Source organism: Cygnus atratus, unplaced genomic scaffold (genome assembly GCF_013377495.2).
Source record: "Cygnus atratus isolate AKBS03 ecotype Queensland, Australia unplaced genomic scaffold, CAtr_DNAZoo_HiC_assembly HiC_scaffold_34, whole genome shotgun sequence".
Classification (NCBI taxonomy): Eukaryota; Metazoa; Chordata; class Aves; order Anseriformes; family Anatidae; genus Cygnus; species Cygnus atratus.
Window position 1 is genome coordinate 562,501 of NW_026109932.1, and position 52,593 is coordinate 615,093.

The following is a 52,593-nucleotide window of genomic DNA, read 5'->3' on the forward strand; positions in this document are numbered from 1 at the left end:
CCCAGCTATTCCTGCATGTCATTTTTTTACCCTTTCTTTAAAATGCTCTCACAGATGTACAAACAGCATCACTCATTGGCTGAGTTTGGCCAGCAGCATGTCCCTTTTGGAGCCAGCTGGAAGTGGCTCTTCTCTAACAAGGGGCAGCTTCTTCTGGACTCTCCTCACAGACACTAGCCCTGCAGCCCCCCTGCTACAAACCCTTTCCAGTGTAAGCCCAATACAACCTCCCACCTGCAAACTAAAAACAGAGCCCAGACAAGCAGCAGCAGACACCATGAGCCGGCAATGCCAAGGCATTGCTGCTGCTTTGGGGCTGCTAGCAGATGAAAACCCTGGGAGAACTGCTCAGAGCTTTTTTTTTTGGCTCTGCCCTCCAATGGAAGAGATAAGACAAGGAGGGTTTTGGCAGGGGGTGAGCTATTCTGCACTTGTGCTTAGGTGGGAGGTTAGAAACCAACCCATGTGTTTGCACCAAACCCAACACACACACACACACCCCAGAGCAACAGGGACTGCACTACCATGGGCCACCTCTGCACATCCATGCATTTCCCTACAGGACAAGATGGGTGACACCCACCCTGGCCATTCTAGGACCAAGGGGCCACCACAGAGATACTGTAGCTTGGCTCAGGGCATGTGGTAACCCTGGTCTGGGCTGGAAAGCTCCCCAAAGTGCTCAGTACAGTATTTCTAGCCTATGGAGTTCACGTAATTGTCAAAGAAGCTGTGAGGAGTGCCCCGACACCCATCTGCACAGCCATGGGCTTCCTGCTGCCTCCTGATATCGTGAGGCACAGCTGACCTCAGCAGAGCATCCCCACCCATCTCCTCCTTGAGTCCTGTGACCTGACCAGGTCCATGTCACCTCACCTGCCTCCTCCAAGACCAAGTGATTGCTGCAGGACTTCTCATGCCCTACCCAGCTTCACGAGGCCAAACTGCTTCAGTTAGGTGACTAGACCATAGGAATGCAGGATGTTATTTGTTGGGATTTTCTTCAGGGCTCTGTTGAGGAATCATGTTAAGGCTGGAACTCAGTGCTAGGGATAAAAGGCTGAGGAATAGGGTGAGAATTGAGCTACAGCAAGGCCTTATGGGTTTGGGACTTGGCTAACCCATGCCAGGTGAGGTTTGAGGTTAAGGATAAGAGTTGTGGATTCCTTGCAGAGAGAGGAATAGCATTTAGATGTAGGGGTAGGGCTTACAGCTACCGGTTAGAAATATTGCCAGGGCTTGACGTGAATGTTTTCCTAGTAAGTGTTGCAGCAGCACCAGCCTTAACTGAACCCCTCTCACCTCTTCCAAATCTTTCCTTTCTGTTAGCCAAGCCAATCTTCTCTCCCATGGATTTCCCACCATTATTCTCCCAGCTTTCCCCTGGCCTCCCCAAATGTGTCACCCTGTTGGGGGAAGCTTTCTGATGGCCTTTATGACCTCAGAGGCTCTGCCTCCCTGCTGTTGGGCAGCCAGGTGCTGGGACAGAAGTGACCTCACAGCCAGCATCCACAGGGCCACAAGGAGCTGTTGTGCTCAGGAGGCCTCTTCCCAGTGCCCCCAGGAGCACCGGGGTGCAGGGGATGCCCTGCACAATCCCTCAGGTACTCTGCCTGCCAACCAGCTCATGCTTCAGAAGGCCTCCCACATGTCCAGACTCATTCTTCCTCATGCACCCTTAAGCAACTCCAGGGAATCCTGAAGAAAATGGCCACCCTGGTGTGGAAAAATTATTAAAGAACTGAAAATATAGTTTAGGAACAAGTTGCGAACTCTACAGAGAAGTTGTTGCTGTGAAAGTCATAATGCCTAGCATTCCTTTATTCAGCTATTTTCCCAGGGGACCATACCGCCACAACAAGTCCATCCCTTTGCAATATCCAATACTCTGCCTGCCAACCAGCTCATGCTTCAGAAGGCCTCCAACATGTCTGGACTCACATTTCCCTGGGAATTCTTCAGCTCCTTCAGGGCATCCTGAAGGAAATGGCCACTTCAATATGCAAAAAATTATCAAGCCGTGAGCGTACATGTTAGGGAAGTGTTCAAAACTCTCTATGGTAGGTGAGAAAGTCTTCATGTCTAGATTTGTTTCATTCAGGTGCATTCCCAGGGCACATTGCCATCAAAGGAAAGTCATCTTGAGTCACTGTCCCACAGGATGCCCCTAGGGAATATCATATGGAACTTCTGCTCACTGGTAGTCATCTCTCCACACCCACATCCTGTGCACTGTCATATGGACAAGGAAAACATGGACTCCTGATATAGTAATTCGATATCCCCCAGAGGAGGAAAAATAAACCACTTGTGTGAGCTGTGGCAAGAGCCCAGTCTGGGAATGGTGTTTGCAAGGAGCTGCTCTGGGACCATTGCCCTCTCTTCTTTTGAATGAGGGGAAAAGACACCACTGGAAGTAAGTGTCCATCCCCAGCTCAGAGAAGAAAAATCAGTGACTGCTTCAGTCTGTTTCAAAGTTGATTCCCCTGGAGGCCCAGGGACTTCTTAAGGGCTCCCTGTGCTGCTGAGCTGGGCCAGGCTCCTGGGCCCAAAGGGGAGCTCCTGGCAATGGGGCAGCACTGCACAGAGACAGCTCTGCCCACGAGCAGCCTCCTCTGCACAGCGCAGCAGGGCTGGGGGCACTGCCTGCAGGGGACAAGAGCAGCTGAGAGAACGGAGGGAGATGTTAAGGCAGGCAGTGTGGAGGGGGGATGCTGAGAGCTCAACTGCAGGAGAAATCTTCCCAGCCCTGAACAGGGGTAAGTCTCTGGCTGCAGGGCAACGCAGCTGTTGTTCCTGGTGCCATCTCCAGATTTGCATGGCAAATCCCACAGCCTATGGGATCTTCCAGGAGGGACTCTCAGAGTTTCTTTGGATAAGAGGAGAGAATGACAAGGTTCAGAGCAGGGATACCTGCCTAAGCTCTCAGGGACAGGACATGAGTGGTTCCTTCTTGCAAGGGCCGGCTGCAGGCTGGTGCAGCCCGGGGTTGCAGGCAAGGGGTGGCCAGGGCTGTGGTGCAGAGCAGGGTCCCTGCTGTTCCCCAGGGGGTGTGCTGGGGCAGGGCCCTCTGCCATCGCACCTGCCAGGCTCAGCACTCAGCCTGCTCAGAGGAGATGCCCCAGGGTGCTGCGCATGGGAGAAGCTGCAGGTGGCTAAAGGAGCGCCCCCCCCCCCCCCCCCCCCCCCCCCCCCACCCCCCCCCCCCCCTCCCCCCCCCCCACACCCCCCCCTTTCCCCACCCCCCCCCACCCCCCCCCCCCCCTACCGCCCCAGCATGTGCAGGGCAAGTTCCTGCTGGTGCCCAGAGGCTGCTGCCTGGTGTAAGGCTGCTCACAGCTCCACAGCACATCCAGAACACCTCAGAGTGGACTCCTCAACTGAGATATCTGAGCAAGGGATACTTGAAGAGAAGCATTCTGTGCTTTGAGATTTCTCCTCTTGCTTTACTGGTGGCAGATGACAAAGGGAATTTATTTTCCATTATGATGAAGACACTTGAGTCCCCAGTTCTTGTTACCTTCTGTTAGGTTAGAGCTGGTCCTTAGACTCTGAACTTGGGAGTTGTCCCTGAAAAGTGTCCTGGGATAGGAGGTTGTCTGCAGGGACAGACCTGAGCACACAGCTGGTGGGACAGGGTGTGTGAGCAATGGCAGGGAGGAGATGTGGGGACAGGGAAGCAGCTGCCAGCAGGGACAACTCCAGGCAGCAGAGACCTGAGCAGGGAGGGAGAGGGAGCTGCTGCCCAAAACACCAAGAGAGGGGGGATTCAGACACTCCCTGCCAGGCCTGCAGTGCAGTCACCTACTCTGCAGCAACCTCCTGCTCTCCTCTGCCACCCAGCACAACCTCTGCCCTCATAGGGGGCCTTTAGGGCATGAGCCACCTCCTCCTCAGCTGGACCTCCAGAAGAGGAGAGGAGCCTGTGTTCTGCAAGTGTGATGCACAACGTTGAGGCTAAGAGTGCCTTCCCTACAGTGTCACTCCATAGGTGGCATTGTAAAAGATTGGTACCTGAAGGTTTCCCTACATGCCCATCTACATTTTCCTTTGTCAACAGGTTGGTGCGTTGTGGTATTCTTTCTTATTTCTCCACCTGTGTATGGTCTCCTACTCTCTTTGTCTGGGTGCAGGTGGGTGTAAGCTTCTTTTTTCTGAATTGACTGCTGGGCCCTGCCCTAGGGTGTCTTCGTGGGAACAAGGTGCCTAAGATCTGTTTGAAACAGTCAGGCACACTGTCATTCAGTTGGGAGGGTTGGAGAATGAGTGGACTCATTCCTCATTCAGCTCAGGGAATGGTGATTGTGTACATGAGGAGTGTGGTTTAGCCCGGCTGGCAGCCAAACACCACACAGCCGTTCGCTCACCCTCCCCCCTCCCTCTCCGGGATGGGGGAGAGAAACGGGAAAGTGAAGCCTGTGAGTTGAGATAAAGACAGTTTATTAAGACAGGAAAAATAATAATAATAATAATAATAATAATAATAATAATAATAATATAATAATAATAGTAATAATGTGTACAAAATAAGTGATGCACAATGCAATTGCTCACCACCCGTTGACCGATGCCCAGCCTATCCCCGAGCAGCCGCCCCCCCCCACCCCGGCTAGCCACCCCTATATATTGTTCAGCATGACGTCAGATGGTATGGAATACCCCTTTGGCCAGTTTGGGTCAGCTGTCCTGGGTCTGTCCCCTCCCAGCTCCTGCTGCACCCCCAGCCTGCTCGCTAGCAGGACAGAGCGAGAAGCTGAAAAGTCCTTGGCTTGGTGTAAGCATTGCTCTACAACAATTAAAACATCAGCATGTTATCAGCGCTCTTCTCATCCTAATCCAAAACATAGCACCCTGCCAGCTACTAGGAGGAAAATTAACTCTGTCCTACCTGAAACCAGGACATTATCACAGCAGAGTTTTATTAACTTTTTTTTTTTTTTTTTTGACCGGTAATGTTTGCCATTTGCCTTTGCCCCTGAAAATTTGACTAAAGCCTCCTCATTTTGACCAGCAGAATGTGCCTCAACAATTTTTTCTGTTTTTTTTAAAAAAATTCTCATTTTTTGCTTTCAAGTGCAACTTTTTTTTTTTACCTTTTCCCTCCACTTCAAGTACCAATTTTCTGGAGCATTTTTTTTCTGTGAATTCCACAGATACTTAAGCTTTTTGCTAGAAAATTTTACCTCAGGAAGGAACTTAATTTTTTTCATAATGTTTTTTTTTTATCATTTTTAGGTCAATTTTTTGTTTCCATTTGTGCAATTTGTAATGTGCAGATTGAGGGCTGTGCTGAGTATTTTTTTTCTAGAAGCAGGGACAGCACAATTTTTTGAATACAGTCTTGATTCCCTCACCTGGCTGTGGAATTCATCAGTTCATCAGCACTGTCATTTTTGCCTACCTTTTTTTTTCCATCTTTTTCCTCATCCCTGAATTTTTTGTTGGCAGTTTTTGTACTCAGTGATACCATAGCATGCAGTGAAACCCCCTCATTTAAAACAGCAGAGAACATTTTTTGAAGATTTAGTTTAGGAAACTGATTCCCTTTTTTTTTCAGATTCAAAACAGTTCACTGTGACAGTAATTGAAGCCTAGTACGTCACCTTCTGCAGGCTTGTATTCGGAGCTTTTCAAAGTTTGCAATATATAATTTTATAATTTTTTTTGTTGCTCATTTTGACTTTTTTCTTTTGCATTCCACATAATTTTTTTTCCCCCCAGTGCAGTGCAATCAGGATACTTTTCTTCACAGAATTTTCTTTTTTCAGCTTTTTTTTTTGTGACCATTAACACTTGAGTAGTGACTTTTTCATTTTATCTTTTTCTTTTTTTTTGAGCATTAATAAAACAGAATCAAGAGTTACTGAATTTAAAAGGCTTTTTTTTTTTTTCCCTAACCATTCAAAGAATTAGGTTTTTAAATTTTTCTCTCCACAAGCATGTTTTGTTTCCTTATAAAGTTTCAGGAAGGAATGGCTCATTTGATTTATTTTTACCTTTTTCCAGAGATGATTTTTGCTTTAACAATTTTTTTTCCCTGAAATGGCTGAGATGGTCTACTGAAAACAAAGAAGCTGAATTCTCACTTGTTTAATTTTTACTGTTCCCACATGTTTTTTTTAGAGGAGTCTTGAGGTTCTTCAGTAGAGTTTGCCCCTGCCTGCCTGCTTTTTCCCAGTGAACAGCTCTGGGAAATTTTATTTAATGAGAATTTTCTTTGCAGAGACTTTTTTTTTTTTCTGAAAGTGGAATATCTCCCACTGGAGCTAAGTTCCACAGGGAAAGCTTAAAGCCTGGTAGCACAGGGAACCTGTGACAAAGTTGGGGCCTTTTCAGAAGGTAAAAGTGGGCAAATTTTGATTTTTTTTCCCTTTAGAGTGTATTTTTTCCATTTCATTTCCTTATAATAGAGCTTGAGGGATTTGCCTTTGCAACTCCTTGCTTTCCTGAGCCTGCTGAGTCTGATTTCCCCCCTGACCCCACAGCAATGATATTTCCACAGTTCCGCAGCCTTTTTTTGCTATGCACAATTTACCTAAACAGCTTGGGGATCACTGTTAGATTTTTTTCTTTTAGGGAAGGTCCATTCCCAGCTTTCTTTTTGGAGGCATTCAGGTTTGAACTTTGACCAGCTTTTTAATCCTGGAGCATCAGTGTCTATTAGCCTTTGGGGGAACAGCTTTTTTTTGGACAAGTTTATTTTTTTCTTTGTAAATTTTGTTTTATGTTTTCCTTAAATTTAGAGGAGATTTAGCTTAAACAGGTGGGCATAATTTGGAGAAATGCATTAACTTTTTTTATGCCCTGTCAGTTATCGCCCATTTTTTCAGTCTGGGTATTTTTTATTAAGTAATTTGAGAAATGTTTCCCTTTTTACTTTTTAATTGGAATACCATTCATGGCTTGAGAATTGGATTTCATGTACTTTGTACCCTGTTTTTTTTATTTTTGTTTTTTTTGTGAGTTACTAAATTTCAAGCATGAGTATAAGTACCACTGTAGGTTGTTTTCAGGACATTTTCTTGTTAATTTTTTTTCATTAATTCTCCATATTGCTTTTTAATTTGTTGGACCATGGTGTCATAGTTTTGAGTTAAAGTCAAATTTGATTTTTTTAAATTTTTTCTAGTCCTTTTTTGAGAGATTTTCACAAGTCCAGGACTTTCTTAATCTAAATTACCGGGCTTACCCTAAGTTAAATTTTGCATCATAAGATCCAAAGACTTTTTTCTTTCAGAATTTTTCTTGTTCTTTTTGATTTGCCTGATTTTTTTTTCCCTCATTTTTTAAGAGCCATACTTTTTATGACCCACAAAACACATTTTTTTTTTTTTTTTTGAAGTTACTTTTTCTGTTTATTGCACTGTGCAATCAAATTTTTTAACTTTTTTTTTTTTATTCTTTTTATTTTTGACACATTTGGATAATGCAGAAAAATTTGATTTTTTAAAAGGGGATCAACTATCCAGAAACTTAGTTTGCCATTTTACTTTTTTTCCACCAACATTTGTTTCTTCATTTTTGCCCAGTTTTTGCTACATTCTCAATTTTCAGTTGAGCCTGCAGTTATCTTTGATCCTAAAAGTACTTTTTTTTTTTTTTTTTTTATCTTACCAGAAGAGGTGGGTATTTTCTTTTTTTTAAGCTGTTGAAACTGTTTTTTTAATTGTTGTTCCCTGCATGGACACAATTTTTTTTTGTAAATTTTTGATTTTTTTAAACAATACAGCCCAAGAAGCTTCCCATGGTTTACTTTTGTTTCAATTTTCACAAGTTTTAAAAAACTATTGGCAAAGAATCAAATCAGATGAAAAAAAGTTTTTTACTTATAATCATTTCCATGCAGTTTTTGTTTTAAATTACATTTCCTTGTTTTGTAGGACATTTTTCTTCTGGATTTTTTTGCATGTTTTGTGATGAGTATATGATCACTTTTTTTTTATCATTTTTTAAGCATCACTTTACTTATTTTTTTCCTGAAATCTAAAAATGTTTCCACCTTTTTTTTTCAGTTTCAATAAGATTCAGCAAATTGCAAAAATTTAAATCAAATAGGGAAATTTTTTTTTATTTTATTTTTTAGCATTTTATTATTTTTATTTGGGTTTTCCAGAAATCTTTTTTTTACTTTTTGTATTTTTAACCCAGTGAACTGAAGGCATTCTGTTTTCTAGAATTTTGCATATTTTTGCTTTTTGCAACTATTTTTGTTGCTACATTAGGACATCAATCTGTGATTATATGTTTTTATTAAGTTATGTAACTTCTGCCAGTTTTTAATTTTTTTTTCAGAATAAATGTCCCCTTAATCTTCAGTGTTATTTATGCTTGAATTTATGAAAAATTGCCCATCCTTATTCATCCATTTTTTTTTTTTGAAATTTTTTGCATTTTTTTTTTTTTACACCCTACTTTGAGGTGAAAATTTCTGATTTGCTAAAGAAATCACATTCTTAGTTGCATTTTTAGGGAAGTGTACCACAGAAAAGGACGCTTCATTTTACTTTGTCTGCAAGAAATATTTTGAAACATATTCTTGGTCAAAAATCATTAGTCCTTATTTTTTGGTAAAAGCCAAAGATTTTTTTTTAGTTAATATTCAATGTGATTTTTTTCAAACAATAATTTTTATTTTTATTTTATTTTTTTTTATAATTTTGTTTTTTTTTTTAGTTTTCTATTTTTTTACAATTTTTATTTTTTTTTATTTTTATATTATTTATTTTTTTATTTTTTATGTATTGTAAAATTGTACTTTACCATGAGCCATTTGCTCTCTGTCCATGTCTGACGTCCTTCCTCTGCAGTAGATCTGCTACTTGCAGCAAGGCCAGGGGACCACCAGCGCTTGGTCCTCAGGACTGCTCTCAATGCCACTGCCGCCCTGCTGAGCCCTGCTGGTGGGGTCATAGGCCCGGCTGCTCCTGTAGCTTGGTGCCAGTGCTGCTGTGGGGCTGGTCTGGACTGGCAGATCTGCAGGGACAGTTTCCCAGTGTGCAGGGCAGTGAGGCACAGTCTCCTGGCCTCCACTTGCTGGCCAGCACTTCAGGCCTGGTGAGGGGATCTCCTCTGGGCACTGCCACAGGAAGGCTGAGGCCTTCCTGTGAAGTTGCTGTCAAGAACAAGCCCAAGGAAGAGACTCCAAAGAGGCTCTGTGCTTTGCTGCTTTCCAGATGGGCTCGGGGTGGTGAGAGCAGAGTCCCCAGCATGACTTTTAGGGATCTGGGCTGGTTCACAAGGTTCCTGTTAGTTGCTAGTGGCCATGCAGCTGATGAATGTTTCTAATTCCTAGACACTCGGGCTCCACAGAACAACATGATGGTGCTGATGGCAGATGAGGTTTTTTTTTTTTCTGCCTGGAGGGAGCCAGGAGCTTCCAGGAGAGCCCAGGTGATCTGCAGGGGCAATATGAGCCTGGGAGACAACCACAGAGTGTGAGCCTGTCCAAGGTGGACTGACCAGAGCTCAAGTGCTCAATCTGGTGTGAGCAGGCAGAGGAGAGCTCTGCAGCCCAGGGCACGCAGCAGCCCCAGCAAAGGAGTCTGGCGAGTGAATTGTTCCAGCCCTGGGGCAATGCAGTGACCCCATGAGCTGGGTCTGCCTCCCAGCCTGCCCAGCACGGCCCTGCAGATTGCCCCCATGCCCCAGGCACCACAGCCCCTTGCTCTGCAGAGCAGCACCGCCAGCTGGGGCTGGGGCTGGGAAGGTGCTTCCCCTGAGTGTCTTCTAGGCCACCTTCAGGCACATGGCTTCTGGATGTGAGCGTGATCTTCACTGTGCACAAGGAGCTGAGGGACCGCCAACAGGCACGGGGCTGGAACATTGCCTGCAAGGTCCCTCCTGCCCTAGCACCTCACAGGACTGGCAGAACTGGCTGCTGTGTCAGAGGGCTGGGAGTCCAGCAGCAGTGCCATGGGCTTGAAGGATCACAACCAGCTCACTTCTACCTGGGCAGATTCTGGCCCAAGAAGGGGTGTTTTGTAGGTATGGTATTAGGAGGGCAGTGGTGCCTCAGAAGCTCTAAGTCCAGTAGGAAGCGAATGGCTGTTAAACGGCCTGTGAGTTGACCTCTTTCTGAAGTAGCTGACAGGTCATCCCTTGACTCCTGGCTGGGATCTGTGCCTTAGGCTCACATCTGCTGGTCTCCATGATAGGCCAGCAGATGCACCTGCTTTGCACATAGTTTGTGAGATCCTCTCTCCTAAGTACCTGGTAGGCCCCATTGAGGAAGAGGTCTTGAAGAGGTGTTGTCATGTCAGAGGTTTCAGCTTTTGCCTCATTCATCCTTCAGGGCTGCTTTCAGTTTTCTACACAGAGGGGGCCACTGCCTCCCAGATGCCTGGGGGAACACAAAGCCTTCATGAGGCCATGGAAAAAGTTACCCTGGGTCCATAGGAACCATTCTGGAACCAAAACATGTAGGCAGGAAGCACTTTTGTGGTGTTGCAGAGCTGCTGGGCACATTGTGCAGGGTGCTCCGACAGCCTTTGTGTCCTTCTCCATGCTGGCTTAGGAGCTGCTTCTTTCTCAGGAACAGGAGAGCCAACAGAGGTGAGACAGATACTCTGAGTTCATGAAAGCCATCAGAAAGCTGCCCCTAAGAAGATGACTGAGATGGGGAAGGCAGGAGGAGCCTGGCCAGGAGAGATGTGAGATTTGGGGGAGGAAAGAGGAGCTTGGAGAGCAGAAGCTAACGATTTTGGAGAGGTAAGAATATTCAGGTAATGTTGATCCCACCATAAAGCTGACTTAAAGCAGTCATGTGAGGCCCTTACCCTATTTTAACCTGTAACGTTAATACCTAAATCTCAGTGCCACTCCACACCCTGACAGGAATCCACTGCTCTAACTTTTGACCACAATATCCCTTGAAGCCAAATTAGTCCATAACCCCTTTCTAGACCCTCTCTTGCTCACCCTGATCCCTGCCCTTAACACTAGCATTAAAATGCTCTATTTAACCCTAGTCTTCTTGCAGACCTAAACAAAACCCTCAACCAAAGAGCTTGCCCACACCCTAACCACAGACCTGACACCCAAGCAGAACACCAAACCCTCCCACTAAACATCTGCTTAATCTCTCACCCAGAAAGGTTCGCCGTAGTCCCTAATGCCATACATGAACAACTATCATCCAAAGCCTGTCTTCCTGTGCATTAACCTTCTCACCTTTAACCCTTTTCCTAACCCTTAACTTTAGGTTCTTGTTCCCTTGGGGCAGGGCAGGAACGTGAGATTGCTGTGCAGTCACATGGCATTCAAAGGTGAATGTGAAGGGCCATGGATCTGAGCAGCTTGTAGGCCACAAGGAGGAGGTGGGTGGGAATGCTCTGATGAGCTCAGCTCTGCCTCAGGATCTCCTGCCCCAGCAGGAGGAATGTGACTGTGGAAGGGACTGTGAGGTCACTTCTGTCTCTGCAGTTGATAGGGCAGCAGCAGGAACGTGTCACAGAAAGGGACTGTGAGGTCACTTCTGTCTGAAGTAGCTGACAGGTCACACTTCTACCTAGGATCTGTACTTTTCAGCTGACATCTGCCAGTGGTCCTGCTAGGCCAGCAGAAGGCACCTGGTTGGCATGCTGACTGTGGGATCCCCTCTGCCTACATACCCAGGAGGACCCAGACAGAAAGAAGGCCTGAATATGGGTGGTCCTGTCCCTTCTGCTTGAGTACATGACTGGACAGCAGGAGGCACAAGGCTTGGTTGTGTCTACACAAGAAGCTGCAAGGCCAGCAGCAGGACCATGGTTTGGAAGATGCTGGTGAGGTGACTTCTGTCTGTTGGCTGACAGGCCACTAGAAGGCCGATGGGTTGGGATGCCTACTTCAGGAGTGGTTTCCACCCTGATGGAGCTTTCTTTGGTAGTAGAAAGAGCAGGAGAGAAAAAAACTGCCACAAAGTGCACCTTGGAAGGTTGGCACTGGCCATGAAGAGGAAGAAATGTCCCTCAAAGGGTTGTGCTGTGGTGCTAGAGGTCACCCAAAGAGTGTCTGTGATCAGAACATGGCTTTGTGTTTCAAGGAACAGCTGGTGAGGGTTGACGAGACATCGGTGAAACCAGAAATGCCGGGATGAGAGCAAGGTGGTGAACAGAGATGGGTGTCTGCAGCCTTCAAGGAAATAGGGCAAAGTGTGGGGCAGCATAGGAAGTCTGGAGAGGGAAGAGGTGGGTGCTGTCAAGAAGAGAAGGCCCCAACAGCCCTGACATTTTTGTCCCCTTGATAGAGCTTCTGAGGAGATGAGATATAGTCATTGCAAGGGGGCTCATTGCTTTCTTGAGACCCTGTGCAGAGGCAGGGAGGTGTCATACCGTTGTTCTTCTCCTGGCATCACACTGCCCACCACATCCACAGACCCCCAGGAAGAGCCCTGAGCCAGACATGGGGGTGCAGGATCTTCCCTCCCAGTGGCTGGAGTCAGGACCTGGCCCTTTTACTTCACCACAACAAACCCAGAGATTTCTCAGCACAGTGCTTTGCCTATCTGTAATCATGGCCTCCAATTATCTGCCCTAACAAGTCCCTGAGGAGAATCTCTTGGTAACAGCCCTCAGTGGGGCCCATTAATACTCCAAGTCACTTCAAGTTTTCCTTCTGACTTTACTTTCTCAAGCAATTGCATCATTCTCCTCTCAGTACCTGAGGTTCACAGCTGAGCACCAAAATCCACCATGGAATTCATTAAAATGCAGAAACACCTAAGGAACATATGTCTTCCATAGTTTTATTCAGGTCTTCAAGACTTGGACAGCTAATTGGAGAGCTTTCATGGTGTAGTTAAGGAGGAAGATTTCAAAAAGCACCTAATAAAAATCTTTTTCATTTTAAAGTGGATTTTGTTGCATTTCAGTTTTGAGCATCTTTCTTCAATTGATATTAATCCAGGGCTTCTCCTATGGAGACGTCCATAGGGAGGAAAAGCAGACTCTTGAGGTCTGACAGTGCATGGACAACCTTGCTCCTCACCACCCCAACCCTGACATTTCTCTCATTGGCCACCTGGCACTTGCATCACTTTTCCTTACACCATTCTGCACTGAAGTCTGCAGCTGGATGTTACAGCCCCTTTGCCACCTGCTTTCCTTAGAGACCTGGCTGCACACAGCACAGAAGGGTTTTTCCTCATTTTAAACAAACAACAGAAAACATGCAGCAATTTTCCAAACAGCAAAGCAAGCTCCTCATCTTATCCAGTGAGGTTTACCTCACTGGTTTATCCTCCAAAAGGATGACTGTAAATTAAGTATTTTATACTGATTGATAGGAATATTATAGTATTAAGATTATTATTATTCCATATGATCTAATTCAATGATAAATGATGAGGAGCTTGCTACAGAAACAATTAGGCAGACTGCTAATAGATGGGCAAGCTTGAACTCAATGAAGCTCAAAGCAGCAACTGGGTCAGTGAGAGCAGTCTGAATGATCAAAGAGTAAGGGGAGGGCAAACCAGGAGAACCATGGGAAGTGCATAGGTCCAGACAGGCAGCTGGAAAGGGGACATTCAACAGGGATTGTTTATTCAAGATGGGTGGAAGTACCTGGAAGATGAGGGAGTACACCATGATGGACAAAGATGACAATGCAAGTACAGGTGAACATCAGTATTTCTTCTCCTGTGATGAATATAGATCCTGAAAATTCACCTGAAGAAGGATGTAGATCACTGGTGAAGGAACTGTCTTTTTGTGCCATCACCAATGCGGATTACAAAAACACTTCCACACATAACGGTAATACGTCCCACCCCATCTTTGTCATCCTGTGGGGCAGGGGAGATGGAGCGACAGCCAAGGGACACATTTGGGTGTGGAAGGTGGGGCCCAGCAGAGACAAGGAGTCAAGGCAGGGTGGGGGAGGCCAGGAGAAGCAGCCCAAGGGTGGTGCTGCTTGTGAGCACAATTTGTGCCAGCAGCCTGAGTGGGCAGCAGCTTGTGGAGGTAGGGAGGCCAGGAAGCACATGCCAAGAGCACTCCTGCCAGCAGACAAGGCCGGGGCCGAGGGCAAGGGGAGAGGCAGGCCCAGGGGGGGGCTGCAAGGGCCATGCTGAGCTCCCTGCCCCTGCAGCAGCCGCACTGGCCTCAGCAGATGTGCTGGCCTGCACGCACTGGGAGGTCCTGGCGTGCATCAGAGAGCAGCAAGGAGGGCGCTGGAGAGGGCCAGGGTGACGTGGTTGGCAGAGCCCCATGCAGGGGCTGGCTGGGGGTCCCCTCTGCTGCAGCCACTGCACGGACCATGGCAGGAGGAGGGCAGGCAGGGCTCGTGGCCACGGGGCAAACCTGGCCCTGGAGTCTCCATGACTGCCTTGCAGGTCCTGGCAGGCTGCGGTGAGGGGACGAATGCCCTGGGGCCCCTTCCTGCTCTCCAGGACAGCAAGGGCCCAGAGCGGCCTCCTCTCCCCTGCCCCTGCAGCTCTGGGCTCCCTTCCCCAGCCCTGGCTCTGCAGCACCAAGCCCTGCTGGGAGCCCTCCCCTGCATGCTCCCACCACTCCCTGACGCTGCTGTTGCCCTCTGCTGGGCACTGCCCAGCCCAGCCCAGCCCCTGCCCACCTCTCCCCACCTCCCTGCCCTCTCCCCAGCCCAGCCCAGCCCAGCCCAGCAGCAGCCCAGGCTGGGCTGGCCCCAGGGCAGTGCCCACGCAGGCTGCTGCAGGGCTCTGGGCACGACCACCACAGCCCCAGCCCCTCGCAAGGCACCACAGCTGCTGGGACAAAGGCAGCTCTGGGCCTCCCCAGCAGCCCCCGGCTGGGGCCAGCTACCACAGGAAATGGAGGTCGTAAAGCTGCAGACTGCCCCACCGAGTAGTGAGGGGCAGCCCCAAAGGCCACCTTCTTCTAATGTGGCAGCTGGGCTCTTGGATCTGAGCCCCTCCTCCATGCTGGAGTTGCTCCCCCTGCTGCAGAGGAGATGGGAAGAGACAGGCCCTGAGACCAGTGAATATCTCATGGCTTCTTTATTGACTTTCTCTGCACAGGAAGATTGGTTCTTAAAGTACCACAGATGACTGGGTCAAAATAAAAATCAACAGGTAGGAGGATAAGAAGAAACTTCTTTAAATAAAAATAATACTATCACATGTTGGAAAAAGTAATAATAAAGACAATTTCAAAATATTTTCCTAACATTTTGTGAGAAACCCTGTTACTACTGTTAACATGATGGGCATATTACCGATGCTGAAGAAGCATGTATGCAAATAATTTCCTTACTGCATTCTTCGGTTCCTGGTTCCTCATGCTATAGATGAGGGGGTTCACTGCCGGAGGCACCACCGAGTACAGAAATGACACCAGCAGGTCCATGGATGGGGAGGAGATAGAGGGTGGCTTCAGGTAGGCAAACAAGCCAGTGCTCACAAAGAGGGAGACCACGGTAGGTGAGGGAGGCACATGGAAAAGGCTTTGTGCCGGCTGTGCTCAGAGGGCATCCTCATCACGGCCTTGAAGATTTGCACATAGGACACCACAATGAAAACAAAACAACCAAAAGTTAAAGAAAGACTAAAGACCAAGTCCAACTTCCCTGAGGTAGGCATGTGAACAAGAGAGCTTGAGGATCGGGGATTTCACAGAAGAACTGGTCCAGGGCATTGCCTTGGCAGAGGGGGGGAAAACGTATTGGCCGTGTGTAGGACAGCATGGAGAAAGCCACTGCCCCAGGCAGCTGCTGCCATCTGGGCATAAACTCTGCTGCCCAGGAGGCTCCCGTAGTGCAGGGGCTTGCAGATGGCAACGTAGCGGTCGTAGGCCATGACAGTGAGGAGGGAATACTCTGCTCCAAGCAAGAAGAATAAAAAGAAGACTGGGCAGCACATCCTTGATAGGAGATGACCCTGGTGTCCCACAGGGAATTGGCCATGGCTTTGGGACAGTGGTGGAGACAGATCCCAGGTCAAGGAGGGCGAGGTTGAGGAGGAAGAATTACATGGGGGTGTGGAGGTGGTGGTCGCAGGCTACGGCTGTGAGGATGAGGCCGTTGCCCAGGAGGGCAGCCAGGTAGATGCCCAGGAAGAGCCAAAGTGTAGGAGCTGCAGCTCTCGCGTGTCTGCGAATGGCAGCAGGAGGAACTCGCTCACTGAGCTGATGTTGGGCATGGGGTCCTTCCCAAGGAGGAAAAAACACTAATAAAGTCAACATACCTGGAAAAAAAAAAAAAAAAAAAAAAAGCTTTAATAAAGGGAAGATAAAGGGAAGACATACCTGAGAAAAACTTGTTCCATATCTCATATAACCCTCCTGAAAGCAATTTTCCCCTTTCAGGCAGATATTTAGCAGGTCACTTTCATGTGCTCTGCTTGATGCTGCCTGAGAGTGTCCCTGGGAGCAGGTGACTCTGTTGTGGGCAATGTAGGAATCAGTCCTGCCCCACAGCCAGAGGTAAAGAGGAACATGGGGTAATCTCAGATTCAATCACCTGATAATAAAGAACTTTTCCATATTGTTACTCATAATTCACCCAACTGAAGAGCAGGGCTGCAGGGATTTATTTTTTTTCTTTCTGTCTAGCAGCTCACCCCACTTCTGAGGACTTTTTCTAAGGCATAAATCCTGGGCATTTCAAGTGAAACCTTGTGGATCCTCAGGCACAAGGGGATGGAGCCTTCAATGCAGTGTCCTTCAGAGAGACAGCAAAGCTGGTCTAATTGACCTGTGCTGGCAACACTTTGTGGTGCAGGACAATTGCACTCAGAGGTTCATAGAGGCATAGAATCATAGAATATCCTGACATGGAAGGGACCCACAAGGATAACCAAATCCCACCCCTGAATTGGTACATGAACACCCCAAAACTGGTCCATATGCCTGAGGGGGTTGTCCAAACGTTTGTTGAATTCTGGCAGCCTCAGTGCTGTGACCACTTCCCTGTGGTGCCTGTTCCAGTGCCTACAAAACCATGACAATGCTGGGAGTAAAGGAATCCAGGTTCAAAGGCACATCTCCAGACCCCTCACCCTGTCCCTGTACCCCCCTACCAGCCAAGCACACGAGGGCTCACTCTACGTGCATCTGAAAGCCCCATCCCCTGCCAGCCTGGAAACAAGAACAGCAGCAGCACGGCCAGGTGGAGAAGCCAGGAGGAATGCAGCATGCTGCTGCCAGAGGCAAGGCCAGGAGGGACAGATGGACACTCAGCAGACCCTCCTCTGCTGCAGCTCTGCCTGCAGAGGAGGCAGCTCATGCTGGGGACACAGGGGATTGAGGCAGAGGCTCTGCTGGTGGGAGAGGAGAGCAGGGGTGTCCCAGGGAAGATGCCTGCCCTGCAGGGGATGGCAGGGAGGTGCCTGAGCCCTCCCTCGCACAGCATTTCTGGCAGCAGCTCCCTCTCACCACCTGCCCATGTCCCTGCTGGGAGCTGGTTCTGTGTCCACGTTTCCTCCCTGTCCATGTCCTGCAGACCCCATCCCACAAGCTGTGTGCTCAGATTCACTCAGATTCCCCTCCACTGCAGGAATCTGAATGCACAGAATCCAGAAAAGCCTTTCCTTTCAGGTAAGCCAAGCCCCAGTCTTCCTCTGGAAATACCCCGTTATAAATGCTGTTCTCTAAAGCACCTTCTACTCCTCACTGGAGAAACAGAGACAACCATCCTGAGAGATGCTATCAGCCATCAGATGTGCCAGCTGTAGATGACCTCTGGGAACTGCATGTGCATTGCCCTGCTGCCAGAGACTCACGGTGCCAACAGCCTGCAGATCTGTCCTGCCACACGCTGCCCTGTTGTTGTGCTCCTCACTGCCTCCAAGCCCTTCTCCTTCTCTCCTGTCCCCGTGCCACCTGCGGTCAGAGCCCCCAGCCCTGCTGCGCTGTGCAGAGGAGCTGCTCCTGGGCAGAGCTGTCTCTCTGCAGCGCTGCCCGCTTGCCAGGAGCTCCCCTTGGGCCCAGGAGCCCGGCCCAGCTCAGCAGCACAGCACCCGACCATGCATCGCTTGCTCTGTGCCATTGGGCTCCCTCGAGGTGTCCCCAAGGCCTCAGGGCTGACAGCTCCTGAGGCAGCAGGGTCTCTCCTGGGGTGTGGTGTTTGAAGCAGACTGAAGTCATCACCGACTGCTCCTCGCTGACATGGGAGAGACGCATTTTAGAAGTGTGATTTGTGCTGTTAGAGTGTGGTTGTCAAGCATGTTGTGCTTTAACCTGGCAGGCAGCTCAGCACCACACAGCTCACCCTCACCCCAAAAGCTCACGTGTTGAGATAAGGACAGTTTGATAGGACAGAAAAGGAAGAGAGAATAATGATGATGATAATAATAATAATAATAATGATATACAAAGCAAGGATGCGCAATGCAATTGCTCACCACCCGCTGAACGATGCCCAGCCCGTGCCTCTGCAGTGGCCCCCTTCACCATGGCCAGCCTGCATCAGGATCCAGTGTGCCGATCTCTTGACCTTATTTTTTAGAGCAAAGTCATATTTCAGAAGGATTTGGTACATGTTCTTCCCTTTCTCAAGAACAGCCTCTGCTTTCTAACCCCACATAATGATGCCATCAACGTACTGCTGGTTTCAGGAGCTTCCCCAGTTCCAGGGCGGTCTGAATCAGTCCTTGGCAAATGGTAGGGCTGTGTTTCCACCCCTGAGGCAGTTGATTTCAGGTGGACTGGACTCCCCTCCAAATTAAAGCAAACTGTGGCCTGCATGCTGCTGGCAAAGGAATGGAGAAAAATGCTTTAGGGATATCAATTGTGGCATAGCAGTAGGCTGCCTTTGACTCCAGTTTGTATCGATGGGGGAGGGGGAGATCATCAGGGATGCTGGGGATAAGGTACGGGATGACATGCCATCCCACTCACGCCAGCTGAACACCAGAGCCGGCAAAGGATGCCCAGAGCCTAGAGAGGGAACAGAGCTTAACAGCTACCGTAGGCCCACATGGACGAGTTAAAGCTGCCCATCCAGAAAGGCAGACGCATTGGGAGCCCAACTCAAATGCCTCTATGTAAATGCACGCAGCATGGGGAATAACCAAGGGGAACTGGAGGTGTGTGTGCGGTTGCAGGGTTATGATCTCGTTGCAATGCTGAGACATGGCGGGACATCTCCCATGACCGAAATGTGGCCATGGACGGCTTTGTGACTTTAGTGAGGACAGGCCAGGAAGGCGGGTGGTTGGAGTTGCCTCTTATGTCAGTGAGCAACTGGAATCCTATGCAGCTCCTGCATAGGTGGGGACGAATGTAGCGAGTTGAGTAGCCACTATGGTGTGGATTAAGGGCAGGCCAACAGTAGTGCCGACATTGTGGTGGATTACTACAGGCCACCGGATCGGAAAAGGAAGTGGATGAGGCCTTCTAAAGGCAGCTGCAAGTTGCCTCGACGATTCTCAGGCCTGCTTCTTCTGGGGAACTTTAACCACCAGATATTTGCTGGAGAGACACCACAGCTCAAGACAAACGGTCAGGAGTTTGCTGCAGAGCCATTGATGAATAACTTCTTGATGCAGCAGGAAAGTAAGCCAAACAAGGAGAAGGGCTACTGCTGGACCTGCACTAACAACAGAGATGGTCCTAGTTGGAAATGTGAAGGTTGAGGGCAGTCTCAGCTGCAGTGATCATGAGACTGTTGGAGTTCAGGATCCTGCGAGAGGAATCAGGGCAAAAGGAGGACTGCAACCCTGGATTTCAGGAGAGTTAACTTTGACCTCTTCGGGGACCTAATTGGAAGAATCCCCTGGGCCAGGGCCCGAGAAGGAAAGGGTGTCCAGGAGAGCTGGCTGATATTCAAGCACCACTTCCTCCAAGCTCAGGGTTGGTGCATCCTTACAAGAAAGAAGTCAAGCAAGGGATCAGGAGAACTGCGTGGATGGGCAAGGAGCTCTTGGGAAAACTTAAACAGAAGAAGAAAACATACATGATGTGGAAGAAGGAACAGACGACTTGGGTGGAATTTAGGAACATTGTCAGAGAATGCAGGGATGCAATGAGGAAGGCCAAGGTCCAGTGAGAATTACATTTAGCGAGAGACATCAAGGATAACAGGAAGGGCTTCTTCAAATACATCAGCAGCAAAAGGAAGACTGAGGAAAATGTGAGTGCTCAGCTGAAGGAGGTGGGTACCGTGGTGATGGCAGATACAGAGAAGGTGGAGTTACTGAATGCCTTCGTTGCTTTGGTCTTCACTGCTAAGGCTAGAACCCAAGCACTACTGAGCCTGGAAACAAGAGGGAAAACCTGGAGGGAAGACTTTCCCCATGTTGAAGGGGATTGGCTTAGAGGTTATTTAGGCAAGGTAGACACCCACAAACCTGTGGGTCCCAATGGGATGCACCCGAGGGTGCTGAGGGAACTGGCAGGCGTTATTGCTAAGGCTCTCTCTATCATCTTCAAAATGTCTTGGAGAACAGGAGAGGTGCCTGAGAACTGCAAGAAAGCCAACATTACTCCAGTCTTCAAGGAGGGCAAGAAGGAAGACCCAGGCAACTACAGACTAGTGATCCTCACCTCCATCCCTGGAAAGATGATGGAGCACCTCATCCTTGAGGCCATCTCTAAGCACATGGAGGAAAAGAAGGTGATCAGAAGAAGTCACCATGGATTCATCAAGGGGAAGTTGTGTTTAACCCACCTGGTAGCCTTCTACAATGAGATGACTGGATGGGTGGATGGATGGATGAGGGGAGAGCAGTGGATGTTGTCTACCTTGACTTCAGCAAGGCTTTTGACACTATCTCCCATAACATCCTCCTGGGCAAGCTCCGGAACTGTGGGATCCATGAGTGCACTGTGGGGTGGATCAAGAACTGGCTGGATGGCAGAGCTCTGTGTTGTGCTCGATGGTGTTGAGTCTAGCTGGAGGTCTGTGGCTCGTGGTGTCTCCCAGGGGTCAGTACTGGGTCCAGTGCCATCCAACTTATTCATCAATGATCTAGATGAAGGGACAGAGCGCACCCTAAGCAAGTTTGTGGACAATACAAAGCTTGTCAAGGTGGCTGACACATCAGAGGCCTGTGCGACCACTCAGAAGGACCTGGACAGGCTGGAGAGCTGGGCAGAGAGGAACCTCACGAGGTTCACCAAGGGCAAGTGCAGGGTCCTGCACCTGGGGAGGAACAACCCCGGGCACCAGTACAGGTTGGGGGCTGACCTGCTGGAGTGCAGCTCTGCAGAGGGGGACCTGGGAGTTGTGGTGGAGAAGTTAGCCATGAGCCAGCAACGTGCCCTTGTGGCCAAGAAGGCCAATGGGATCCTAGCCTGGGTCTGTTTAGCCTAGAAGAGAGAGATTGAGAGGGGATCTTATCAACCTTTATAAATCATAGAATCATAGAATCATAGAATATCCTGAGTTGGAAGGGACCCATAGGATCATCAAGTCCAACTCCTGGCACCGCACAGGTCTGCCCAAAAGTTAGACCATGGGACTAAGTGCACAGTCCAATCGCTTCTTAAATTCAGACAGGCTTGGTGCAGTGACTACTTCACTGGGGAGCCTGTTCCAGCGTGCAACCACCCTCTCGGTGAAGAACCTCTTCCTGATGTCCAGCCTAAACTTCCCCCTGTCCTCAGCTTCACACCAGTTCCCACGGGTCCTGTCACTGGTGATAACAGAGAATAGGTCACCTGCCTCTCCACCTCCCCCTCGCAAGGAAGTTGTAGACTGCGATAAGGTTCCCCCTCAGCCGCTTCTTCTCCAGGCTGGACAGGCCCAGTGACCTCAGCCGCTCCTCATACGTCTTACCCTCTAGGCCCTTCACCATCTTCGTCGCCCTCTCTGGACACTCTCCAAGAGTTTCACATCCTTTTTGTACTGTGGTGCCCAGAACTGCACACAGGTACTCGATGTGAGCCGCACCAACGCAGAGTAGAGAGGGACAATCACTTCCCTCGACCGACTAGCAATGCTGTGTTTGATGCACCCCAGGATACGATTGGCCCTCCTGGCTGCCAGGGCACACTGCTGGCTCATATTCAACTTGCTGTCGAGATACTTGATGTCAAGATGTCAAATACCTGAGGGGACAATGTGAAGTGGATGGGGCCAAACTCTTCTCAGTGGTGGTGAGTGATAGGACAAGGGGTAATGGGTATAAATTGAATGACAGGAGGTTTCATTGTCATATGAGGAAGAACTTCTTTACAGTTTGGGTGACAGAGCACTGGAACAGACTGCCCAGAGAGGCTATGGAGTCTCCTTCTTTGGAGATATTCAAAATCCACCTGGATGCGATCTTGTGTAACGTGCTCTAGGTGAGCCTGCTTGAGTAGGGGGGTTGGACTAGACGATCTCTGGAGGGCCCTTCCAACCACAACCATTCTATGATTCTGTGATTCTGTGAATAAAGAAAAAGATGTTTTTCTGTTGTTGTTGTTCTAGCTGTGTAAGAAGTCTTCATTTTCAGAATTTTGTAGCTTGTCTAGAAGATTTATGATTTTTTTCATAGGTCTGGGACATGTCCCAGCAAGGTGAGGATGTTCCCTCTATGCAAATATAAATTTATAGAGATATTTCCAAAAATGCATGTCCTCCCAATAACATAGTCTTGAGGCCTCGCCCTAGGTATCCTCCTGGGTAGACTTTCTACCTCATCCTCATGAGGAAGGCCAAGGTCCAGTGAGAATTACATTTAGCGAGAGACATCAAGGATAACAGGAAGGGCTTCTTCAAATACATCAGCAGCAAAAGGAAGACTGAGGAAAATACGAGTGCTCAGCTGAAGGAGGTGGGTACCTGGTGATGGCAGATACAGAGAAGGTGGAGTTACTGAATGCCTTCGTTGCTTTGGTCTTCACTGCTAAGGCTAGAACCCAAGCACTACTGAGCCTGGAAACAAGAGGGAAAACCTGGAGGGAAGAAGACTTTCCCCATGTTGAAGGGGATTGGCTTAGAGGTTATTTAGGCAAGGTAGACACCCACAAACCTATGGGCCCCATGGGATGCACCTGAGGGTGCTGAGGGAACTGGCAGGCGTTATTGCTAAGGCTCTCTCTCTATCATCTTCAAAATGTCTTGGAGAACAGGAGAGGTGCCTGAGAACTGCAAGAAAGCCAACATTACTCCAGTCTTCAAGGAGGGCAAGAAGGAAGACCCAGGCAACTACAGACCAGTCATCCTCACCTCCATCCCTGGAAAGGTGATGGAGCACCTCATCCTTGAGGCCATCTCTAAGCACATGGAGGAAAAGAAGGTGATCAGAAGCAGTCACCATGGATTCATCAAGGGGAAGTTGTGTTTAACCCACCTGGTAGCCTTCTACAATGAGATGACTGGATGGGTGGATGGATGGATGAGGGGAGAGCAGTGGATGTTGTCTACCTTGACTTCAGCAAGGCTTTTGACACTGTCTCCCATAACATCCTCCTGGGCAAGCTCCGGAACTGTGGGATCCATGAGTGCACAGTGGGGTGGATCAAGAACTGGCTGGATGGCAGAGCTCTGTGTTGTGCTCAATGGTGTCGAGTCTAGTTGGAGGCCTGTGGCTCGTGGTGTCTCCCAGGGGTCAGTACTGGGTCCAGTGCCATCCAACTTATTCATCAATGATCTAGATGAAGGGACAGAGCGCACCCTAAGCAAGTTTGTGGACAATACAAAGCTTGTCAAAGTGGCTGACACATCAGAGGCCTGTGCGGCCACTCAGAAGGACCTGGACAGGCTGGAGAGTTGGGCAGAGAGGAACCTCACAAGGTTCAACAAGGGCAAGTGCAGGGTCCTGCACCTGGGGAGGAACAACCCCGGGCACCAGTACAGGTTGGGGGCTGACCTGCTGGAGTGCAGCTCTGCAGAGGGGGACCTGGGAGTCGTGGTGGAGAAGTTAGCCATGAGCCAGCAACGTGCCCTTGTGGCCAAGAAGGCCAATGGGATCCTAGCCTTGCTTATCAACCTTTATAAATCATAGGAGTGTTGGAAGGGACCCAGCAGTCCAACTCGAACCGCACAGAGGTGATCCTCCCCTTCTTAAATTCAGCTCAGCCTTCTGGTGAGGCCCACCCTCTCGTGGAACCTATTGTGTCCAGTTTCTGGGCTTCACACCCCCAGGGTACAAGAGGGTCACATAGAAGGAAGTTCTAGAGAGGGTCCAGCGGACAGAGTGACCTCACCGCTCCTCAACGATCTATTAATCTTCGTCGCCCTCCTTGGAGCAAGAGTTTCTGTCCTTTTTGTAGGAAAAGTACTAAGCACCAACGCTGGAGGGACAATCTGTTTAGCCTAGCAGCTGTGTTTGATGCACCCCAGGAGATTGAGAGCTGGGATATTCAACTTGCTGTCAGATACCTGATGTCAAGATGTCAAATACTTGAGGGGACAATGTAAAGTGGATGGGGCCAAACTCTTCTCAGTGGTGGTGAGTGATAGGACAAGGGTAATGGGTATAAATTGAATGACAGGAGGTTTCATTGTCATATGAGGAAGAACTTCTTTACAGTTTGGGTGACAGAGCACTGGAACAGACTGCCCAGAGAGGTTGTGGAGTCTCCTTCTTTGGAGATATTCAAAATCCGCCTGGATGTGATCCTGTGTAACATGCTCTAGGTGAGCCTGCTTGAGTAGGGGGGTTGGACTAGATGATCTCTGGAGGGCCCTTCCAACCTCAACCATTCTGTGATTCTGTGATTCTGTGAAATAAAAAAAAAAGATGTTTTTCTGTTGTTGTTGTTCTTCTCGCTGTGTAAGAAGTCTTCATTTTCAGAATTTTGTAGCTTGTCTAGAAGATTTATGATTTTTTTCATAGGTCTGGGACATGTCCCAGCAAGGTGAGGATGTTCCCTCTATGCAAATATAAATTTATAGAGATATTTCCAAAAATGCATGTCCTCCCAATAACATAAAATGGAGGTATTATATCCCCCAAACATATTTATCTTGTCATATTTCACATCTACGTTTCATATTTAAATGGATTTGGGAGCAATAAAGCCTTTAGAGGTTGGATAGGTCCTGCCTTTACTTCTTTGCCATTGGGCTACCGCTGCTAGCAGTTTCCTCATATCACCTCTGTTTATGACCCAGAGAAATCTGACACCACAAATGTCACTCAAATGTCACTCTGGCACCTCCAATGTCACCTGGTGTCTGCATCTGAACATCTCCCTCCTGCCTTCCACCTCCATTAAATGTGCTGGGAGCTGAGACACACAGCAGACATGCAGATGTCTGGTTTGTGCCCGCCTGAACAAAGGCAAGAGGAATCCAGTTCCTGTGGGCCTGTGTGAGGCATGGGAGAGGCAGCTAAGACCCCTTCTAGCCTCTGGACTGCAAGCAAAGAAGGAGATGCCTTGGTTGACTCAGATGAAGAACTTCCCTCAGCAGGGGGAAGGCAGATCCCTCCCTGTCCTTGCCTGGGTGTTCTGCCTAAAACCAGGACATGGAAAGGTGATTCTTGGACCTCATACTTTTTCTGATATGAAGAACGACAGTGCTGGAAATGAGTTTTCTTCCCCAGTGGAGGGAAGGAAGAGCAGTGATGGCTTCAGTCTGTTTCAAAGTCGATTCCCCTGGAGGCCCAGGGACTTGTCAAGAGCTCCCTGTGCTGCTGAGCTGGGCCAGGCTCCTGGGCCCAAGGGGAGCTCCTGGCAAGCGGGCAGCGCTGCAGAGAGACAGCTCTGCCCACGAGCAGCTCCTCTGCACAGCACAGCAGGGCTGGGGGCACTGCCTGCAGGGGACAAGGGCGGCTGAGAGAAGGGAGGGAGATGTTAAAGGCAGTGTGGAGGGGGGGATGCTGAGGGCTCACTGCAGGGAGAATCTTCCCAGCCCTGAACAGGGTAAGTCTCTGGCTGCGGGGCAGCACAGCTGTTCTTCCTGGTGCCATCTGCAGATTTGCTGGCAAATCTCACAGCCTCTGGGATCTTTCAGGAGGACACTTGAGTGTCTGAGATGAGAGAAGATTGACTAATTATATAGCAGGTTTTATTACCCAAAGCTGTCAGAGGGACAGGACATGAGGGTTCCTTCTCACAGGCCGACTTCAGGCTGTGCAGCCGGGGTGCAGTCAGGGGTGCCCAGGGCTGTGGTGCAGAGCAGGGTCCCTGCTGTGCCCCAGGGGCTGTGTGCCGGGGCAGGGCCTCTGCCGTCTGCCAGGCTCAGCTCTCAGCCTCCCCAGGGAGCTGCCCAGGGCACTGCGGGGAGAAGCTGTGGGTGGAAGGACCAGAAAGCCAGGGCAGAGCAGGGTCCTGTTGCTGGCAGGGGGCTGCTACATGGGCCAGGATGCTCACATCACCACTGCAACCCCAGGGCATTTCTGGGGGAGATTCTTGAAAGGGAAGTCCAACTCCTCCACTACCTGAAGGGAAAGCACACTCTGGGGTCTCTTCTTTCACTTTCCTGTCCTGAAGATCTCTGAGGACAGGTGAGAGCTACTGCTTAGCCACCAAACACAGGGAGATGTCCCTTTAAAGTCTCCAGGCACAGGAGGTGTCTGCAGAGTAGAGCTGAGCACACAGCAAGTGGGACAGGGTCTGTGAGCAATGGCGGGGAGGAGATGTGGGGACAGGGAAGCTGCTGCCTGAAATGCCAAGGGAGGGGGAGTTCAGGCACTCCCTGCCAGGCCTGCACTGCAGGTACTTTCTCTGCAGAAACCCCCTGCTCTCCTCTGCCACTCAGCACAGCCTCTGCCCTCAGGGGCGTTAGGGCATGAGCCACCTCCTCCTCAGCTGGACCTCCAGAAGAGGAGAGGAGCCTCTGTCCTGCAGTGTGATAAACAACGAGGAGGCTAAGAGTCCCTGCCCTGCACTGTCACTACCATAGCTGAAATGCAAGCTCAGAGAGTGGTTATTTCTGTGAGAGAAGGAGTGGATTTTGCTGAGAGAAGTTTCTCTAACTTTTCTCTCTCTTTTTCTCAACAGACCGGTCCCAGAGCCAGCAAATGTCCGACAGCAGCTTCCCCAATGAGTTCCTCCTCCTGCCATTCGCAGACACACGCGAGCTGCAGCTCCTGCACTTCGGGCTCTTCCTGGGCATCTACCTGGCTGCCCTCCTGGGCAACGGCCTCATCCTCACAGCCGTAGCCTGCGACCACCACCTCCATGCACCCATGTACTTCTTTCTCCTCAACCTCGCCCTCCTCGACCTGGGCACTATTACCACCACTATCCCCAAAGCCATTGCCGATTCCCTGTGGGATACCACGACCATTTCCTATGCAGGCTGTGCTACCCAAGCCTTTCTGTTAGTCTTTTTCATCTCAGCAGAATTTTATATTCTCACCATCATGGCCTATGACCGCTACATTGCCATCTGCAAACCCCTGCACTATGGGACAATAATGGCCAGCAGAACTTGTGTCAACATGGCAGCAGCTGCCTGGGGCAGTACTTTTCTCTATGCTGTGCTGCACACTGCCAATAGCTTTTCCCTCCCCCTCTGCCAAGGCAATGTCCTGGACCAGTTCTTCTGTGAAATTCCCCAGATCCTCAAGCTCTCCTGCTCAGATGCCTACCTCAGAGAAGTTGGGCTTGTTGTGGTTAGTGCTGTTTTAGCATCTGGGTGTTTTGTTTTCCTTGTGGTGTCCTATGTGCAGATCTTCAGGGCTGTGCTGAGGATTGCCTCAGAGCAGGGCCAGCACAAAGCCTTTTCCACATGCCTCCCCCACCTGGCTGTGGTCTCCCTGTTTCTCAGCACTGCCTTTTTTGCCTACCTGAAGCCCCCCTCCATGTCCTCCTCGTCCCTGAATCTTTTGCTGGCAGTTCTGTACTCGGTGGTGCCTCCGGCAGTGAACCCCCTCATCTATAGCATGAGGAACCAGGATCTGAAGGATGCTATTTGGAACCTCATGACTGTTTTTCAAAAGCGATAAACTACCTTCCTTCTCATACCACTCATAATATAACTCATTACAGGTGAGATGTATTTTTTATTTTTTTCTCATTTTGCTTTGGATTTCTTGTGGTAATATTGTACAAAAAGAAATGATTTGTTCATCTTCTTCCATGTAAACACCCACCTGTCTTGGGTGACTCTGAGACTTTGTGGAAACAAGGTGTATTTAAAGTGTGTTTCAGATATATTTAAATAAAAGAAAGGACCCTGCAGTGACTTGCTTGTCTGAGATCCTTCCTTAGAGACCTGCTGTGGAGCTGCAGGGGCACTTGGCTGTGTGCAGAGGTGGGGGGGAAAGAGTCCTGGCACAGCAGCAATGCCAGCGAGCCCCAAGGCTTGGTCTTTCCTGAGCTGCTCTCTTTCACCTCCCACGCTCTCCTTCAGAGCCCTTGTGTTGCTGTGAGGACTGATTGCTCTTGTCGCTTGCTCACCGTGCTGCTGTTTGGCAGTCCTGTGTCCACAGGCAGGGACAGGCCAAGGGCACTTCTCTAACACAGCTGGCTCCGTACCAGCCTCTCCAGCATAAAAGGGGATGTGCTGAGGGCAGTGCCTGAAGGCTCAGCTCTTCTCCCATAGATACTCTCATGGATATTGCAAAGGAATAGACTCGAAGTAGGCTCCTTGATTTCCTTGTTTCTTATCCATGAGTCTGTGACTCTGAAGAAGGCCGGCTATCTGTGCGCACCCTCCATGGCCAAAGATCCACTTGTGTGGGAGGCAGTCAGTGGCAGTGCCCTCCACCAGCTGGCTCTGCCTTCCCAGCCTGACCAGCACGGCCCTGCAGAGTGCCCCCACGGCCCCGCGCACCACAGCCCCCTCGCTCTGCAGAGCAGCACCACCAGCTCGGGGGCTGTGGGCAGCATGGGCAGGGGCTGCAGGAATGGCTGCTCAGGCCAGCCCAGACGTGGTGGCCTGGGGCAAGGCTGTGTGGGTCATGGGGTGTCCCGGGAGCAGAGCAGGGCACTGTGTGTGTGCAGTGGTGCTGCCTGAGGAGCCCCAGGGCCAGCAGTGTTGTGCTGTGCTGGGAAGTGGGGCTGGCCTGGGGGCTGCATGCTGTCTGGGAAGGTGGATCGGTGGGGTTTATCTCCTACAGATGGCAGCAGCAGGGACACTGCCACTGACCTCCCCTTCTTCATTTCCTGTTTGTGTGCCATCGCAGGCTGGGCTGTTCTGCTGGGCTGGGCTGGGTTGGAGAGAGGACAGGGAGTTGCGGAGAGCAGGGGAGGGTCTGGGCTGGGCTGGCCTCCTGGGAGAGACAGGGAAGACCAGCAGAGCAGAGGCTGGGCTGGGCCCTTCTCTGGACACCCTGGGAGATCCTGCTCCAGGGTAATGGTCCCAGAGCAGCCCCTCACAACCACCGCTCCCAGCACTGGGCTCTCCTCCCAGCTCACACAGTTTTTTTTGTTCCTCCCGCTACTGAGACTAAATGACTACATCTGAAGTCCATGTTTGCCTCGTCCATCTGAGACTGCCCATGGTGTGAGTGTGGTGAGATGAACCTGAATGAGCCCAAGTGCCATAGGCTGTTTCCGCAGGGTGCCATCATGGGCAGTGGGACAGACAGAGTCTCAAGATCACTTTTCTTTGGAGGTACGGTCCGCTGGGAAACCAGCTGAATAAAGCAATGCCAGTTATCACGACTTTCACACTAACTCCTTCTCAACAGAGAAGTTGCAGAGTTCTCAACATTGCAGAGTTCTCAACATTGGCCTAAAATATATATTCAGTTCTTAATTCAATTTTCCACACAGAGGTGGCCATTCCCTTCAGGATGCGCTGGAGTTGCTAAAGGCAACATGAAGAAACATGAGTCTGGACATGTAGGAGACCTTCTGAAGCATGAGCTGGTTGGCAGGCAGAGTACCTGAGGAGTACTTGTTCAGGGCATCCCCTGCACCCACTGCTCCTGGGGGGGCTGGGAAGAGGCCTCCTGAGCACAACAGCTCCTTGTGGCCCTGTGGATGCTGGCTGTGAGGTCACTTCTGTCCCAGCCCCTGGCTGGCCAAGAGCAGGGAGGCAGAGCCTCTGAGGTCATAAAGGCCATCAGAAAGCTGCCCCCAACAGGGTGACACATTTGGGGAGGCCAGGGGGAAGCTGGAAGAATAACGGTGGGAGATTTGGGGGAGAGAAGAGGGTCTTGGCTAACAGTAAGGAAAGATTTTGAAGAGTTAAGAGGGGTTCAGGTAAGGCTGATGCTTCTGCAACACTCACTAGGAAAACATTTGTGTCATGTCCTGGCAATTTTTCTAACCAGGAACCTGAAAACCTAATGATACCCTAATGCCATCTCTCACCCTGAAAGGAATCCGCAAGTCTAATCCAGTCTAATTCACAACCTCAAATCCTACCTTTAACTTAAGCCCCCAAAGACATCACCGGTTACCACTAGTCTTAACCTATTCCTCTAGTTAATCCCTAGCCCTTAATCGCTAACATTAAACTGCCAGCCTTAACACCAACCCTTGTCTCATAACAAACCACATAATAAAAACCCTAATCAAAAATCTACCCCATGCCTTAAACACTGTCTGGGTACTCAAAACAGAACACCAAACCCTCCCTCTAAGACTCTGCCCAATCCCTAAACATGGAAGGAAGATATAATCCCTAAACACTAACCACTTAATCCACACATCCCTCATCACTGCTCTCTTATCACAAAACTGAAGCAGTTTCACCCCATGAGGCTGGGCAGGCCTTGAGAGGTCCTGCAGCAATCACTTGGTCTTGGAGGAGGAAGGTGAGGTGACATGGATCTGATCAGGTCACAGGACTCAAGGAGGAGATGGGTGGGGATGCTCTGCTGAGGTCAGCTGTGCCTCAGGACCTCAGGAGGCAGCAGGAGGCCCATGGCTGTGCAGGTGGGTGTCAGGGCACTTCTGCCTGAGGACCTGGTGTGCCACCTTCAGGCACATGGCTGGTCTAAGAGGGTGTCATTTTAGCTGTCATAAGGAACTGAGGAGCCACTCACATGCAGCTAGTGTAAATCTTTATTTCAAAGTCATTCCTGACCTAGCACCTAACAGAGCTTGCACATAGGTCTGTCCAATCCTTTGAGAAACTGAAAGGCCATCAGGAGATGTATGGCCTTGGAGGATGACAATGACCTTGCTTTTATCTTGTTAGGTGCTGGGCCCCAAGCAGGGTGCCAGTTTTGGATGTTCTTATAGGGTGTCGATTTTGCCTTAGAAACTCTGAATCCACTAGGAAGCAATTGGCTTTGGCGGGGACCGTGAGGTCACTTCTGCCTCTGGAGCTGAGAGGCCAGCAGCAGGAGCATGGCTGGGCAAGGCACTGGGAGGTCCCATCTTTCTGAAGTAGCTGCCAGGCCAACCCTTCCCTCCTGGCTGTTAGATGGTCTTTAAGTGCCTCCTGGTCTTTAAGTGCCTACCTGCCTCAAAGAGAAATTCTTGGTGGTGAGGGGTGGGCATGACAGGAGAGATATGTTAGTGGAAAGGTTGTGCTCTTGTGTCAGAGGTCACCTGGAGGGAATATGTTTGTAGAGGAAATATGGGTTTGTGTTTCAGGGCACAGCCTGAGAATTGAATGCAAAGAAATTCCAATATGAGAGCCAGGTGAGAAAGCAAGATGGATGTTTGTAGCCTGCAGGGAAACAGGTGTGGGATAGCATAGGACAGCCAGCGGTGGCAATGGACAAGGGCACTGGCAAGGCGAGACTTAGCCAAGTTGGCTATGGCAGTTCAAAAGCATGACACCTTGTCTTGTTACTACAGACCCTCATAAGGCTCTGGGGGGAACTCATTGCACCTTTCAGTACTTGAAGGGGACTTATAAAAAAGATGGGGAGCAACTCTTTGGTCAATTGGATAATGACAGGACAAAGGGGAATGGCTTCAAACTAAAAGACGCGAAATTAAGATTAGAGGTTAGGAGGAAATTCTCCACTCAGAGGGTGGTGAGGCACTGGAACAGGTTGCCCAGACAGGTTGTGGGTGCCCTTTTCCTGGAGGCGTTCAAGACCAGGTTAGATGAGGCCCTGGGCAACCTGATCTAGTGGGTAGCATCCTTTCCTATTGCAGGGGGGTTGGAACAAGATGAGGTCCCTTCCAAGCCAAGCCATTCTGTGATTCTATTAAAAGGCAGCAATAAGGCAGCAATAAAGGCTCCCTGGCGCCTTCTCTCCTCTAGGTTAAACAACCCCAACTCTCTCAGCTTTTCTTTGCATGGGAAATCTTCCAGCTCTCTGATCATTTTCATGGCCTTCCTCTTCAGCCACCCTAACAGCTCTATGTCTTTTTTTTTTTTTTTTTTTATATTGGGGATCCCAGAACTGGATGCAGTACTGCTGGTGGGGACTCTCTAGGAAAGAGACAAGGAAAGGAATCACCTCCGTCGACCTGCTGGTCTCTCTTCTTCTTGTGCAATGCATGATGTTTGCTTTCTGGGCTGCAAGTGCACACTGCCAGCAGATAACCAGATCATCGTCTTTTGGAGTACACCAATACAAGTCCCTCTTACCAGGCAGTCTCACAATCTATTAATCACCAATTCCATATAGAGAGTGGGGCTTTCCGTTACCTAGGTGTAGCACCTTGCACTTGGCCTTGCTGAATTTCAGGAGTTTCTCGTGAGTAAACTTGTCAAGTGTGTCTAGGTCCCTGTGGATGGCATTCCTTCCCACTTGCATGTCAACTGCACCACTCAGCCTGGTGTCAACTGAAATCTTGCTGAGGGTGTACTCAATCTCACTCTGCATGTTGTTTATGAAGATATTAATGGTATAGGTCCCAGCACAGACGCTTAAGGGTTACATTCCTTAATGGTTTCCACTTGACCATTAAACCATTGACTACAACTCTTTGGATGAGGCCATCTAGCTAATTCTTTTCTCCATTTAACAGTCAATCCATCAAATCCATATTCCTCCAGTTTAGTAGCAAGAAAGCTGTGAGAGATCGTATCAAAATCCTTATAGATGTCCAGGTAGATGACGTCAGTAGCCCTTCCCTTTTCTGATGAGGAACATTAAAGAATGTAATAAAACTAAGGAAATCTTTTAGGTATATAAACATATGTATGCTTTTAATTCTATACCTAGTCCTTACTATAAGATCAAGGAGTATATATAATGTATATATTACCATGTTTTTCTTGTATATTGAAAAATATCATACATCTTTGTTGTAACATATCAAACAATACCCTCACATAAAAAAAAATAAACAACACCTTTATTGAGTAGCTCATATCAAATCAAGTGCCTTCAATCAAATTCCAGGGTTTTAAATTCCAATGTTTTAAATAAAACATTTACTCCTTTCTCTACCCCATGTCTCAGAGGCTTCTTTACAAAGGTTCTGGTTTGCTCAGTGCCAGCTGGCAGCATGCTTCATCAACACAGAGGAGAATTGAAACACAGGGCTGCTTTAGCCCACCAGAGCTCACAATTTCAGGACTGTCTGCTTCTCATCTTTCAGCAAACACAACCCACACAGGTCCTTGCTCGATGAACTCTTTGATGAAGATATTTCTCTGGAGTTTCACAGAGACAAATTTTTTCTGAGGCCTGTAGCTCATCATCTGAGATTTCTTCCAGATGAGAAAGCCAGGTGTGAGACAAGAAGAGGAAAGGAGCTTCTCTTAATGCCCCACCATAGGCAATAGCCCAGGTGCAACATGTACAACCAAGTTGCCAAAGTACTGAGCTGATGCAGCCCACTGGGGGGTCCTTGGAAAAGGAATTAGATGTGAAGAGAGGGGTCCAGCTGGAGGAGAGATACCATGCAGACGAGAGTCTGTGACTAAAAATAGATGGGATAACCTGGACATTGGTTTCTGGGGCCATTTCTGATGCCTTTGGGTATCTGAAACCTCTGCATGGATCAGAAAAGCATGACATAGGCCTTTAAGGTGACTGTCCCCCATTTCAGTAGCTGCAGGAGGTAGAAAAGACATGGACTGGGACAGCTGCTGTGCACTTCTTTGCTGGGTGCTTACAAAAGAGTGCTCCTCTTCCTTGACCATCTCTACCAGGATGAGGAGTCCATGTATCAGGCTTGGACATGAACCCCGTGCACCTACATTTCAGTGTGAGGCTCCTGAGACAGACTGGGATGCATATCTCTTGTCCTTAGCAGCAGCAGCACAAACAACTGTGCCCACTGGGTCTCCCCAGCCTGCATTTCCAGTCAGAGCAGAGGTAGCTTTTAAACTAAAAGAGGGTAGTTTTAGATTGGATATTCAGAAGCAATTGTTTTCTCTGAGGGTAGTGAGGCACTGGAACAGGTTGACCAGAGGAGCTGTAGGTGCCCCATCCCTGGAAGTGTTCAAGGCCAGGCTTAATGGGGCTTTGAGCAGCCTGGTCTGGTGGAAGGTGCCCCTGCCTATGGCAGGGCAGTTGGAAATAGATGATCTTTAAGGTGCCTTTGAAACAAAATCTTTCTATGTTTTTGTGATCTTATGATTTATGTGACTGACCAGACTTGTTTCCTATCACTGCCTCCCATTCTTATTTACCCTCGTTGTAGGAGAAAAAGGTCCTTGACCAGATCCCCTCAGTGCTTAGCTGTCTGTCAGTTCTAAACCACAACATACTGCTCTTGGTGAATGGGCTTGAGCTTTTGCTAAAATAATTAAAACAGCCAATGGATTAATCTCAACAAGTTTTCCAGATGAAGCCAGCGCACAGATTCCCCTTTGCCAGTCTAGAGGCGAAGAGCAAGGTGGGCCATTTGGGGTCTAAGAGCAGCCCAAACCCCAGGCTGAAATGTCCATGCAAACATGGTTGTACTACCTACTTTTGAGCTTCCCATTTTCCTGCCTAAGTGCACCCATTCTGCCCTGGGACAGGTTCTGAGGGGACAACACAGCCCACAGAGAAACCACTTCACTGCTTAGAACCCATCATCTCCTCCTCCACCTTTACATTTGGAGGTGTTCTCTTTTTGTAGTCATCTGCTCTGATCCTTTCTATGTCTAAACACATAGGGAAAGGTGAAGGAGGAAATGTCTGTCTTTAATGAATAAGTTTCTCTCTCTCTCATTTTTTTTTCCTGTTAGAGGAGTAGTTTGATTTACAGAAGAGAGTAATTTACCAAAATCGTCAGAGACTTGAGACTTGAGTAATGAGTTTCACCTACTTCACTCCTGGTGCCTGTGAGAACTTGTTCTCCCGAGGCTCCCCCAACAGTCAATGGAGAAAAGAGAAAGCGCTCATGGCTGGGTCGTCCCAGCCTAGAACTGCCATGCAAAATAAAGTTGAGGGATCTCTTTCAGATACTCTTCTCTCTCTCAGCATTAACAGGATGGGAGTAAGTTAAATTGCTCAGCCTGAAGGATGTGACTTTTAGACAGCTGAAATATAAACCTACATGGTAGTACTTGGCACTTTGTTTTCTCTAGGTGCTTCCTCTGTACAACAAGGACTGTCCTTAAGCTTTTGAAGATGACAAGATTTTTCCACCTCTCGGAAAAGTAAGGCATTTAGGTGAGAATGTTTGATAGTAAGAACGAAGAGCAACTGTTTGGAAACAACTGCATTTTGGCGCAGAATGAGGTCAGATGAGATTGTGTGACAGATCCGTTTCCACTGACCTGGTGGGACCATAATGAATTTTGTCCTTAATTCAGAGTACCGAAAAAGGCAAGCTACACTTGCTACTGGTATTCCCTCTTTCCTAAAGAAACAAAGGAAGAGGATGTAAGAGAAAGCAGGGCATTACAAAAGAGGTACTTGAAATTTGCTTGATTTGAAATGAAGCAGGGGATCCCCAGCTGTTGCTAGTCCAAAAAGGCAAGTACTGAAGAGGAGAGAGAATAACTTTCAACGTACATATTTGAATTGATGGTTTAGCACCTACGTAATAGAAAGTATTTGTGCAGGACATGAGATTTCCTTTTGAAACATTGTTATAATGGATGTTTGCAATTGTTCTGAGTGAATGTGGACTTTCCCAGGAACAGGGTGAAATCGCTAACAACCCCTTGTTAGCCCTGTGTTCTTGAGAAAGAATCATTTGTGGCTGATGGACAAAGTTGGAAAGAAGACAAGAAATTCCCAGAGAACTCTAACTGATATGTGAAACACAAAAGTCAGTCTCTCTCTGTGTTGTATGGGAAGCCTGCAAGCAAGGAAAGAGAGAAGGAAGGAGATAGCCGCCTGTCCAGACCATGAAATTATTTTACTTGGTTTTGCCATGTTTCTGCCTCAGCAGGATGAATGGAAATTGGGCATGGGAGTAGGCAATGGAACTGTCATTTCTGAATTCATCCTTATGGGCTTCTCAGAGGCTTGATCAAAGGCTACAGCTATTTCTCTGCCTGCTCCTTCTACTCATGTACCTGACAACGGTGATGGGGAATGCAGCCATCATTTTCCTGGTGTGTGTGGATAATCACCTGCAAACCCCCATGTACTTTTTCATTGGTAATCTGGCATTCCTGGAAATCTGGTTTACGTCCTCCACAAGCACCAAACTGTTGGTGATTCTGAGCTCTGGCAGGAGAACAATCTCAGTAGGTGGCTGCTTTGCCCAGTCCTCTTTCTATTTTGCCCTGGGTGCTGCAGAGTTCACGCTCCTTGTTGTCATGTCCTTTGACCGTTACATTGCCATCTGCCAGCCTTTGCGCTATGCTGCCATCATGAAGCATCAGCTCTGCATCCACCTGGTCGCTGCTGTTTGGGTCATGGGCTTCATGTTCTTGAGTTCCGCTGCCATCATGAAGCATCGGCTCTGCATCCACCTGGTTGCTGCTGTTTGGGTCATGGGCTTCATGTTCTTGAGTTCCCACCTGGTGTTGCTCTCAAAGCTCACTTTCTGTGATTTGAACAAGATTGAGCATTTTTTCTGTGACAACACTCCCTTATTCCAACTTTCCTGCTCTGACGTCACCCCGCTTTGGAAAACAGAATCAGTTTTCATATTGTTTATCGTGCTGTCTTCCTTGTGTTTAACTCTGGCATCTTACACAAGCATCTTTCTCTGTATTCTACAAATGCCAGCAGCCTCTGGGAGGAAAAAAGCTTTTGCTACATGCTCTTCCCATCTCACCACCTTGGCCATTGCCTATGGAAGCTGCATTGCTCTCTACGCACGTCCCTCAGGACATGTTTCTTTGGAGACCAACAGCATTGTAGCTTTGCTGAACACTGTCCTGTACCCATTCTTAAACTCATTCATCTACAGTCTTAGAAACAAGGCTGTGATGCTGGCCCTGAAGGAAGCCATGGCCCGTGCAACAGCACAGCTCTTCCCCTAATCATAATGCATTTCTGAAGAGCAATTTGAGTTCTCTCCTGCCATATCTTGCGTAATACCACCATCACATATATGTGACCTCCACATGCAGATGCCTCTGGAGGTTTATGTTCCTGCTGGATTGTGTTAGGCTGCAAGATAAGAAGCACATCTGCACACAAAATGAAGGCCCAAGGAAGTGATGGCAGGACAAGTAATTCAGTTCATGCCCTGCCCTGGCTGCTTCCAGGTCCAGCACAGGAGAGACCCCAGTTCATCAAGGGCCCATTTCCACGAGCCCAGAAGAGCACGAAGAACAATGGCAAGTGGGAACCCAAGTCACAGGCTCCTGTGGAACCAAGATCTTGTCCCAGCTCCTTCCAGGGCTGCCCTAGGAGGGCTGTCACCCCAGTGTCCAGGCGGAAACCCACCAAGATGCGTCACTGGCAGCAGCTCTCCGCATCACCATTTGGACTAAGGGGATTTCTGCCTAGGGCTGTAGGTCACCTGATGGTTGTACACAGGGGTAAGTGCAGCAGCTGGACTAGAACCAGGGCGTGAGAGGGCCCATGTGTTGTTGTAGTCTGCAACAGGAGAGATGGGAGTGTGTGGACTTAATGTGTGTGTGCCTGTGTCTGTGTCTGTGAATATGTGTGAGATTGGGGTGGTGTGTGCCAGCAGGCTGGAGTGGGACTGTGCCCACGGGGGCTCATATGTCCACGTGCCTTCAACTGGGGAGACTGGGAGCCAGGAACTTGTCCTGGGCAGGCTGAGTGTCTGATCACAGCTGCTGGAGGGATCTACCTCGCACCCACACAAATGCACATGCATTTGTGCTCACAAGCACTTTATATTTCCCAGTAATGGACCTCTGTCTTGCTCAGCCAGAGAGGGGATCAGGATAATGCTGCTGCTGCTGCTGTTTGTGTTTGTGTGAATGCTGAGTGTGCCTGCCTGCATTCACCTGTGTCCTGTGTCATTGTGGACTGCACTCTGCTGCTAAAGGGATTGAGAAAAACACATTAGTGATATCAGTCGTGGCATACCTCTTGTCTGGCTTTGATTCTAGTTCATATTGGAGTTCTACCATGTCCAGCACTGCAGCATTCGGTAGTGGCATGATTTCATTCAGGCCACGATAGTCCACTGTTAGTCTCTACTCTCCATCAGCCATTCACACTGGCCATATGGGACTATTAAAGGGTGAGCGAGTCTTGCTGATCACTTCTTGGCTCTCCAGTCAATAAACCAGCTGATGAATGTGAATCAGGGAGTCTCAGTTAGTGCAATATTGCTCCCTGTGCACCACTGGGGTAGTGATCAGCATCTGCTGCTCTTCGATGCTCAGCAACCCCACAACAGAAGGGTCCTCCAAGAGACCGGGCAAGGCAAACAGCTGTTTAATGTCATCGTCTTAATGAAGCTCCACTTCAGCCTCCAATACAGTTAACAGTCAGGATTCCTCTGTCACTCCAGAAATAAAAATGGGTTCTGCCCCTTTATAGCTGGATGGCATTGCAAGTACACTGTGCACTGCTGTCCACTAGAGCCTTATACTTCTGTGGGTCTGATGTGTCAGGCCATCGAACCCACACAGTCCAATAAACTCAGTCATCCCTCCATCTGATTGGTGGCAGAGCACCTCTAGTCCTGGTCATAGTATTCATGGAAATTGGAGCAGCAATTTTCCTGCAAGAAACACCCGCACTCCCCCTCCCTGCCCCCCCCCCCCCCCCCCCTTTTCCCCCCTTTGCAATTTTTGCAGTTGTTTTTCTTTGTAGCATACATACCCATGCCTCTAGGGTTGAGGTAGATTTCCCATCCCATTTTCTCATGTCTCCTCCATGGTCACGTGGGTAAAACCACAGAGTGGTATGTTGTGTGTCTGCCTGGCCGAGAAGGACCTGGGAGTATTGGTTGATAGTCGGCTGAATATGAGCCAGCAGTGTGCTCAGGTGGCCAAGAAGGCCAACAGCATCTTGGCCTGTATAAGAAGCAGTGTGGCCAGCAGGTCGAGGGAAGTGATTGTGCCCCTGTACTCGGCTCTGGTGAGGCCGCACCTTGAGTACTGTGTTCAGTTTTGGGCCCCTCGCTACAGGAAGGACATGGACGTGCTCGAGCGAGTCCAGAGAAGGGTGACCAAGCTGGTGAGGGGTCTGGAGAACAAGTCTTACGAGGAGCGGCTGAGGGAGCTGGGCTTGTTCAGCCTGGAGAAGAGGAGGCTCAGGGGCGACCTTATCGCTCTCTACAGTTACCTTAAAGGAGGCTGTAGTGAGGTGGGGGTTGGTCTGTTCTCCCACGTGCCTGGTGACAGGACGAAGGGGGAATGGGCGAAAGTTGCGACAGGGGAGTTTTAGGTTGGATGTTAGGAAGTACTTCTTTACCTGAAAGGGTTATTAAGCATTGGAACGGGCTGCCGAGGGAGGTGGTGGAGTCACCATCCCTGGAGGTCTTTAAAAGACGTTTAGATGTAGAGCTTAGCGATATGGTTTAGTGGAGTACTTAGTGTTAGGTCGGAGGTTGGACTCGATGATCTTGAGGTCTCTTCCAACCTAGAAATCTGTGTCTGTGTCTGTGTCTGTGTGGACCCACCATATCCCCTTTCTTGAGCAGAGGGATGCTTACTCCTAATAGCTGAGGTACTGGTCCATACATGTCGGGGGAGGAAGGTATATGCTCTTTGAGCTGGTGGACCTCTCGGGAAAGTTTCTCCACAACCAAGACACAGGCAAATAGTGAAGAAGAAATGCCTGCCATGACCACGCTGCATCTAAGGGGATCTACTTTCCATTAGGGCTATCTGCACAAGAAAAGTCTTAGAAAAACAGACTATAAAAAGATAAATACTGTAAAGGAGTTGACTAAAGAGTTCATTAGAGTTCTGGGAGATGGGGCAAGTTTCTAACTCCCTGACACTCTTACAGCAACTGGGCAGAATAGAATGATAGAATCATTAAGGTTGGATAGACCTCCAAGGTCATCTCGTCCAACCATGCTTGGTCCTACCAATGTCACCCACTAAATCATGTACCTAAGCGCCAGGTCCAACCTCTCCTTAAACACCCCCAGGGAGGGTGACGCCACCACCTCCCTGGGGAACCCATTCCAATGCCTGACTACTCTTTCTGAGAAATGTCTCCTGATTTCCAAACTAAACCTCCCCTGGAGCAACTTGAGGCCTTTCCCTCTAGTCCTATCACTAGTTATCTGCGAGAAGAGGCTGACCCCCAGCTCCCCACAACTTCCTTTTGGTAGTTGGAGAGAGCAATAAGGTCTCCCCTGAGCCTCCTCTTCTCCAGACTAAACAACCCCAGTTCCCTCAGCTGCTCCTCATAGGACTTGTGTTCCAGACCCTTCAACGGCATCGCAGCCCTTCTCTGGACCACTTGCCACTTGCCGAGGCGACCGGCTCTGGGGCAGACGCGTGCTGCAGCGGAGCGTGGGATCGGGACAGGCAGGGCTATTTTTCGGGCATCGAGCCTACGTGAGGGAGCCGCCAGGCACCGGCAGCCCTCGTGAGGGAGGCTGACGAGGTGTAGGCGGAGCCAGCAGTGTCAGCGACAGCTCCTCCCCCCGGCCGTTCAAAGGCAGCCCTTAGGGAGCGCGAGCGACCAGGAGCGCGGCGAACAGGGCCGGCAAACAGGGAGTGACGCGGGGGGAGTGACGCGGCAGTTAGCGCAGGCAGGGCGGGCAGGAAGGGCGGAGTGCTCACACCCGCCCATAGGGACAACTCCTCTAACGGCACTCTCCCATCAGCTGGGCTGCAATGGTCTCCACCAGGCACGGTGCTTTCTCTAGGAAGTCAGTACACACCCAGACCGGCTGCCCATCCAAACATGCAGCAGTTCAGGTCTCCGGATGCGGGGAGTGTCTGAGCCTCTTGCTGCCATCGGCGGGAGGCAGAGAGACTGCTTGCGTGAGGTGCGAGCAGGTGGACGACCTGGTCCGCATGGTGGCAGAACTCAAGGAGGAGGTGCAGAGGTTGAGGGATATCAGGGAGTGCGAGCGGGAGATAGACTGGTGGAGCAACTCCCTGCAGGACCGGAGGGAGAGGGACCAGGGTGAGACGCCCCAAAGGGGGGTGGACCCCCTGCCCTGTTGCCATGGGGCAGAGGGAGGGGACCTGCGAGTTGAGGAGGAATGGAGACAGGTCCCTTCTCGACCTCGCAGGAGACACCCTCCCCTTCCGGCGCCGCCTTCCCAGGTGCCCTTGAACAATAGGTTTGAGGCCCCGGAGCTTGAGAGACCAGTGGGTGAGGACGAGGAAGCCTACCCAGGAGGATGCCTGAGTTGAGGAAGTTGACTACACGCCTCAGGACTGCCTCCACCAAGAAAGAAAGAAGGGTGGTTGTTGTGGGCGACTCCTTCCTCAGGGGAACGGAGGGCCCTATTTGTCGGCCTGACCCCACACATAGGGAAGTCTGCTGTCTCCCTGGGGCCAGGGTTAGAGACGTTACCAGGAAGCTTCCAAACCTGGTTCGCCCCTCTGACTATTACCCGCTTTTGATAGTCCAGGCTGGCAGTGATGATGTTGAAAAGAGAAGCCTCAAGGCTATCAAACAGGACTATAGGGGGCTGGGACGATTGGTGGAGGGAGCGGGAGTGCAGGTGGTGTTTTCGTCTATCCCTACGGGGGAAGGGAGAGGCACGGAGAGGACACGGAAAGCTCACGTGGTTAATAGGTGGCTCAGAGGCTGGTGCCAGCACAGAAATTTTGTTTTTTTTCACCATGGGGAGCTTTACTCGGCACCCGGCCTGATGGCCCCGGACGGGTCCCTATCTCTAAGGGGAAAACGGATTCTAGCCCAGGAGCTGGCGGGGCTCATAGAGAGCGCTTTAAACTAGGTAAGAAGGGGGACGGGGCTCAAACAAGGCTTGTTGGAGCTGTGCCGGGGGAAACAATGGCTAGGCTGGGGAAGAAGGTGATGGCCCAGCTGAAGTGCATCTACGCTAATGCACGCAGCATGGGTAACAAACAGGAGGAGCTGGAAGCCATCGTGCAGCAGGCAGGCTACGACTTGGTTGCCATCACGGAGACATGGTGGGACCGCTCCCACGACCGGAGTGCTGCAATGCCTGGCTATCGGCTCTTCACGAGGGACAGGCAGCACAGAGCGGGTGGTGGCGTGGCTCTCTACATTAAAGAATCTTTTGATGTTGTGGAACTCCAGGCTGGGAATGATAAGGTTGAATCCCTGTGGGTTAGGATCTGCGGGAAGGCCAGCAAGGCTAGCGTCCTGGTCGGGGTCTGTTATAGACCGCCAAACCAGGATGAGGAGACGGATGAGGAGTTTTATAGGCAACTGACAGAAGTTGCAAAATCGTCAGCGCTTGTCCTCGTGGGGGACTTCAACTTCCCGGATATATCCTGGAAACACAACACGGCACAGAGAAAGCAGTCTAGGAGGTTTCTGGAGAGCGTGGGAGATAGCTTCCTGACGCAGCTGGTCAGTGAACCTACCAGGGGTGGTGCCCCGCTAGACCTTCTCTTCACAAACAGAGAAGGACTGGTGGGAGATGTGGTGGTCGGAAGCTGTCTTGGGCAGAGTGACCACGAAATGGTAGAGTTCTCTATTCTTGGCGAGGCCAGGAAGGGGACCAGTAAAACTGCTGTATTGGACTTCCGGAGGGCTGACTTTGAGCTGTTCAGGACGCTGGTTGGCCGAGTCCCTTGGGAGGCGGTTCTGAAGGGCAGAGGAGTCCAGGAAGGCTGGGCGCTCCTCAAGAAGGAAATCTTAACGGCACAGGAGCGGTCTGTCCCCACGTGCCCAAAGACGAGCCGGCGTGGAAGAAGACCGGCCTGGCTCAACAGAGAGTTGCGGCTTGTGCTTAGCAGAAAAAAGAGGGTTTATAATCTTTGGAAAAAAGGGCAGGGCCACTGGGGAGGACTACAAGGATGTAGCGAGGCTGTGCAGGGAGAAAATTAGAAAGGCCAAAGCTCATCTGGAGCTCAACCTGGGTACTGCCGTTAAAGACAACAAAAAAATGTTTTTACAAATATATCAGCACGAAACGGAGGACTAAGGAGAATCTCCATCCTTTACTGGATGCGAGGGGAAACCTAGTTACTGAGGATGAGGAAAAGGCTGAGGTGCTTAATGCCTTCTTTGCCTCAGTCTTTAGCGGCAATACCGGTTGTTCTCTGGATACCCAGTGCCCTGAGCTGGTGGAAGGGGATGGGGAGCAGGATGTGGCCTTTGCTATTCATGAGGAAATGGTTGGCGACCTGCTACGGAGCTTGGATGTGCGCAAGTCGATGGGGCTGGATGGGATGCACCCGAGGGTACTGAAAGAACTGGCGGAGGAGCTGGCCAAGCCGCTTTCCATCATTTATCGGCAGTCCTGGCTATCGGGGGAGGTCCCAGTTGACTGGCGGCTAGCCAATGTGACGCCCATCTATAAGAAGGGATGGAGGGCAGACCCGGGGAACTATAGGCCTGTCAGTTTGACGTCAGTGCCAGGAAAGCTCATGGAGCAGATTATCTTGAGTGTCATCACGCGGCACTTGCAGGGCAACCAGGCAATCAGGCCCAGTCAGCATGGGTTTATGAAAGGCACGTCCTGCTTGACGAACCTGATCTCCTTCTATGACAAAGTGACGCGCTTGGTCGGATGAGGGAAAGGCTGTGGATGTGGTTTACCTTGACCTCAGTAAGGCTTTTGACACCGTTCCCCACAACATTCTCCTCAAGAAACTGGCTGCTCGGGGCTTGGACTGGCGTACGCTTTCGCTTGGGTTAGAAACTGGCTGGATAGCCGGGCCCAGAGAGTTGTGGTGAATGGAGTCAAATCTGGTTGGAGGCTGGTCACAAGTGGTGTCCCCCAGGGCTCGGTACTGGGGCCGGTCCTCTTTAATATCTTTATCGATGATCTGGATGAGGGCGTCCAGTGCACCCTCAGTAAGTTTGCAGATGACACCAAGCTAAGTGCGTGTGTCGATCTGCTCGAGGGCAGGAAGGCTCTGCAGGAGGATCTGGATAGGCTGGAGCGATGGGCTGAGGTCAACTGTATGAAGTTCAACAAGGCCAAGTGCTGGGTCCTGCACCTGGGGCGCAACAACCCCAAGCAGAGCTACAGGCTGGGAGATGAGTGGTTGGAAAGCTGCCTGGCCTGAGAAGGACCTGGGAGTATTGGTTGATAGTCGGCTGAATATGAGCCAGCAGTGTGCTCAGGTGGCCAAGAAGGCCAACAGCATCCTGGCCTGTATAAGAAGCAGTGTGGCCAGCAGGTCGAGGGAAGTGATTGTGCCCCTGTACTCGGCTCTGGTGAGGCCGCACCTTGAGTACTGTGTTCAGTTTTGGGCCCCTCGCTACAAGAAGGACATGGACGTGCTCGAGCGAGTCCAGAGAAGGGTGACCAAGCTGGTGAGGGGTCTGGAGAACAAGTCTTACGAGGAGCGGCTGAGGGAGCTGGGCTTGTTCAGCCTGGAGAAGAGGAGGCTCAGGGGCGACCTTATTGCTCTCTACAGTTACCTTAAAGGAGGCTGTAGAGAGGTGGGGGTTGGTCTATTCTCCCACGTGCCTGGTGACAGGACGAGGGGGAATGGGCGAAAGTTGCGACAGGGGAGTTTTAGGTTGGATGTTAGGAAGTACTTCTTTACCGAAAGGGTTATTAAGCATTGGAACGGGCTGCCCAGGGAGGTGGTGGAGTCACCATCCCTGGAGGTCTTTAAAAGACGTTTAGATGTAGAGCTTAGCGATATGGTTTAGTGGAGTACTTAGTGTTAGGTCGGAGGTTGGACTCGATGATCTTGAGGTCTCTTCCAACCTAGAAATCTGTGTCTGTGTCTGTGTCTGTGTCTGTGGACATGCTCCGGGGCCTCAATGTCCTTCTTGTAGTGAGGGACCCAAAGCTGAACACAATACTCGAGGTGCGGCCTCACCAGAGTAGAGTACAGGGGGATGATCACCTCCCTGGTCCTGCTGGCTACACTATTCCTTACACAAGGCAGGATGTCGTTGGCCTTCTTGGCCACCTGGGCACACTGCTGGGTCATGTTCAGGTGAGCATCAACCAGCACCGCTAGATCTTTTTCCTCTGCACAGCTTTCCAAACACTCTGCCACAAGCCTGTAGTATTGCATGAGGTTGTTGTGGCCAAAGTGCAGGACCCAGCACCTAGCCAAGTTCAACCTCATCCCGTTGGCCTCTGCCCATTGATCCATCTTGTCCAGGTCCCTCTGCAGGGCCTTCATACCCTCTGGCAGATCGACACTTCTCCCCAACTTGGTGTCGTCTACAAACCTACTGAGGGTGCACTTAATTCCCTCATCCAAGTCATTAATAAAGATATTAAAGAGGATGGGCCCCAACACCGACCCCTGGGGAACACCACTGGTGACCGGTTGCCAGCTGGATTTCACTCCATTCACCACCTCTCTCTGGGCCTGGCCGTCCAGCCAGTTTTTAACCCAGCAAAAAGTGTACCTGTCCAAGCCACGGGCTGCCAGCTTCTCCAGGAGAATTCTGTGGGAGACTGTGTCAAAGGCCTTGCTGAAGTCTAGGTAAACTACGTCAACAGCCTTTCCTTCATCCACCAAGCAGGTCACCCGGTCATAGAAGGAAATGAGGTTGGTCAGGGTTCATGCCTTCCATGAACCCATGCTGACTGGGCCTGATCCCCCCATTGTCCCGCATATGCTGCTTGATTGCCTTCAGGATGACCTCTTCCCTCACCTTTCCTGGCACTGAAGTTAGGCTGACAGGCCTGGAGTTCCCTGGGTGTCTATGATCCTGTAGCTGAAGACAATTGTCTCCTACATAGAACCCCAGTTCTGGGAAACACTGACCTTTAACAAGAAAGAAACAAATGAACAAACAAAACCCCAATAGACACAGAATCTCCTTAACAACTACTATATAAAACCAAAAGAAAACAAACCCCCAAAGAACTGTAGAAGCTGAAAAGTGTGTGGACACATTTCCTTAGATTTTAATCTTTCAGTTTCTTGTTTCATTTTTAATTGATATTAATTGACATCAATTGACATCTTTCAGGCCCAGAGCTTGAAAGAAAGAGATGGACTGATGTCTTGCACAGAGTCTTGGACCCCCCCAAACTTTTCCTGCCCAGGATTACCTGTGACACCCCTCAGTCTCTGCACAGAGCAAGTCACGCTGAGGTGTTGACCTCTCTTCACTGGTTTAGATTGTTAGGGGATCCTGTTGTTTCCTCTAGCAGAATGGGTCTCCCCAGGCATCTGGAATTCACTCAGAGATTCGACTCTTACTTAATGCAGAGAGAATTTAATTGTACCCATATACTCAGAGTATACTATACTATATACTATATAGATTTATATATATACTATATATAGCACGTATATATATATATATATACTATATATATTTACTATTTATAAACTATATATATTATATCTAATATATATATACACATACATGTGTGTTTATGTTCACTCAGAGTGAGCAGGCAGTGCTGATAATAGCCAATGTCAGAGGCTGGGGGTGATGAAAGTCCTGGGTCACCTTCCTGGGCTCTTCATGCCACCAAGTGCTCAGACTGGCAACCTGCCTCCTCTGCATGCACTTCTTGTCTCCTGTCCACGAGCCCTGGCTCTGCACCACAAAGCCCCTGCTGCGAGTCCTCACCCAGCATGGCCATACAACTCAGACAACATCCGAGTTTTCCTCTGCCAGACACCTTCCAGCCCAGCCCCTCCCCAGCTTTTCCACCCTCCCCTGTCTCCAACCAGCCCAGCAGCACACTCAGGGCTGGCCCCACTGCAGTGCCCACCGTGGGGTGTTGCAGAGCTCTGGGTGCTCAGCACAGCCCCAGCCCCTCCAAAGGACACAGCCGCTCCAAGCTCAAGTGCTTGGCTCCAAGAAATCCTTATCCCTGACTGCCTGAATCCCTTCTGTGACTGTCCCTGTCCCCAGCACAGGACTCCTGGACCTGGAGCTCCCCGGGCTGTTGCTCCTGTCCCAGTGACAGAGCAGCCTGCCCCGAGCTGGTACATGCAGAAAAAGTGTTTCCTTACTCATTTATTCCTCCCTGTAAGCACAGAACTGCTCCTTTTCTCTTCCCTAGGGATGTACTTGACTTCAGAGAGTTTCCCTAGGGGAGTGTGTCCATGCAGGCCTCACCTGCCATTCCTGTCCCCTCCCTGTGCTTCCTGCAGGACCCAGAGCTGGTGGTGATGCTCTGCAGAGTGAGGGGCCTAGTTTAAAACCATTTCCTCTTGTCCTGTCAAGAATGGCCCAAGCAAAAAGTTGCTCTCCATCTTTTTTATAAGCCCCCTCTAAGTATTGAAAAGCTTCAATGAGGTCACCCCAGAGCCTTCTATTCTCCAGGCTGAACAACCCCAGCTCTCTCAGCCTTTCTTCACAGGAGATGTGCTCCAGCCCTCTGATCAACTTTGTGGCCCTGCTCTGGACACATTCTAACGGATCAACATCCTTCTTGTGCTGGGGACCCTGCAATCGAAATAAGGCCTCACAAGGGCAACCAGAGGGGCACAATCACCTCCCTTGACCTGCTGGCTACTCCTCTGTTGATGCAGCCCAGGGTGCGTTTTGTCTTCTGGGCCTGCAAGTGCACACTGCTGGCTCATGTCAAACATTTTGTCCACCAGAACCCCCAAGTCCTTCTCAGCAAGGCTGCTCTCAATGAGTTCTTCTCCCAGTCTGGCCACTTGTCTGGGATTGCCCTGGCCCAGGTGCAGTACCTTGCACTTGGACTTGTTGAACCTAATTATGTTAACATTGGGCCCACTTCTCAAGCTTGTCCAGGTCCCTTTGGATGGCATCCCTTCCTTCTGTTGTATCAACTGCACCACTCAGCTTGGTGTCATCTGCAAACTTGCTGAGGGTGCACTTAATCCCACTGTCTATGTCTATGATAAAAATACTAAACAGTACTGGTCCCAAGACAGACCCCTGAGGGGCCCCACTTGTCGCCGGCCTACGCCTGGACATGGAGCCATTGAGGGTGATTCCATACAGCAATGTCCTCCACCTGAAGATAACATAATTTCCTCCAGATAAAACAATTTATCCTCCAGATAATACACTTTCTTTAGCCTGTTTCTGACCTCAGCTGTGGAAGAAAAGACGAACCTCCAGGCACCAGCACTGAGGAAATCCACTTTTATTACAGAGATATGACAGAGCTGTGCCATAACACCAGATATATGTACATGGGTGTCTGTGTGCTGACAGAGTGTGTTCAGACCTCTGCAGAAGTGGAGTGAATGCAGAAATTCCTGGCCAAACAAGATCATCACAGACAAAAAGCCCAGAGACCAGGGGTTTCCAGAGATCAGCTGGAAATACTTTGTGAAGGACATGGTCATACTATTGCTGCTGAAGGACTGCTGATTGAGTCAGCTTCTTCAGTGCATCCTTCAGCTCCTTGTTCCTCATGCTGTAGATGAGGGGGTTCACTGTTGGAGGCACCACCGAGTACAGAACTGTCACCACCAGGTCCAGAGATGGGGAGGAGATGGAAGGGGGCTTCAGGTAGGCAAACATGCCAGTACAGGAAAAGATGGAGACAACAGCCAGGTGAGGGAGGCACGTGAAAAAGGCTTTGTGCCGGCCCTGTTCTGAGGGGATCCTGAGCACTGCCCTGATTATCTGAATTTACGAGAAAAGAATGAAAACAAAACAGCCGAGTACTAAACAGACACTAACCACAAGAAGACCAGCTTCTCTGAGGTAGGCATCTGAGCAGGAGAGCTTGAGGATCTGGGGAATATCACAGAAGAACTGGTCCAGCGCATTGCCTTGGCAGAGGGGGAGGGAAAACGTAATGGCAGTGTGCAGGATAGTGTTGAGAAAACCACTGCCCCAGGCAGCTGCTGCCATGATGACACAAGTTCTGCTGTCCATGAGTGTCCCATAGTGCAGGGGTTTGCAGATGGCAATGTAGCGGTCATAGGCCATGACAGTGAGGAGGGAATATTCTGCTCCAAGCATGAAGAAGAGAAAAAAGACCTGGGTAGCACATCCTGAGTAGGAGATGGCCCTGGTGTCCCACAGGGAGTTGGCCATGGCTTTGGGGACAGTGGTGGTAATAGTGCCCAGGTCGAGGAGGGCGAGGTTGAGGAGGAAGAAGTACATGGGGGTGTGGAGGCGGTGGTCGTAGGCTACGGCTGTGAGGATGAGGCTGTTGCCCAGGAGGGCAGCCAGGTAGATGCCCAGGAAGAGCCCGAAGTGCAGGAGCTGCATCTCGCGTGTGTCTGCGAATGGCAGGAGGAGGAACTCGTTGGGGAAGCCACTGTTGGACATTTTTTCCCTGTGGTCATGGTAGCCTGTCCAAGGAGAAAAACACACAGACAGTCAGGACAGGGTCTCCGAGCAGAATCCACTCCATTTCTCACTGACCCATTGCACATTCACTTCCATTTTCAAACGATCAGGATGGCATACTTCCAGCTCCTCAGCTAGCACTCTGCCCTGTGCTGGGTGAGTGCACTCTAAGGAAGAAAATTCCCTGCCTGGGGACTCCTTCACAGGATGTTGAGTGCCAGTATCTGCTGCTCAGCTGAACCCCGTCTTGCTGCCCCAGAGAGCTGACATACCCAAGAGCCGCAGTGTAAGAGAAAGAGGAACACAGAGGGGTGGAGGGAAAAGAACAAGCAGTATGACCGAGAGAGGGGAGGGACAGATGAGCAAGCAGAAAGGGGTTACCCTGCCCAACCATGCCTGCTGCCTGCCAGCCAGCACCATGGCAGAGCAGTGGCTCTCAGTCCTTTGCCAGGCAGTGGGACAGGGCACATGGTAGGAGAGACAGACCTTCTTTCTTCTGGGGTTCTGGCTACCCAGGAGGCAGCTCCTGCCTGGGTCCCTGCAAGCTAGGAGGGCAAAGGCTCTGCAGGGTGGGAGAGGAGAGCTAAGTGGGATTGCTCAGGGAGTTGCACCTCTGCAGCAGGGTTTCCCTTTGCAGGTCCCTTTCTCCCTGCCCATTTCTGCTGCCTGCAGCCGTTCCTACCAGGAGCTGCTTCTCTGTCCCCATGTCTGTGCCCTGCCAGTGCTCACAGACACCGTCCCATCTGCTGTGTGCTCAGCTCTGCCCTGCACCCTCTCAATGTGTGCAGGTGCTGAAGAGCAGGTTACACAAGCCCTGATGAAACTGGGAAGGTGATGCTGCTGCCTTCTGAAGGCTTGTGGGTGCTGAAGGCACTTTCTGAGGTTCCTCATAAAATTCAAGGTGACAGAAACTCAAAATCTTCTCTACTCTGTACAGCTCCGTTTCCATTCCCATCCTGATAAACCAAAGAGAGGTGAAAGTGCAGTTTCAGGAAAGCCCAGACCACAGCAGGCAGCCTTAGCCTTGACCTTCCTTCTGGACAGTCCCCTCTGACAGGGTCTGGGGGTGTTGTGGAGCTGTGAGCAGCCTACCCAATGTAGCAGCCCGCTGCCAGAAGCAGGATCCTGCCCTGCTGGAGGGGGTCCTTCCACCCACAGCTTCTCCCCACAGAACCCTGGGCAGCTCCCTGGACAGGCTGAGTGCTGAGCCTGGCAGGTGACAGAGGCCCTGCCCCGGCACACAGCCCCTGGGGCACAGCAGGGACCCTGCTCTGCACCACAGCCCTGGCCACCCCTGCCTGCACCCTGGCTGCACTACCTGCAGCCGGCCCCTCTAGAAGGAAACCTCATGTTCTGTCCCTCTGACAGCTTTGGCAGGTGATCCCTGCTCTGGAGCTTGTCATTCTCCTCTACAGTAGAGAAACTCTGAGAGTCCTCCTCAAAGATCCCATAGGCTGTGGGATTTGCCTGCAAACCTGGAGGTGGCACCAGGAACAACAGCTGTGCTGCCCTGTAGCCAGAGACTTACCCTGTTCAGGGCCGGGAAGATTTCTCCAACACTGAGCTATCAGCATCCCCCCTCCACACTGCCTTTGACATCTCCCTCCTTTCTCTCAGCCACCCTTGTCCCCTGCAGGCAGTGCCCCCAGCCCTGCTGCGCTGTGCAGAGGAGCTGCTCGTGGGCAGAGCTGTCTCTCTGCAGTGCTGCCCGCTTGCCAAGAGCTCCCCTTGGGCCCAGGGGCCCAGACCAGCTCAGCAGCACAGGGAGCTCTTGACAAGTCCCTGGGCCTCCAGGGGAATCAACTTTGAATCAAACTGATGCAGTGACCTTTCTTCCTTATGTCAGCTAGAGAGAGACACCTATTTCCAGTGCTATCTTTTCTCCCATGTCACAATAGGAGTTCCTTATGGGAATAATTTTTCCTGTCTTTTTATTAGTTAGGACACCCACAAATTGGCAGACAGCTGTATTCCATTTCTTCCAAGCACTTATTAATATTCAGGAGAAGCAATCTTTTTCACAGCAAATGAAATCGCTCTGTCTACACAGACTACACAACCCAGCAAGCTCATAGAATCATAGAATATTTGGGGTTGGAAAGGAACTTAAGGTCTAGTTCCAGTCCCTGTGAAATGGGCAGAATCACCTCCCACTAGACTAGTTTGCTCAAAGTCCCATCCAACCTGACCTTGGACACTACCACGGATGAGGCATCCACCACTTCTCTGGGCAACCTGTTCCAGGGCCTCGCCACCCACTGCGTGAAGAATTTCTTCTTTAGATCTGATCTAGATCTACTCTCTTTTAGCTTAAAAGCACTGCCCCTTGTCCTATCACTACACTCCCTGATACAGTCTCTCCAATATTTCTCCTATGTCTCTCCCCCTGTTCTGTTAAGAATGGGAAGGGAGAGAGCAGCTGTTGGTGCTTGCTACCTCCTGGGGATAAAGCACAACACATCTGGGGACACAAACCTGACCGACAAGTGATAAAGGAGGCAGTGAGGGAGCCAGTCCTGGTCAGTCACACTGACTGGTGGGAGCATGGGAGAGAGAGAAAATGTTTCTTCCAGCAAGGTTATCTGACCAGGAACCTTGTCAGTTGGGAAACCAAGGGAAAGGGGGGAATACTGCTAACAGGGGATTGTCCTATGAGGAGAGGCTGAGGACACTCTGGGTTGTCTAGTCTGGAGAAAAGAAGGCTGAGGGGCGACCTCATTGCTCTCAGCCACTGTCTTAGGTGGGCAAGTGGAGAGGGAGGTGATGATCTTTTCTCCCTAGTAACTGATCACAGAACATGTGGGAATGGAACATAGATGCACCGCGGGATATTCAGAGTGGACAGCAGGGAACATTTTCTGTACTGTGAGGGTGGTCAAACACTGGAACAGGCTTCCTTGAGACCTGGTTGTTGTTCCAGGCCTGTCAGTGTTCAAGAAGCATTTGGACATTGCCCTCATTAATATGCTGTAACTTTTGTTTAGCCCAGAAGAAGTCAGGCAGTTGGACTAGATGATCTTTGAAGGTCCCTTCCAACTGAACTCTCTTCTCTCCTCTCCTCTCCTCTCCTCTCCTCTCCTCTCCTCTCCTCTCCTCTCCTCTCCTCTCCTCTCCTCTCCTCTCCTCTCCTCTCCTCTCCTCTCCTCTCCTCTCCTCTCCTCTCCTCTCCTCTCCTCTCCTCTCCTCTCCTCTCCTCTCCTCTCCTCTCCTCTCCTCTCCTCTCCTCTCCTCTCCTCTCCTCTCCTCTCCTCTCCTCTCCTCTCCTCTCCTCTCCTCTCCTCTCCTCTCCTCTCCTCTCCTCTCCTCTCCTCTCCTCTCCTCTCCTCTCCTCTCCTCTCCTCTCCTCTCCTCTCCTCTCCTCTCCTCTCCTCTCCTCTCCT

General features: G+C 50.1%; 2 protein-coding genes and 1 pseudogene across 2 annotated transcripts; 2 read left to right on the forward strand and 1 right to left on the reverse strand.

Moving 5' to 3' along the window:
• The first annotated feature begins 27,139 nt into the window (after nt 1-27,139).
• Nucleotides 27,140-27,724, forward strand: LOC118261212 (olfactory receptor 14C36-like). The gene has a single exon (XM_035571930.1). The coding sequence runs from the start codon at nt 27,140-27,142 to the stop codon at nt 27,722-27,724; it is 585 nt and encodes a 194-aa protein (XP_035427823.1).
• An 8,215-nt stretch (nt 27,725-35,939) lies between these two features.
• On the forward strand, nt 35,940-36,966 carry LOC118261207 (olfactory receptor 6C74-like). The gene is given in 3 exon segments (XM_035571926.1): nt 35,940-35,993; nt 35,995-36,375; nt 36,433-36,966. Coding segments are annotated over 3 exon segments (969 nt in total).
• Nucleotides 36,967-48,256: 11,290 nt separating this feature from the next.
• Nucleotides 48,257-48,955, reverse strand: LOC118261211 (olfactory receptor 14A16-like; annotated as a pseudogene).
• Between the last annotated feature and the right edge of the window lie 3,638 nt (nt 48,956-52,593).

What these genes read in the sequence shown, in the direction of transcription:
- LOC118261212 (XM_035571930.1), top strand. Translation starts at nt 27,140, where the DNA reads ATGGCCTATGACCGCTACATTGCCATCTGCAAACCCCTGCACTATGGG.